This window comes from Alnus glutinosa, chromosome 6 (assembly GCF_958979055.1).
Source record: "Alnus glutinosa chromosome 6, dhAlnGlut1.1, whole genome shotgun sequence".
In the NCBI taxonomy this organism is placed as follows: Eukaryota; Viridiplantae; Streptophyta; class Magnoliopsida; order Fagales; family Betulaceae; genus Alnus; species Alnus glutinosa.
This window is the reverse complement of record NC_084891.1, coordinates 14,147,793-14,219,881: the sequence shown is the minus strand read 5'-3', so window position 1 is coordinate 14,219,881 and position 72,089 is coordinate 14,147,793. Positions and strand designations below refer to the sequence as shown.

General features: G+C 39.5%; 1 protein-coding gene across 1 annotated transcript; it reads right to left on the bottom strand.

The window, feature by feature from the left end:
- Positions 1 to 18,313: 18,313 nt before the first annotated feature.
- On the bottom strand, positions 18,314 to 69,788 carry LOC133870755 (tocopherol cyclase, chloroplastic). The gene is made up of 10 exons (XM_062307959.1): positions 69,424 to 69,788; positions 56,703 to 56,947; positions 55,843 to 55,922; positions 52,546 to 52,622; positions 52,069 to 52,238; positions 30,094 to 30,191; positions 29,433 to 29,540; positions 24,966 to 25,082; positions 24,405 to 24,554; positions 18,314 to 18,851 (listed from the first exon to the last, which is right to left on the bottom strand). The coding sequence occupies exons 1-10, from the start codon at positions 69,711 to 69,713 to the stop codon at positions 18,675 to 18,677; spliced, it is 1,512 nt and encodes a 503-aa protein (XP_062163943.1). The 5' UTR covers positions 69,714 to 69,788; the 3' UTR covers positions 18,314 to 18,674.
- Between the last annotated feature and the right edge of the window lie 2,301 nt (positions 69,789 to 72,089).

The following is a 72,089-nucleotide window of genomic DNA, read 5'->3' as shown; positions in this document are numbered from 1 at the left end:
GCCAGTTGCTAATAATCAAAAAAAAAAAAAAAAAAATCGTGTCAAAATTCGGATTTGTGATTTTCGCGAATCTTTGCTTTAATTTTTCAGATTTGAAAATTTCAGATTTGAATTCCATTCTTAATTGATTACGCGAATCTTCGCTTTAATTTTTCAGATTTGAAATTTTCAGATTTGAATTCCATTCTTAATTGATTACGCGAATCTTTGCTTTAATTTTCAGATCAATAATTTCAAGATTTGGATTTTCTTTCCATATCTGCAACTTCCATCTTTGAATTACATGTCGCTTTCAATTGTCCTTTCTATAGTTTCATGTGCTTGTTGAAATCTGATCAATCGTTTTTGGCAATTACAATTATTATTGCTGCTTGTGACTAGAAAAAAAAAAAAAATAAAAAAAAATAAAAATAAAAATTCATTATTCTGTGCTTCCAAAATTCCAAACTGTCATATTCCTTCTATTTCTAATCTGAAAATTTCCATATTCCTTGTGTTCAAATCTGAAATTCCTTGAGTAGTTCTGGGTGAATTGTTGCTGGAAATTTTGAGTTGTTTGTTTAGTTTCAAAAGAACTAAGAGAGAATTATCGAGTGGAAAAAGGCAAGAGTGGTGAGAATATCAGAGGGTAAAAGCCATATTATTTTGAGTGAAACACGAGTGGAGAGTGATCCACCTTCTTGAGTGTAAATACGTAAGGGAGTGATTCGTGAGGATCTTTTTTTTTCTTTCTAACCTTTGTTTTGCAGCAATCATGTCTCACGATAGTGGTAAGAGCATTGTCGAAGGTGATACAAAATTGGCCGATCCGAAAATGTTTAGGGAGGCCATGATGAGTGAGATGAGGCGAGTGATGAAGATGGAGATGGAGCAGGTTTACGAACGGATAGATCAGATGGAGAATAGACGTGAGGAGCAACCACAAAACGGTCGTAATTTTCGTAGAAGGGAAAGAGTTCCACCGAGGGAGGAGGATGAAGAGCGTTATGGGTCTGGTTTTGATGAAGAAGAAGATCGGGGTTCCATTGTTAACAATAGGAGACCTGGAGGAAGATTTAGAGAAGCTAGGAATCGTGAAGATAACAACTTGGGTGGTATTAAGATGAAGATTCCGTCCTTTCAAGGTAGATCTGATCCTGAGGCATATCTTGAATGGGAGAAGAAGATGGAGTTCGTGTTTGATTGTCACAACTACTCCGAGACAAAGTAGGTAAAATTAGCTATGATTGAATTTTCTGAATATTCTATTACTTGGTGGGATCAGCTTGTGATAAACAGGAGGCGGAATAGAGAACGCCCAATAGACACATGGGAGGAGATGAAAGTAGGGATGAGAAAACGGTTCGTTCCAAGTTACTACTACCGAGAGTTGTACAAAAGGCTACAAGGTCTTAGACAAGGGAGTCGAAGCGTAGAGGATTACTACAAGGAGATGGAGATTGCTATGATCCGCGCTAATGTAGAGGAAGATCAGGAGGCTACAATGGCTAGATTTTTACTCGGCTTAAACCGGGAGATCCATGATAAGGTAGAGATGCAGCATTATGTGGAATTGGAAGATATGGTGCATATGGCTATCAAAGTGGAACAACAACTCAAGAGAGGGAGTGGGACACGTGTAGGCCATAACTCTAGTTCTACCTCTTGGAAATTGAGTCAAGCCAAGCCGCTGGACAAGTCACAAACGCCCAAACCCGAGCCAAAGTCCGTGACCACCAGCCACGTTCCTCAAGGTAAAACCGAAGCCTCTACCTCTAGGAATCGTGATATTAAGTGTTTTAGATGTCAAGGCAGAGGCCACATAGCAAGTCAATGTCCAAACAAGCAAGCCATGGTGTTGCAAGCCAATGGAGAAATTGTGACCGATAATGAAGATTCCGACACCGACAACATGCCGCCATTGGAGGATGTTTCTGATGAGGAGTATTTAGCCCCTGACGCATTGACATTGGTGGCGAGAAGAGCATTGAGCTTGCAAGCAAAATGAGTTGATGAAGTACAACGGGAGAACATCTTTCACACAAGGTGCTACATTAAAGACAAGGTATATAGTGTGATTATTGATGGTGGTAGTTGTACTAATGTTGCAAGCACAATTATGGTGGAGAAATTGGGATTGCCCAAGATAAAACATCCTAGACCGTACAAGTTGCAATGGCTAAATGATAGTGGTGAGATAAGGATGAACAAGCAAGTGTTAGTTGCATTTCGAATCGGTAAATACGAAGATGAAGTGTTGTGTGATGTAGTACCGATGCAGGCAGGACACTTATTGCTAGGGCGTCAATGGCAGTTCGTTAGGCAAGTGAAGCATGATGGCTTTACGAACAAGTACTCTTTTGTACTTAATCAACGATCAATCACTCTTGTACCATTGACACCGCAGCAAGTATACGAGGATCAAGTGAGATTACAAAAAGAGAGTGATCAAAAGAAAGAGAGTGAGCAAAAGAAAAAGAGTGAAAAACAGAGAGAGGCCGAGAAAAATGAGAGAGAGAAAGAAAATCAAAGTTCGGCCCTTGAGAGAAAATCAGAGACAAAACAAAAGAATTTTTATGCAAAAGTGAGTGAGATCAAGCGGGCAATGTTTTCAAAACAGCCGATGATTGTACTTTTGTACAAAGAGGCACTTTTAAACAATAACGAACTTGACCTTTCTTTGCCTAGTTCTATTGTTTCTCTTTTGCAGGAGTACGAGGATGTCTTCCCCGAGGAAACACCACATGGGTTACCTCCAATCCGAGGGATTGAACATCAAATTGATTTAGTTCCCGGTGCAACCATCCCAAACCGACCAGCTTATAGGAGCAATCCCGATGAGACAAAGGAGCTTCAACGGCAGGTAAGTGAATTGTTGGAGAAAGGGCACGTGAGGTAGAGCATGAGCCCATGTACGGTTATGGTCTTACTTGTACCTAAGAAGGATGGGACGTGGAGAATGTGCGTTGATTGCCGAGCCATCAACAACATAACGGTAAAGTATCGTCATCCTATCCCACGCTTAGATGATATGTTAGATGAGCTGCATGGTTCTTGCATATTTTCTAAGATTGATTTAAAAAGTGGTTATCATCAAATTAGGATAAAAGAAGGAGATGAGTGGAAAACTGCCTTTAAAACAAAATATGGTTTGTATGAATTGTTAGTTATGCCTTTTGGTTTGACTAATGCTCCGAGCACCTTTATGAGACTTATGAACCATGTTTTGCGTGCATTTATAGGCAGATTTGTTGTTGTCTATTTTGATGATATACTCATTTATAGCAAAAACATAGACGATCATGTAGTACATTTGAAATCTGTTTTAGATGTGCTAAGGAAAGAAAAGTTGTTTGCTAATTTAAAGAAGTGCACTTTTTACACCGATAAGCTTGTATTTTTGGGATTTGTTGTTAGTGCACAAGGTATACAGGTTGATGAAGAGAAGGTACGTGCAATCCAAGATTGGCCGAGGCCCACAAGTGTTGGTAATGTTCGTAGTTTTCATGGACTTGCTAGTTTCTACCGGCGATTCGTGAGAGACTTCAGTAGCTTAGCCGCACCGCTTACCGAAGTGATCAAGAAGAACGTTGGATTTCGGTGGGGAGAAGAACAAGAGAAAGCGTTTCAATTAATCAAAGAGAAGCTGACTAACGCACCTTTGTTGTCTTTACCTAACTTTTCGAAAACGTTTGAAATTGAATGTGATGCTTCAGGTATTGGTATAGGTGCCGTTGTTATGCAAGAAGGACGACCAATTGCTTACTTCAGCGAGAAACTCAGCGGGGCAGCCTTAAACTACTCAACTTATGATAAGGAGTTGTATGCATTGGTTCGGGCTTTAGAGACGTGGCAACACTATCTATGGCCTAAGGAGTTCGTGATTCACACCGATCATGAGTCCTTGAAACACTTGAAGGGCCAACATAAGCTAAACAAAAGACATGCGCGATGGGTGGAGTTCATAGAGACGTTTCCATACGTCATTCGGTACAAGCAAGGTAAGGAGAATGTAGTCGCCGATGCACTTTCTCGCAGGTATGCCTTACTCTCTACACTTGAAGCAAAATTGCTTGGTTTTGAACACATTAAAGAATTATATGCTGAAGACCACGAATTTTGTGAGGAATATCGAGCTTGTGAGAAAATCGCCTCTGTGCAGGAATCACATGGTGTGGGATTAATGGGACATTTTGGAGTTGCAAAGACCTTGGCTATTTTGCAGGAACACTTCTATTGGCCTCACATGAAACGAGATGTCGAACGGATTTTGGTAGATGTGTCACATGTAGGCAAGCTAAATCCAAAGTGCAGCCCAACGGTGATGATTTGAGGGTAAATCCTTTTCAAGAGGAGGGGAATGATGGAGATCAAGGCACCGCTTCGAAGGATCTCGTTCAAGTACCAATTGGGCCGGTTACGAGAGCACGAGCAAAGAAGTTCAAGGATGTGCTCAACGGACTCATCCAAGAGTTATGGGCTCAAGCAAATTCGGGGAGGCCCATTGAGCATGATCCACGTGGGCAACAAAGAATTGTCACCTTGATTCATGTTCTAGAAGGATCCGGTCAAGGCTAAGAACTGCTGAGATTGTTCGTTAATTTAGAAGGATCGGATTTCAAGACTTATTTTCTTTACCTACCTAAGATCTTTATTTATTTTCTTTCCTTACTAGGAATTGATTTGGACTTTATTTTCTTTCCTTGCTAGGAATTGATTTGTTTACTTATTAGGATTAGAACTACTTTCTCCGCAAGTAATTTTCTTGTATAAATAGGTATACCTACCATGTAATCGAGGAGACATTGATGATTCATAAAACTTGTGAGGTTTTATTCTCTTTGGTTCTTTGAAGAACTACTCGAACTTATCGGGATTTCCCGTGGCGTTCATCTCGACGTATCAAACGGAATTTCCACCACCGTTTGTGGCGTCTTCCTTATACCGAGGTTCTTGTTTGTCATAAACAATGGGTAGAGGTTTTTCCATTCGAATCTGTCCTTAGAACGGTCTTGGGTTCCCTTTCGTTGTTGGGTCTCGTTATTCTTGACGGGGTTCACATCACTTTGCAACTCCAAAATGTCCCATTAATCCCCCACCATATGATTCCTGCACTAATAACTCCCTCATTGAACAATTAGGCACGCATAGCTTATTTTCTCGAAATAGGAATCCATCAAGGTATAAATAGACAACAACAAATTTGCCTATAAATGCACGCAAAACATGGTTCACAAGTCTCATAAAGGTGCTCGGAGCATTAATCAAACCAAAAGGCATAACTAACCATTCATACAAACCATATTTTGTTTTAAAGGCGGTTTTCCATTCATCTTCTTCTTTTATCCTAATTTGATGATAGCCACTTTTTAAATCAATCTTAGAAAATATGCAAGAACCATGCAGCTCATCTAACATATCATCTAAGCGTGGGATAGGATGACGATACTTTACCGTTATGTTGTTGATGGCTCGGCAATCAACGCACATTCTCCACGTCCCATCCTTCTTAGGTACAAGTAAGACCGGAACCGCACATGGGCTCATGCTCTCCCTCACGTGCCCTTTCTCCAACAATTCACTTACCTGCCGTTAAAGCTCCTTTGTCTCCTCGGGATTGCTCCTATAAGCTGGTCGGTTTGGGATGGTTGCACTGGGAACAAAATCAATTTGATGTTCAATCCCTCGGATTGGAGGTAACCCATGTGGTGTTTCCTCGGGGAAGACATCCTCGTCCTCTTGCAAAAGAGAAACAATAGAACTAGGCAAAGCAAGGTCAAGTTCGTTAGTGTTTAAAAGTGCCTCTTTGTACAAAAGTACAATCATCGGCTGTTTTGAAAACATTGCTCGCTTGATCTCAATCACTTTTGCATAGAAATTCTTTTGTTTTCTCTTTGATTTTCTCTCAAGGGCCAAACTTTGATTTTCTTTTTCTCTCTCATTTTTCTCGGCCTCTCTCTGAATTTCTCTCTTTTTCTTTTGCTCACTCTCTTTCTTTTGATCACTCTCCTGTTGTAATCTCACTTGATCCTCGTATACTTGCTGCGGTGTCAATGGTACAAGAGTGATTGATCGTTGATTAAGTACAAAAGAGTATTTGTTCATAAAGCCATCATGCTTCACTTGCCTATTGAACTGCCATGGACGCCCTAGCAATAAGTGTCCCGCCTGCATCGGTACTACATCACACAACACTTCATCTTCATATTTACCGATTCAAAATGCAACTAACACTTGCTTGTTCACCCTTATCTCACCACTATCATTTAGCCATTGCAACTTGTACGGTCTAGGATGCTTTATCATGGGCAATCCCAATTTCTCCACCATAATTGTGCTTGCAACATTAGTACAACTACCACCATCAATAATCACACTACATACCTTGTCTTTAACGTAGCACTTAGTGTGAAAGATGTTCTCCCGCTATACTTCATCAACTCCTTTTGCTTGCAAACTCAATGCTCTCTTCGCCACCAATGTCAATGCGTCAGTGGCTAAATACTCCTCTTCGGAAACATCCTCCAATGGCGGCATGTTGTCGGTGTCGGAATCTTCATTATCGGTCACAATTTCTCCATTGGCTTGCAACACCATGGCTTGCTTGTTTGGACATTGACTTGCTATGTGGCCCCTGCCTTGACATCTAAAACATTTAATATCACGATTCCTAGAGGTTGAGGCTTCGGTTTTACCTTGAGGAACGTGGCTGGTGGTCGCGGACTTGGGCTCGGGTTTGGGCGTTTGTGACTTATCCAGCGGCTTGGCATGACTCGATTTCCAAGAGGTAGAACTAGAGTTATGGCCTGCACGTGTCCCACTCCCTCTCTTGAGTTGTTGTTCCACTTTGATAGCCATATGCACCATATCTTCCAATTCCACATAATGCTGCATCTCTACCTTATCATGGATCTCCCGGTTTAAGCCAAGTAAAAATCTAGCCATTGTAGCCTCCCGATCCTCCTATACATTAGCACGGATCATAGCAATCTCCATCTCCTTGTAGTAGTCCTCTACGCTTCGACTCCCTTGTCTAAGACCTTGTAGCCTTTTGTACAACTCTCGGTAGTAGTAACTTGGAACGAACCACTTTCTCATCATTACTTGTGTCTATTGGGCGTTCTCTATTCCGCCTCCTGTTTATCACAAGTTGATCCCACCAAGTAATAGCATATTCAGAAAATTCAATCACGGCTAATTTTACCTTCTTTGTCTCGGAGTAGTTGTGGCAATCAAACACGAACTCCATCTTCTTCTCCCACTCAAGAAATGCCTCAGGATCATATCTACCTTGAAATGACGGAATCTTCATCTTAGTACCACGCAAGTTGTTATCTTCACGATTCCTAGCATCTCTAAATCTTCCTCCAGGTCTCCTATTGTTAACAATGGAACCCCGATCTTCTTCTTCATCAAAACCAGACCCATAACGCTCTTCATCCTCCTCCCTCGGTGGAACTCTTTCCCTTCTACGAAAATTACGACCGTTTTGTGGTTGCTCCTCACGTCTATTCTCCATCTGATCTATCCGTTCGTGAACCTGCTCCATCTCCATCTTCATCACACGCCTCATCACACTCATCATGGCCTCCATAAACACTTTCGGATTAGCCAATTTTGTATCACCTTCGGCAATGCTCTTACCACTATCGTGAGACATGATTGCTGCAAAACAAGGTTAGAAAGAAAAAAAGAACCTCCCGAATCACTCCCTTACGTGTTTACACTTAAGAAGGTGGATCACTCTCCACTCGTGTTTCACTGAAAATAATATGGTTTTTACCCTCTGATGTTCTCACCACTCTTGCCTTTTTCCACTCGATAATTCTCTCTTAGTTCTTTTGAAACTAAACAAACAACTCAAAATTTCCAGCAACAATTCACCCAGAACTACTCAAGGAATTTCAGATTTGAACACAAGGAATTTGTAAATTTTCAGATTAGAAATAGAAGGAATATGACAATTTGAAATTTTGGAAGCACAGAATAGTGAATTTTTTTTATTTTTTTTTTGACTTTTTTTTCTTTGTCCTGATTTTTTTTTTTTTGGTCCAGAACCTTTTTTTTTTTTTTTTTCCTAGTCACAAGCAGCAATAATAATTGTAATTGCCAAAAACGATTGATCAGATTTCAACAAGGACATGGAACTATACAAAGGACAATTGAAAGCGACGTGTAAATCAAATCTGGAAATTGTAGATATGGAAAGAAAAATCCAAATCTTGAAATTATTGATTAGATTTCAACAAGGACATGGAAATAGACAAAAGGACAATTGATAACGACATGTAATTCAAAGATGGAAGTTGCAGATATGGAAAGAAAATCCAAATCTTGAAATTATTGATCTAAAAATTAAAGCAAAGATTCGCGTAATCAATTAAGAATGAAATTCAAATCTGAAAATTTCAAATCTGAAAAATTAAAGCAAAGATTCACGTAATCAATTAAGAATGGAATTCAAATCTGAAAATTTCAGATCTGAAAAATTAAAGCAAAGATTCGCGAAAATCACAAATCTGAATTTTGACACGATTTTTTTTTTTTTTTTTTTTTTTTTTTTTTTTTTTTTTTTTTTATGATCAACAACTAGCTTTTAAGAATAATGAAATAAAATTTCGAAATAGTGATGTGAAGGGATATGCAAACCTAAATTAGAAACCGAGCTCTGATACTAAATGATGTGAACCCCGTCAAGAATAACGAGACCCAACAACGAAAGGGAACCCAAGATCGTTCTATGAACAGATTCGAATGGAAGACCTCGACCCGTTGTTTAGGACAAACATGAACCTCGGTATAAGGAAGACGCCACAAACGGTAGTGGAAACTCCGTTTGATAAGTCGAGATGAACGCCACGGGAAATCCCGATAAGTTCGAGTAGTTCTTCAAAAAACCAAAGAGAATAAACCTCACAAGTTTTATGAATAATCAATGTCTATCTTTTTCTTTACAACCACATGCTTAAATAGGCTTTACAAAAGACTAGCAAACTCTTTATCCCTACGCAATCTCTTGCGGTCCAAGCAATTATTTGGGCAACAAACCCATTATGGAAAACTTAGAAATATCAAATCAAAATATACTTAAATATCTAACTTAAATAGGGCATGAAATCGTTCTAAATATGGTACTCTTCATATTTCCATGTCAATCCACCATCAATTTATTCCGCATCAATTTGGTTTAGATTTCTTGCGATTGTTTACTTGCCAATTCTTAGCCTTGACCAGATTCTTCTAGAACTTGAATCAAGGTGACGATTCTTTGTTGCCCACGTGGATCATGCTCAATGGGCCTCCACGAATTTGCTTGAGCCCATAACTCTTGGATGAGTCCGTTGAGCACATCCTTGAACTTCTTTGCTCGTGCTCTCGTAACCGGCCCAATTGGTACTTGAACGAGATCCTTCGAAGCGGTGCCTTGATCTCCATCAGTGCGGGTCGGTTCTATAGGCTGGGGAGAGAGTGAGTCACAGGGTGAGCCATTGTACAATCATGACAGTGACGAGTCATAATGCTGAATCATTAGATGAAATGATGACTTTATAAAATATCAGTAGATATTATGCACAAAACTTAGTAGTTAAGTCTTGTAAAGATATTTTACAAAACTTACTAATTACATTTTTACCATAGATATTTTTCACATAGATATTTACATATTGGATCTTTACCATTATGTATAATTCATTAAAATTATAATCTAAGTCCGTTTTGAGTCTAGTTCGTTTTATTGATAATATCATTATCTCAATAATATTATAACACCATAAATATATATATCAAATATATATATATAGTACACAATAATATTACACACGGTGAATATTACACATTAATATTATTCATCAATATTATCGTATCAATTAATCTACTGATTAATTCAGTTTGTCTATTAAATAGTCCTGTAATAGTAATATTATTAGAGTCTAATAATATTATTCTTTATTTATAAAATTACGATTTATAAATAATAAGACCAAGGAATATTTATTTTCATAAATATTCATGTATTTCTTATTATTTATCGGGGATTAAAATAACGTGTTTAATGCCACGTATTTTATTAACAGCTGAACGTGAATATTGTTTCCTACAATATTAAGCCGTTCGAATGTCGAATCTTGAGAATCGAACGTCAATTCTAGACTTGTCTATTTTATTCAGTCTAAAATTCTAATTTAAGACATTTTATTTAATTACTTAAAATCTGAGGCGCTACAGAATGCTTCAAAGTGAAGCCTCACAAGTCCAAGAAGAATCAGACCAATGAAAGGCTTGTCAACATGATGAAGAATGTCATAGTCAGACTGATCAATTGAGACATGGCTCACACCCCTGCCTCACAGGTAGATAAGGTATGGGTAAGGAAGGATGAGAACATTCACCCCCTTGAGGGGGAGTGAACTCACCTAGTAGGTGAGGTCTCACATGCCTAGGATTTTGATTTCTAAATCCTAGTGTATGTCAGGTATGTTTGCATTGTATTGTTTATCATGTCATATCTTGACACCAAAACTAACCAAAAATATTATAAAATAATAAAGCTAAAGGTTTAACAAATGCAAATGAAAGGGTTCACATATGCAATATTTGGCACTCATCATTTGACATAGAGATTCGGGATAAGAAGGGTTCTGAAAATGTGGTGGCCGATCATCTGTCTAGGTTGACTGTGGATTTCATTGAAGAAGCCACCCCCATCTCTTAGACCTTCCTTGATGAGCAATTGATGCACATTGCTCAGACTCATTCACCATGGTTTGCTGATATAGTAAACTATATCGTCACCGGTCACATGCCTTTGCATTGGGGGCGGCAAGATAGGTTCAAGTTTATGGCCATGGTGAAGTACTTTGATGGGGGCACTATGCTAGACCGAATCTTAAAGATCCCTTGCAAGTTCTAAATAGGCCAATCACAAGGTCAAGAGCGAAGAAGATCAAGGAAGCAATGCAAGGATTGGTGCAATCCACTCAGGCCAAGTTTGCAAATTTATCGAGTAAGACCCCAACATTTAAGATGGGCTTGAAAGAAGAAGAACCAGCTTTAATCCATGTGATACAAGCGACAGATGGGGGCGGCATAGCCTAGTAGTTTAGTGCAGAATCTTTATTTCATTAAGTATAGGCGTGTAGGCCTATTTTTATGTTTCTATGGTTGTAGGCTTTTGGGCCTATTTATTTCATTAAGTGGACTTATTTTAATAGCTATAGAAGTGTAGTTTAGGATGTTTTGGGCTTGAAGATGTTCAGCCCATGTCTTTTAATTGATGTAGGACTTAGTAGGTTTAGGGTTTCATGGAGAGGTTTTAAAAAGACTTGTAGCCGCATTTGCTGGATAAGTTGAATGTGAATGAAAATTTTGTTCTTCATAGAAAACTTTTCAGTTTTCTCTACTTGTTTTTGATTGAACTAAGAACTTATCAAAGGCAAACCCCTTTGTGGCGTTCTCACCGACTCTAGGTTCTTGAAAACAAGATTTCAACGGGTCTAGATCTTCTTGACTTGATTCTTGGCTTTCTAGGGTATGTTCAATTTGATTGTGGGTTCAAGGGAGTTCGATCCCACGGGTTCACATCCTACTTTTTCTGGGACGATCCTTATCTTTTCAAGACGGAATATGATGCCCCTTAACCCCATTCTGATTGTTGAGATTTTTGATGTGTAGGGCATTGATTTCATGGGACCAGTCCAAAACTCCCTGTTGCTGTGGACTACGTGTCCAAATGGGTGGAAGGTTTTGCATGCAATACTAATGACCAAAGAGTTGTGGTCCAATTTTTGAAGGACACTATCTTTACTCGTTTTGGTACTCTTTGAGCAATCATAAGTGATGGAGGTAAGCATTTTTGCAACAGGATTTTTGAGTAGTTGATGAAGAACTATTTCATCACACATAAGGTTGCCACCCCATATCACCCACAGACGAGTTGACAAGTGGAGATTTCGAATCGAGAGATCAAGAGGATTTTGGAAAAGACAGTAAACCTTTCAAGGAAAGATTGGTCTCTACGATTGAATAATGCATTGTGGGCTTACCGTACAACTTTCAAGACCCCGATTGGCATGTCCCCATATTGTCTTGTGTACGGCAAAGCATGTCATCTTCCGGTGGAATTGGAGCATAGAGCATACTGGGACATCAAGCAGCTAAACTTCAATCTTACGAAGGCTGGCCCACAAAGGAAGCTCCAACTCAATGAATTAAAGGAACTGAGGAATGATGCATATGATTATGCGAGGTTATACAAGGTGCGAATGAAGAAGGCTCATGACCAGAGCATTTTGAGACGATCTTTTGAACCTGGTCAGAAAGTCTTTCTTTACAATTCACGTCTGCATCTCTTACCAAGAAAGCTCAAATCTCAATGGATAGACCCATTTATTATTCGATCTATTTTTCCTCATGGAGCTATTGAGATTGAGGATCCAAAGAATGGTACCACTTTCAAGGTTAATGGACAAAGGCTGAAACCATTCTTAGAGTTGAAGAGTCCGGAGATTGAGACGACCCCATTGGAGGATCCTAGTTATTCGGAGTGATTGTCATCTATTGTGGAGAGTCTAGCTGGAGACTGAAAACTTAGCGCTTGTGGGAGGTAACCCCCATTCATTTCCTTATCATTTGATTTTATTTGTTTGTTTTGTTTTTGTTGTGTTTTTCAGGACAAGTGTCTGCCATTCAAATTTGGGGGAGCGTTCTCCTACGTTACACTTGACTTGCGTCACCTATTCGATATTGTATTTTTGGTCACATTGGGGACAATTAATCAATTTAGTTTGGGGGTGGGGTAGACATTTCTGTCTATTTTCTTGTTATTTTTATTGCTTTTGTTTAAACAAAAAAAAAAAAAAGTGTTATGTTGTTGATTGAGCATGATTACAGTTTGTATGGTCTTGGTTTGTTTAACATCTTGAACGCTATATGTCATTAGAAATCTGAGTCTTTTGACTCATCTGTTGGATTAGAGAGACTTCACTTGTTTGAGTTTTTATTAAAGGCATATTAGCATAGGGTCGATGGGATTTGAGATTTGAATTGAGGAGCGTGTGTCTTGAGATTTGTAGAATGATTTGTAGAATGATTTGTTGATGAAACCTGATTTAATAATAATAATAATAATAATAATAATAACAAAATTCATCATAGTTTGAGTTTCTCATTAAGTAATCGGACCTCTTGCCTCACTAAGCATTGAGTGTTAGTGTAAAAAGATGATAAATTCAATTTGGTTGACTGTCTGGTTAATTTGGCTTCGTAGCCTTTTTTACTTGAGTAATTAAGCCCTTAGGGATGTCTCTACATCTAGTACCCTAAAACCATCTGGTTTGAGAATCATTGGCCCAACACTCGTTACATAGGTTAATTAGAAAACTTAAAGGAGTTGACCATTGCATAGCCTACAAAAAAAAAAAAAAAAAAAGTACATTTTTATTTAAGCCTTGGTTGTTTTCATCTGATAGAATTCCTATGAATTTTGGGGGACACAAGCTTTGAGAAAAATTGAAACCTTCAGAGTATATATTAATCTCACTTTGTACTTATTGGAGCATGTGTTGTCTCAATTTTTCAGCTATAGGTTGAATGATTATTGATGTCCTGATGATGGTGTTCACCTTGCTAAACCTGCTCATGATGTATGAACCATGTGTTTGTGTGGAAATCCTTATTTGTCAAAATGTTTGAGCATCATTGCTATTAAACCCTCACGAGACTTTACTCGTCCTATAGGGAGACCTAGATGTTTAAAAGGCTTGTTGCATATACTAAATGCAATCGTCTCTCCCACAACAATGGACTTATGTTTCATGTTCTGATTTTGTTTTGCTAAGGGACTAGAAAAATACAAGTTTGAGGGTATTTGATGAGTGCCAAAATATTGGATATTTGGACCCTTTAATTTGCATTTGTTAAACCTTTAGCTCTGTTATTTTCTTATCATTTTTTTTCTTAGTTTTGATGTTTTAGTATTTTGCACGTCATTGAGAAAAAATGGCGGTCTTTATGTGGAATTGCAAAGAAGTGGGCAAACAAGTGAAATTTTGGATTGTGCACTCAAGCCCATGCAAGCACGCTCAAGCGCACACCCACGTATGACGAAGCAAGCAGCACTCATGCACTGCACCGTGGAAGAAATGAAGAAGTCCTGAGTACGCTCGAGTGCACCTAGTATGCGATCGAGCGCACTAGGGCTTACCTGGCAGTGCCGAAACCCTAGGTTTTTTGGTATTTATATTATTCTTTTCTCTTGTAAAAACACGTTGGGAGGTGTTGTTAAGAGCATATTTTTGACCTAGAGCCGTTCTTGAGCTTTTTGCACGTTTTTCTTTGTAAGTCATTCATTTTTATGTTTTTAATTCAAGTTCGGATATTGTTTTTAGTCATGAGAGGCTAAAATCTTCAACTAAGATTGAAGATGAAACTTCGCCATTGATTAACACTCACATTCTTGTTATTTTATGCAATTTACATCACAACATGAATTCTTAAATTCTCATAAAGAACATAAAACACAACTCAATCCACATCATTCACAAACATATCTTAAACTCGTAAAGATCATCAAATAATCTCTTTCACATAATTGAAGGTATTGAAAGCAAATCACATGCATCTATTATACTAAAATATCATTGGCTCGAATTTATAAAATCATAACATTTTCTCATCATAAAAACATAACATCTCTTCTGAGTGAGTAAAGACTTACTTTGGCTACTTGGTCATTGGCTTAAAGAAGGATTCCCAAAGAAAGCCTTGCAATGCACCATTGCATTAGCACATTAAAACTAACGCATAACATTTATTGAAAGCTTGCTATGAGGATCATGTTTTCGGTGTCAGATTAAAGTTTAGAAGCTTCAAAATACCAAGATCTAGGGTTTTGTCTCAAAACCCTAAGAAGAGAGAGAGAGAGAGAGAAATGAGCTGGAAATCGTCGTCCAGCAACAACTTCAATACAAGCCTATCAGGACAAGCAAGTGGGTTGTCCAGACACACATGTGCGAGGTGTCGCTCTTGGGTAAAGCTGTTCGACACATAAATTGTCCATCTGATCATGCTCAAGAATTGGGACTTTCGGGAAGTCCTGTCCACAGGCCGTCCGGACACCACAGCGGACAGGGATGTACTACCTGACCTATCCGGACACAGAATTGCCCTATCTGAACACCCAACTTAGAAATTCAACTCTAAATATTTTCTAAGTGTCCTATTTCCCACATTTACCTTAATTATTCATTTAATTAGTCTAATTCATGTTTTTAGAACTTGATTAATTATCTTTATAGTAATTGCAGCGATGGTAGAACTGATGTGAACCCCGTCAAGAATAATGAGACCCAACAACGAAAGGGAACCCAAGACCGTTCTAAGGACAGATTCGAATGGAAAAAAACCTCGACCCGTTGTTTATGACAAACAAGAACCTCGGTATAAGGAAGACGCCACAAACGGTGGTGGAAATTCCGTTTGATAAGTCGAGATGAACGCCACGGGAAATCCCGATAAGTTCGAGTAGTTCTTCAAAGAACCAAAGAGAATAAAACCTCACAAGTTTTATGAATCATCAATGTCTCCTCGATTACATGGTAGGTACACCTATTTATACAAGAAAATTACTTGCGGAGAAAGTAGTTCTAATCCTAATAAGTAAACAAATCAATTCCTAGCAAGGAAAGAAAATAAATAAAGATCTTAGGTAGGTAAAGAAAATAAGTCTTGCAATCCGATCCTTCTAAATTAACGAACAATCTCAGCAGTTCTTAGCCTTGACCGGATCCTTCTAGAACTTGAATCAAGGTGACAATTCTTTGTTGCCCACGTGGATCATGCTCAATGGGCCTTCCCGAATTTGCTTGAGCCCATAACTCTTGGATGAGTCCGTTGAGCACATCCTTGAACTTCTTTACTCGTGCTCTCGTAACCGGCCCAATTGGTACTTGAACGAGATCCTTCAAAACGGTGCCTTGATCTCCATCAAGAACGGCAAGCCAGTGTGCTGGTTAGCTAGGCTAACGGTCCGAAGCCCTAATTTGTAATTTAAACTAAGGCATATATTGTCGCCAGCATTAAACAAGTAAGCATTCAAAGTGAGGTTTGAAGAAAAATGATCATAAAACACAAACGGATCAGTCACTACGCCATACATTCATTACATTCTCTCTTCTCTCTCTCTCTCTCTCTCTCTATATATATATATATATATATTGTCTCTTTTATTTCATTTGATGACCTTTAATTTATATTTATGAGAGTTAGGGGATTAACTAGTTTGTTTGTGTAAATATGATAACGTCGTCTTTATATAGATCCTGACGCAGAAAGTATGGATGAAGGCAAAGATCCTTACTCTAGTTTTGAGGTTACTAAACCATCTTCTGGGAGTTTGATGCTCGCCTCAGAGAAGCCTTATATTTATGTTTATTTCTATGTGATTGTTTTTATAGTGTATTATTGACCATGTAATTATGTGATTTAGTGCCGCTTGTGGCACATATATTTGGTACATCTAGTGTGGACATGGTATGCATAATTAAACCATGCTCTAACTTATCTGTATAATTATGAGGTAATTAAGTCAGTTCTCTACTGTTATGTCGTTTATTCCTAGTGCTATATATATATATATATATATATATATATATATATATATATATATATATATATATATATATATATATATATATATATATATATATATATATATAAGACAAAAAAAAAAAAAAAAAAAAAAAAAAAAAATCCTTGTGAGATTGTATTTCTGATGTGGTAGTGTCACGTGAAAATCGGAAGTTTTCGCTTACAGTTTTGCTGGTTTAAAATACATACATACATACATAATTAAAGCAAAATTCACTAGTTAGTTAACTATGGTTAATATACAAAATACATTACATGACTGCATTCTTAATATTTTAACTGGAAGATATTTAGTAGTTATTCTTACATATTTATAATATATACATACTATTGTTACTTAATAAGTTATTTACTTATAAGCTAGTTTTATTAACACACACACACCCGAGCCTTATACAAGTTTGTTTACGAACTTTAAACGAGTCAGCCGAAATTTATACGAGTATAAATCGTTTAATAATTGAGTATAATTTCGTGTTCATGAACAACTCATTTAATAACCGAACAAACCCCGAGCGAGCTAACGAGTAACTTTGTTCATTTACAACCCTAACTAAAATGGTTAAATATATGTGTAAATTTTTCTACTGCGTATGCTGATATTTTATGTTATGTTCTAACATAATGTTCTTTTGGAATTTTTATTGTAGAGTTTTAGAATCATAAATCAATAATTTTAAATTTAACGATTATTTTATATAACATTAATTTTTACAATCTAGATTTAAGAAATAATAAATAAATTAAAATATTTTTAATATAATAAGTATTAGAAGTGATCAAATCTAATATTTTTTAAATTTAAAATCAATGATGATGAGAAAAAGAACATAAACCATACAATATGGAGAGATTGATCATCAAAAGAGAAATAAAATCCAGAAGATTCCACGAGTCCAACACAAAAATACAGCACAGTCGTTCCTATTTTTCCCCTATGCTGCTGTTTTAAAATTTTTTGAAGGGATATGAAGACTGAAGTTCACATGGTTCATAAAGAAATTTCCTAAATAGGAAAATAGTTTTGATGAATTAATAAAGTTCGATTAAAAGTCCTTTTAGTTTGGAGAATCTAAGATTTGCCCCCACATCCACATTCTAAAAAATGTGATTCCTAAAACTATGAATTTCTAGAAATGTGACTAAACCCACATTTGAAAATGATTAAAAATTTGATTAGATTCTCGAAAATATGAAATTTTAATCTTTAGTTGACTCTTAAACATCGGTACGAATTATTTATACTTGAAAAAAATCACTATGTATCTCCATTCAAGTGCATAGGCTATTTGATACAAAAGTACTTAAAAATTAAACAAAAAATGCAAAACAAAGACTACAAAGAAACTACATTTTTTTTAAAAAAAAAAAAAAAATCTGTTCATTTCCATTTTTTTAAAAAAAAAATAAAATAGTTCTTCACTTTTTGTATACAACTTTTATTTTATTTTATTTATTTGTCACCATTTTTTTTTTAATAAAATAGTTTGACTTTTATATACAAATTTTACAAATGAAAAAACAAACCCCCCCCCCCCCCCCCCCCCCTAAAAAAAAAAAGTATTAAAAATTAGTCATAGCAAAATTCTCGCATAATCTGCTTCACTTGTATAACCATAATAATATCCAACAAAAAATATAAAAAAAGGAAAAATATTAAAAAGTCAAAAAGTTCTGTAGACAAGAATGTTTAGCAAACACTTTAAAAAAAAATATAAAAAATAAAAAGAATACATAGCACCCACGAGGTGTTTACCACGAAGGTATGAACGTTTTGGTCCTTCAAAAAAAAAAATGGGTGTTTACCGCCCCTTAATAATAATAAATATGAACATTTTGGTCCTTATTATATATATAAATAAAAAAATTCCCAAACCAGGAGAACGTGAATTCCCACCAAATAGCAAATGAGTTTAAAAATAACCTACATTTCCAACAAAAAGCAATTAGAGGGGAATCGCATCTAAATTCCTTTGGTAAAATGACTGTTATCCAAATGCCACTGTTGGAGCCCATACTTGGTGGTCTTGTAATAAGTAACCAAGTTGCTATAGACCGGGGGGTTTAAATAATGGGGCAAAACCGAAAATCCCCTCCATATCAATGGGAACTTGAAGAGCTCTACTAATGAGCTCCGGCGTAGAGGTCTCACCCTTCCAAGTGTTGAACCATGGTCCACCTCCTACTTCTACTGCTGCCATGTTACTTGTAACATCCAATATGATCTGTAAATTAAAATGTTCCATAATCATCACCCTCTGCACACGCTGTCATTACATGCTTTTTTTTTACTCAAATATAACTACCAACATGAAATAACAACTAAATGAATTCTAAGTTATCCTAATCTAGGAAATAACAATACCAAGATTTAAGCATTTATTGGCGGAGCAATTGGCCTTTCTAATTGATATGAACTCCACCAACATTTGTTGGTGGAGTTCATATCACTAATTCTACAAAGTCGCCAGCAATCAAAAGACAACTATGTGGGCCAAACAAGGGGAAAAATAACAGGACCCACTAGACTGAATAACTTTGAGATATATCAGCAAAACAAACATGGGAATTAAAAAAGCAAATCCAGAGGGTGGATGGACCAATTGAACATCACCTCAAAAATCAATTCTGAACAATCGGAAATTTGAGAGTGCTAACTTTTGTATCATCCTTCAAATGATAACAGGAGTGATGCCCTTAATGAAACTAGTGGTGTTCCACATTAGGAATGGAACTAATGTAAATGTCTCTCAAATATGAAGTAACATAATTCAAAAAATATTGATATAATAATGTCAAAAGCCACTGAAACTTCAGTCATTAATGATTAATATGAATGGGATATTGAGAGTTTTATATTATAGATAATCAAAATATAATCGATCGAACAAAAACAAGCAAACAAGCTATACTCTGGAGCCACTTATAAAGTAAATATTTTGTAAAGTTGAGATGCAGTAAACACCAGAAAATGTTTCAGCCCAGGGAAACTGCAAAGTTTGAGAGAGAGAGAGAGAGAGAGAGAGAGATCAAACATTAATGGAAGTTTCTACAGGAGCATCTTATTAGTGGTCATCCAATCACATGTTTTGATAGAACATAGAAATTATGGAAGCTGAAACCTTACTCTTTACCGAGCATTCGTGGATCATATATAGAGGTTCATTACAGAGTTTAAGATAAACACTAACTCTAGTCTAGCAACCGGTTTCTACCTCTAAATACATTCAAACTATAACACTTGAAATATTATCTAGCTATGATACTATTGCATTAGGACTCTATAATAGGACTCGGCTTTTGGATAGAAGTAGAGGACTTCTTAGTAGAGTCCCGGCTGGACACCTCCATAGATTGAGCCGCACAAGACTCCTGCTGGGACTTTTAGTCTTGTGCGAGAGGTGTTCTAATACCCTCCCGCAAGATCAACAGGGGAGATCGCACGTTGAGCTTAAAACAAAGTTGTTAAAATTTGGCCGAAACAAGTGGTTTTGTAAGGACATCTGCAAGCTGATCTGAGCTAGGAACAAATCGAACCACCAAAGGACTTATCGGCAACGCGATCTCAGACAAAGTGAAAGTCAATTTCCACATGCTTGGTACGAGCATTGAACACCGGATTGACAGACATGTAAGTGGCACCAATATTATCACACCAAAGAGTTGGTGGAGAAGAGGTCCGAACTCCAAGTTCTTGAAGTAGTGCCTGGATCCATAAGAGTTCGACTATGGTGTTTGCAACAACCTTATACTTTGCTTCTGTAGATGATCGAGAGACAGTTGGTTGTTTGCGTGAGCTCCAAGATACCAAATTTGAACCAATAAACACACAATATGCACCGGTGGAGTGATGATCGTCTGGACATCCAACCCAATCAACATCCGAGTAAGCTTGAAGAACATTGGAAGATGTTTGATGAAGGAGACCATGAGACATTGTATGCTGCAAGTATCTGAGGATTCTTTTAACGGCCTGCCAGTGTGGTTTAAGGGGTCGATGCATGAATTGGCACACTTGGTTTACAGCAAAGCTTAAGTCGGGTCTTGTGAGAGAAAGATATTGTAGGGAGCCCACTGTAATGCGGTAGAGAGACGGATCCTCCATTGGATCTCCTAAAAAAGCAGATAGAACTGAAGAGGAAGCCATTGGGGAAGTAACAGGCTTTGCTTCATGCATGTTTGTCTTCTTTAAAAGATCCATGATATAGCGCCGTTGAGAGAGAAGAAGACCCAAGTTTAGTTTGAGAACTTCAACACCAAGAAAATAATGTAAATCACCCAAATCTTTAACAGCAAAGTCAGCATTAAGGAGCTAGAGCAAATCCGGGATGGCAGCTGGATCCGAGGCTGTGATGATGATGTCATCAACGTAAATAAGCAGAAAGATGGTGACTAACTTTGTTTTGTAAAGAAAAAGTGAAGAGTCGGCCTTGGACCCTATAAACCCAAGTTGGATTAACTTGTTACTTAACCTAGAAAACCAGGCTCTAGGCGCCTGTTTGAGACCATATATAGCCTTGTGGAGCTTGCACACATGATGAGGAAAGTTAGGATTGATAAATCCCGGTGGCTAGACCATATGAACATCCTCAGATAAAAGACCATGAAGAAAAGCATTATGAATATCAATCTGTTTCATTGACCATCCAGCAGAATATGCAAGGGAAAGCACAGTTCGGATTGTAGTAGGCTTAACAATTGGACTATAAGTTTCTCCATAGTCCACACCTGCTTGTTGATGAAATCCTTTGGCTACCATCCGTGCTTTGTGTCTCTCAATGGATCCATTGGCTTTTCTTTTTAGTTTGAACACCCATTTGCATCTTACTGGATTTTGAGAGGCTTGTGGAGGTACAAGTGACCATGTTTGGTTATGTAGAAGAGCTTTAAACTCAAGTTGCGTTGCATTTCTCCATTCTAGAACACTCATAGCATTTGAGAAACAGGTCGGTTCCTGGGTGGCTGATGCATGCTGTGTTAATAAATCCCGAGGAGCAGGGTATCAGACAGTGCCATCTGTGAGCTATTGTTGCTGAATGATATTGTTCATAGACCTGGTATGCATGGGATGTATTCGGGCAGGAGGAGTTTCCTCATAGGGACTGGAACAAGAACCTTGTGGTGCTATAGAATTGGAAGGAGAGGAATTGGAAGGTATAGATGACTGTGGTGGTGCAGGAGGTTGTGTTGAAGATGGAGTGGGTGGAGGTAAAAGAATAGGAGGGATAATAGGGGCTTGAACAGGAGTAGAAATAGGAGGTGTAGAAACTTGAGAAGCATAAGGAAACCGGGATTCACGGAATATGACATCTCGAGAGATGTACACTCGGCCAGAATCTATGTGAAGGCATTTATAGCCTTTGTGATGTTGACTGTACCCAAGAAAAACACATTCTTTTGAGCGTTGGGAGAATTTATGAGTGTTGTAAGGCCTGAGATTTGGAAAACACGCACATCCGAATACTTTGAGAAACTTGTAATCAGAGACTTGGTGAAATAATTTTTCAAAGGGCGACTGATTATTGAGCAATGGAGTTGGCATTCGATTTATGAGATAACAGGAGGTAAGGCAAGCATCTTCCAAGAAATTTTGAGGGAGAGAACTCTCGGCCAGTAGGGCTAGAGTTGTGTCAATTAAGTGTCTATGCTTGCGTTCAACACATCCTTGTTGGTGTGTATGAGGACAAGAGAGACGATGTGTGATGCCGTGAGACTGAAAATAAGAGTGAATATTGCGGTTTTCACCCCCCCAGTCAGATTGCACACTGATTATTTTTGTGTTTAAGAGCCGTTCAACCATAACTTGGAACTTAAGAAAGATAGACATGACATCTGATTTGGCTTGTATAGGAAAAACCCAAGCAAAACGACTAAAGGCATCAATGAATGACACATAAAACCGACTTCCATTTATTGATAATGTTGGAGAAGGTCCCCATACATCTGAGTAAATTAATTGTAAAGGACTACAAATTGAAAAACTAGAAGAACTAAATGGCTGCTGATGACCCTTGGCTTGTGCAAATAGCTACATAAGTGCGTTCACCAATAAGGGCTTGTTTTATTGACGAAGAACTAGTTGACGGAAGCAGTTGATAGAGGCCATCTTTAGTATGCCCTTGATGGAGGATAGCCCTGGTTTGAATGTCCTTAATCAAGAAATAAGAGTGAAATTTAAAAAATACAGAATTGCCAAGGGCAAATTTCTGAACTGATGGATGATGTGTAGCGCCTATGTCTGCTTACCGGACATCCTCTGCTGGTAGTGTTGGTATTGAGTTGTAGGCCTGTGAAGAAGCAGGAGGTTGCTGGTTTGGAGGTGGTAGCAACGAAAGGCAGTATGGCCTATTTTCCCACAAATCTGGCAGGTATGATAGGAACTGGTAGCAGCATCAGGAGAAAAATAGGAGCCATGGCCACGATTGTTTGGGAAGTATCCACGACGCTCTCAAAGTCACTGAGAGGTTGTTCGACGGCAGCAAGAGTGTCACTGAGAGTCTTGATAGTTTGGAAGTATTTTGTAATGGAGTTACTACCTTTCTTCACTGTGGCAAGTTGAAAGTATATCTGCATGACTCTAGCACGGGCTTGAGATGCAAACATGGAGAGAAGAGTGGACCAGAGAGCTGCTGAGGAGACACTGCCAGCATGGACCACGTAGGGTTCAGTCAATGTTGAGATAAGGATGTTGAGTATCATCTGATCACGCTAGTTCCACGCAAGAAATTCTGGGTTGACAATTGTGGCAGGGGCTCCAGAATCAGTAGAAGGATTTGGAATTGTTTGAGGAGGCTAAGATGAGCTGTCAAGAAAGCCGTAGGCGTCCTGTCCTTTGATGTAGGCAAGGGTATGTCTTTTCCACGCCACAAAGTTTCCTTTGGAGAGTTTGATATGAAGATTCGGATTCATGTTGGATATGGTAAAGACAACCGGTTGCGGTTGGGGAGGTGGGAGATGAGGTTGAGTGGCTATGGAAGCCACCGAACTGGCAGAAGCACTGGATTCGGAATCAGAATGGGCCATAGCTCAAGACGTGTGTCTTTGAGATGGCTCTGATACCATGATAGAACATAGAAATTATGGAAGCTGAAACCTTACTATTTACCGAGCATTCATTGATCATATATAGAGGTTCATTACAGAGTTTAAGATAAACACTAACTCTAGTCTAGCAACTGGTTTCTACCTCTAAATACATTCAAACTATAACACTTGAAATCTTATCTAGCTATGATACTATTGCATTAGGACTCTATAATAGGACTCAGCTTTTGGATAGAAGTAGAGGACTTCTTAGTAGAGTTCCGGTTGTACACCTCCACAGATTGAGCCGCACAAGACTACTGCTGGGACTTTGAGTCTTGTGAGAGAGGTGTTCTAATATGTTTGCATGGACAGCAAAATTCATGCTGATTTCTAAAGGAAGACCAACGGAAGGAAGTTCATACTAATATGTCTACCCAGAGATAAATGTCTGTTGGAGTTCACAATAGCAACTGTGAGATGTCAGCACAAAATTAACAATACAAGAGATAGCTTACTTGAAAAAATTACTCAGACTATATTGAAGGATATTCACACAGCATAATTAACAAAATCTTAAGCTTTCAATAATTGTTTCTGAATGCTGGTAAACTTGATGCAGAAGTTCAATGATAAATTAGTTTGGGTTCTATAGCATGAATAGGATTATAGGAACAAGCAGGTACATCTTCACAACCTATTTATCATCAGCCTGATGCACATTAGAGACAGAAGAGTATGAGAAAATAACAAACCTTCCCTTTACTGCCATCATATCTTCGTTCCCAAATTCGCAATCTTAGCACACCAAAACAAGAATCTTTACAAGCTGGAGCAAGACCAGCTTCTGTTGTTGGAGCACGCAATGTTGTACCAGGATCCTTTGTTGTTGCCTCTAATTCAACCTGCCCAGATAATTTGTGTTCTCAATTACTCATATAACAGGCCCCAACATCAACATCTGATCTTTCCAATGAATGACTTGATCATTCCAAGAACTTAACAAGTTCCATCAATAATGCCCAAGACCAGCTTGCACTTTCTGCAACAGGAGTGTTGGGCTTCACATTTTTGTGCGAGGAAAAAGAGTACAAGGGAGGTGATAGCACCTCTCTGCCCAAGGCCTCAGGAATGCATCCCTAAGAAAGGTATACCAGATGGACCCCATAAACCTAGTTACCATCCCACCACAACATGAGTGTTGGGCTTTTCACATGTTCAAATGCAAAACAAGACCAAAATCATAGACTTCCCTGCAGAACTTGGAACTGGGATGTGATGAGAGTAGCATTATCAACAAGGACATATACAATTACCTTATGTGTCTGATTCTCCCCATCCATGTACCAGTAACCCCAAGGAGCAATTTCCCAACTAACACCACCATTCCATGGCACAAATTCATAGAAAATTCCATCACAGTGAACTCCAATCTGCAGCAGTCAGTATCATAACATTTGTCAATAGATAACGAGAGGTTACTATTTGTTTGAGACAAAGCACTTGACGTCATCTTATTTTTCAATGAAAATGCTCTTTATCAAGGCATGTTTATACATAACTGGAAAACAATTTGGAATAAAATTGTTTCATCATTTTCCCCATTACTTTCAAGAAGAAGATATTTCTCAAATAGTACAAGAGAATCGAGCTCGGGGAAAAAAAAAAAAACACGGTTGCATTCCTAGATCAAAGCATCTTGATGAAGCAAATTGAATTCATAAAGATCAAGTAGTTAACTGCTTTTGTCTTAAAGCAAAGAGTGAATTCATGACTCAAAAAAACAAATAAAACAAAGGCTTGCTGAAGCAGATTCATATAGCATTCATTTTTTGAAAGTAGATCCATAGAGAATTCTGGCATAGAGAAACAACCAAAACTACACTTCTTTCTCTTTAAGGATCTTTGGACCTCCCCATGATATAATATTTTATTTTCAAAGTGTTAATGTTTGTAATTGGCTCATTTGGTATCCAAAACGGAATTGTATTTTTTGGGGATTTGGGTAGCATGTACTTATGTTTGCGGTTGAAAAAACTAGAAGAAACTGCTGAAAAAGACAGGTACAGTACTAGGCGTCCAGACAGGACAAGAGGTGTCCAGACGGTATTTGAGATATGTAATTCTAGAAAGTAGCCGTTCCTGAGATGTTCGGACAGTCTAGTGGATAGACACTTCCGAATTAACAGATGTCTGCACGAGATATTGATATGTCCGGACAGTAAGTGTTCCAGGAACATCTTGTTGGCAGGGATGTCTAGACAGGGATTCGACCAGGAAGGATTTGTAGTACTCCAAAAACATCTCGTTGGCAAAGGTGTCTAGACAACTCTGCGGACAGCGCATATCTAGAATGGTCATGTCCGAACAGCATGGATCTGTGTCCGAATGTGATAGTCGGTCAAGGTAAAATTACCCTAGCTGTGTCCGGACGACAAACTTACCTGTCCGGACACTGCCACACACATTTCACAGATTGCTATATAAAACCTTTTTTCTGTCAATTCTCAAGATCTTTCAGTCACATGATTTTCAAAGCCTCCAAGAGAGTTTTTGAGAGATGAGACCCAAGAGTTTGGTGTGATACTATACAAGACTCTTGAGTGTTGATTCCAAGAAGCCTTGTGTGTAGACTACACAACTAAAGCGACAACGGAAGTCTACTGGTAGTTATTGGTAAGGAGTTCGTTCATTGAAGAACGGCTAACTGGGGAGTTGGGGCAGAGACTCATGAGGAGCTCGTGGCAGTAAAATGTGTTCATTATGGGGCTACCAAAACTTGGGAAGGTAGATAAAATTGTGTGGTCCGTGTCGAATGGGCAAGCAACTCAAAACTCAGCACAAAAAGACTATGTCTATCCACACATATAGACCTCTTGAGCTACTTCATATGGACTTGATGGGTCCATCCAGAAATAAAAGCATGGAAGGGAAGAGGTATATTATGGTGATTGTGGATGACTTCTCCATATTCACGTGGGTCATATTGCTTGGTGGGAAGTCTAAAGCCTTTGAGCAAGCCAATGCACTGTTTAAGAGGATTCAAATTCAGAAGGGATATTGCATCAAGAGAATCAGGAGTGATCATGGGAAAGAGTTTCAAAATGCCAAATTCTCAGACTTTTGTGATGAAAATAGCATCACACAAGAGTTCTCCACGCCAATCAAACTCCCCAGTAGAACAAACTAGTCGAAAGGAAAAATCAAGTAATCCAAGAGATGGCTCGAACAATGATACATTGCAAGAACCTGACTACATATTTTTGGGGAGAAACTGTAAACACTGCATGCCATTTGATCAACAGGTTCTATTTAAGACCAAGCACAAACAAGAGTTCCTATGAGTGGTAGAAGGGGAAGAAACTCACGGCCAAGTACTTCCGTGCTTCCCTATCTTCGGACTGGAAGTGTGTCCGAACAGGACATTTATGTGTCCGGAAGGATCGGGCCGAGAGTCAGGATATGTGTCTCACGCGCTGGCGAACAAGCCGGGGATTAAGTTGGCTTGATGCGTTTTCAACTCACTTTTTCTCCCTCTTCTCCCTTCCACACGAAAATTCTCTCTTCTCTCTCCTAGGGTTTGCACCCAAGCCCTAGATCCTTGTAGTTTCAAGCTTCCAAAGTTAAATCCGACTCCGAAAATGGGTTTCTGGACTTAAGATCGCTGTTATCACGGATTGGTTTGAGGTAAAAATCCACAAACCCTAGCTTTTCTTACATTTTGTGTAAATCCTTGGAGTTTGAGCTTAATCCCTCAAATTTCTCTAGGTATTTGGTGTTTTGTGGAGTCCTAAACAAATTCCACGCATTAGGTTTCATTGTTAGTTGGAAATCAAGGTAAGACCCAAAAACCCTAAATTTTATTTAAGTGTTTTAAGTTGAAATTTTGTGGATAACCAGGATTTTCTCTATGGGTTAGTATTTTTAGTTATTGGGTTGTCAAATGGAACCATAAAAATTCTATAGGTTGCCATGGTAGGTTAGCTCTTGAGACAAATCAAGAACTCAATTGGGGGTTTTTATTATGAACCTTAGAATCCCTTATTGGAAAGGTTAGTTGATGGTTTTAGCATTAACCCTAGTTATTTGTCCACATGTTGGGTCTAGATAATGGGTAAAGTTGTAAACCCAAGTTTTACATATGATTTTGCTATGGGTTATTAGGAAGAGATAATACTCATGGCACTTGAGTATTATTGTGTTGTCTATGTTAGGTGTCTATGTCCAAGTGCCTAACAGCGTTGTTTTAATACAGTAAATGTTTGAGTTGGGAGTCAATTGCAACAAAGCAAGAAAATGTGAGTATTTAACTCACTGAGAAAATGATATTAAGTTTTTTTGTGGTTCTATGATATTACAAAATGCTATAGTTACTCTAATTCGAGCCAATAATGTGTTGTGATAATATATGTTTTTTTTTTTTTTTTTAAAGTAATAAAATTCAATAAAAAGTGCAGAGGGGCGCAATCCTAGTACATATGAAGTATACAAAAGTGCCCCTAATCAGAGGAAATAAAAGAACATAAATATAAAAACTCAGCAAACATAATACGACTCGGGCTATGCGCCAAGGTCCAAACATATAACATATTAAGCACATTTCAACACAAGTCCACAACTGGTAAATCCACATCTTCAAATAGCCTTACATTTCTCTCACGCCAAAGACCCCACATAACACACAAGGGAACCTACTTCCAAAGACACGTAACATGACCATGACCAAGCGAAGTGCCCCAACCACTCAACAAATCCAGCATTCTTCTTTGCATGACCCACTCCACGCCGAACAAACTATAGAAAGAGCTCCAAACAACCAGTGCCACATCACAATGAAATAGAAGGTGATCAATGGATTCCCCATTCTTCTTACATATACAACACCATTCTACCACCACTATATGACGCGTACAAAAGATGTCATGTGTCAAAACCTTTCCTGGGAAGAAGCTATGATGGGAAGCAATGCAAAAGCGAAGGGAGAAGGCCCTTTGTTTCAACTGCAATGAACAATTCACACCAGGCCATCGATATGAGGTGAAACATCTGTTCATTATTAAAGCAGAACCTAGAGAAGGACAAGGGTGAATTGGGGAGAATTTTGAGCATGAGGAACTCGAAGAGATTTGAAAAAAAAAAGAAAAAAGAATTCGACCTTGAGGACAAGTGTCATGTAAAGGGGGCGGAATTGATAAGAGTCCTACTCCAATCCTAGTACTTGGATTAGCTCAAGCTGATCTCTATCTCATTAGTGATGAGATATTATCTTTATCTTTCCAGTTGGTTTATCTTACGAGTTATTAAGCTAGTAGAAGTGTTATTGCTTATGTTTATTGTAGTTATTTATCAATAGTACTTGTATTTCTATTTAAAGACCATTTGGTTGTTAATGAAAAGGAAGAAAAAGAATTAGAGAAATTGTGGTCTTCTCCTACCCTAAGTGGAGTATTGTGGTATTCTTCTACCCTAAGTGAAGAAATTGTGATCTCTCCTACCTGAAATGAGCTATCAAATCCCGTCTCACGTCACGTTATCCCTGTTTTTCATACTTCCATCACAAATCTCGTATCACGTCTCGTGGTTAATTGTGTAAATTTCCCACTTAACCCTTGAATTTAGGGCAGGACGTTACACACTGCTTGTTGGAGTCTAAATATTAAGAGTTGCGATCAACTCTTGTATTTCTCACAAGGAATTTTATTTACCATCCATAACGAAATTGAAGCAAAACTAAGAGAAAGTGCAGCAACATTAGAAGAGAAGTTGCCCCGAAAATAGATTACCAATGCAGCACTTTCAAAATTCTCCGTCAGTCCAGGTAGTTGCCTCAACCCACCACCTGCAGTGAGAGCAACTTCTCCACTAGCACCTTCAAATACATTACATTGCACCTGCAGTAAGACATCAACCAGTAAGATGCGAACACTGGGCAGCAGTAATTAATATGCGTGTACCAACACCAAAGAATGAATAAGCTTACTCAATCAGAAAGCTACTGTTGAATTAATATCTTCACAAAAAAGCTCCACCAATGAACAATACAAGGTCTACTCTTACTTCTAAATGGAACATCAACAAAGTGGGCTCTGTCACAAAAGATTTAGTCTATAGAACTTCTTTTGACTGTTCAGTATCTAGCAACAGTCCTTGCTTTCTGGTCCTTTGTCTCATCCATAAAAATTAACATATTTTGAATTAAGTGGCAGAAAGCAATAAATAATAATTCCACACTCCTCAAAATGGTAGTGCAAGGGCATAGGACCCTTTTGAGCTAATCTCTGTATTACTGTGTATTTATGGATAAATACTTCTTGACTATCAGTTCCCTTTCTTTTAAGTACTTTACATTATCAGGAAAAATGGCTAAATCTCACACATCTAATGAAAAATGAACAAGTGAAGTTTTACCATGGCTAGATACCAATAAAGAGCTACAAAAATTACCCAAAACCATTTTCTTGGGAATGCTCCACCCCAATTCTTTTCAGAATATGAAGGGGCATTTTGAAACTCAAACCTTTCACCATCCCACTCTATCCAACCTGAAATTCAAATTTAAAACCTGAGGTCATGTCCCAAATAATGCATGCAGATGCAGATTGCTAAAGAAGCAAATTCATAACCAAGCAAATAGATTCTAGGTGCAAGGCACATGATCATAGCGAAACAAATATTGATATCACAGAGAGGATATACACAACTAAAGCCCAGATAGAAGCACTGGAAACATCAGTTCCATTAGTATAAGTGTTGTCAGGTTGTCCCTCTGGATTGTAGGACTTCAAAAATTTAATAGTTTGTAGCACAACATTACTACAAAAATTCAATTCAGGGAAAGTTTTATAAAGCTTTGCAGATCCACATGTATGCTCACATTTGTGACACCTTAGAAAGTAAGTCTCACATTGAAAAGATGAATTGCTCATATAAAGTGGGTGGATTCTAAAAGAATTAACGGGTGCTATGTCCCACATTGGTTCTTTACTATGTGAGACTGGACTTTATAAGTGATTTTAGGAAGCTCCAATTGCAACTTGACTAATTTTTTTGGAGTAATAGCGCAGATGTGCTTTTTCTAGATCGTTACAAATGGTATTAGAGTAACTCGGTAACACTACGTGACGCTAAGTCACTGCATGACGTAAGCCCTGCGAGGATATCATGGATTTATGTGGGGAAGATTGACACCCTAATTGCCCGTATGGAGTTGATTGATTATAAAGGAGTTCATGGGTGTTAAGTCTCACCGTGATTCCTTACAACGTGAGACTAAACTTCAAAGTAATTTTAGGAAGCTCTAATTGCAACTTGATTAGTCATTTGAAGGAATGACGCAAATGTGGCTAGCATTTTTCCTTGGCCGTTACAACGTTGTTCAATAGAATGTTTGATTCATCATTATCTATGTATTATATTACTTGATTCAAACCCTAGAAAAATGGTTTCCCAAGCCCTTTCCATTTATATTAAGGTGGCAACTACATTTCTCAATAGTTAGTTTAACTTTTAAATTTGCATTCCTCCAGCTTTCAAATATATTTGGCATAATTACTAATTTTGGCAGTAGTGAAAAACATATTTGCACCACAGTAGCTATAGAAACCCATAGAAACCAGGAATAGATATGCAGTTGCGTAGCTCCCTAGACCTACTAGGATAAGTTTTATGATGATTGCTTCTTGTTTTATGTTATTTATTGTTTGGTAGCTATTTCCTAAATTATTTCTAAAAAAAAATAAAAAAATAAAAAAATAAAAACTCACACTAGAGCTCTCTGTCCTCACCCACAAAATTTCTCTCCCCCCCCCCCCCCCCTTGCTAGCGGTGGCGAGTGAAGGTGTGTCCTGCTAGTTTCAAGTTTCGCTTTCCGGGTTTCTCTGTTCCGACATCAGGTTTTTCTACTTTGCTGGCAGATTTGAGCTGCTTTGTTTCGTTGTCTTTTGTATGCTCATTGATGGCACCAAGGTCCCTCAAGTTCGGTGCTACTCCTTCAGTGACTTTGGATGACAAGAAATTCTCGGATACTGAGGGGTTTTTTTCAATGTCGGATTTCATTGTAGATGGGTCTGATTCCAAGGATGGGGTTGGGGTTTTTTTTTTTGCAGCTATCGAAGATGGGAGATTGCCTTCTTGCCAAGGAAGTCTCAGTGGCAGCGGCGCTTCCAGTGCTGGATTCTGATGGAGTGGTAGCTTCTGTGAAGGCTAATGCTAAGCATTCTACTCCAGTGAGAGTTCCTTCGGCGGGGTTTTCTCAAACCGAGTCCGGCAATGCAAGTTTCTCCTCATCTATTGCCTAAAGTGTCGATCATGTCGTCATCGACTCTAGTTCTAAAGGAAGATAGGGTGGAAGGGGCTCCCTCCCCTTAGGGTGGGGTTTTAAATGGTTTGATCCAATCTTAGAAGTGGCCGGTAGGTTTTAGTCCGTCTAGAGAGATCGTTGTGTGGAATAAAGGTGACGAGGTTTAGGATGGGGAGGATGGAGACACCCTTATCCCCTCGACATGCCATTGGATTGGGCGTTGGATGGTGTTGAGGACGAGGATCCGTCCTTGGCGATTTTGGATGCCATTGAAGAGGATTTTCATCAAGAAGTATAGGTTGCGCATCTAAAGACCAAAGGTAGGAGGAAGCTGTTGAATCTGAAAACCTCCATTAATTACGGAAAGGCTAGCACGACCTCTTAGCGAGGAAAAGCAAGACTCACATGCTGTAGCGTTAAGTGATCCGTGTGGGGTTTCGGGTTTGAGGGCTTTAGGACTTTGCGGGTTTGTTGGGTCTTTTTTTGTGCGTTGGTTTGGTTGTTCCTGTATATACTTCTTGTTTTTCGCCTTTTTTAATAAAATTTCTTTTACTTATAAAAAAAAAAAAATATGTTTTTACAACATGATTGCATGATTTTTGTAAGTGTGTGACATTAGCATAATAGGTGTATGAGTCATTGAGTGTGTTGCATTGCATTGTGGGGACCAAGAAATTAAGATTAGGTTACTACAGCCACCAAGAAAGATGGCTGTAGGGCCTTTTTGGAAAGGTATTTTACAATAGTTGGACCCTAGAATAAAACCCTCTATGCGTTGGCTTCCTAACAGTCCAAGCCATGTGATCATTGGACACTTGTAGGATTTACAGCGAAGTAATCTTAGCTAACATGTTGCTGGAATTACAGCACACACAACACACTAGTTGAACCTTGAGGCCTTAAAAACCTGTATGTTCGCCCAAAACCAGATCTATCTAGGGAACTTTACGGTGACCTAAGAACCCTATAAGGACTAGATATATGTGGTGTTGAAACCTACGCTCTAGAGAGCATGAGAATAAACTCACTTTGCATAATCCATGTGTAGTAATTGAGCATACATGCATAATATGATCATTCAAAAAAATAATTGAATTTGAAATATCAAATAAGTGTCTTAAGAGGAGAAATCAGATCTGCCCCATGGTATGGAAAGCAACGTTTAGGAGGATCAAACAATGGAAAATAATAAATGGTTTAAGAGAACGTTAACAATAGTAACGATTGTGAATGTTTGTTTGGGTTACTAAGGGAAGGGTGTTGAATTTTGAAGCTAAAGAGCAATGTACATATGATCATGCTTTTGCTTTCTTCCAAATGTCAATGTCGTGTTTTCTTAAAGTTGTTTTCAAAGTGTATAAATGTAATGTTAACCTTTATTTGGCAGCTCTTTTATGTATCCTAACCTATATGTTGGAAAAGAGTTTTAAGTGTAAATGACTTTATGTCCATGCTTCCGCTACATTATAAACATATTATAAATATGTTATGATACTTGATGAAAGTAAATGAAAAGAAAGAAAGGAAAGAAACTGAAATGATTGTCTGAATGCATGAAATGTTTTAAATTGTTTTCTTAGCCACATGACTAATGTGAAATGGTACCTAATGGGTGGGAGAAGCCATCTTGTATGGTCCACTGGGAATGACTCACTCGAGTGCACCCTAGTTTATAAAGTGATGTCCATATCCAAGATGCGGTTCCACCTGTGGCCACGAGAATGGAACTGGGATCCTAGTGATCGCCAACCCTTACACACAGGGTGAATTGTGTGTTGGCCACTCAAGAATTTAAAGGAAAGAAAATATTTATGATGACGAATGCTTTATTTGCACCTTTTTTATGTTTTGAAACTTAAAATTGTCTCCAACGTTGTTTACTGTATGTTGTATCTACTCACTGAGTATTCAACTTCTGTAGGGTGAGTCATCGTTTGTCCACATAGGCATCGACAACTCAGATTAAAAATGACGCTATTTTAAATGTTGCCTTCAAAAAATATTATTTTATTATTATATTCCAAAATTAAAAAATTCAAATTTTATTTTTTATTTAAAAGAAGAAAAAAAGCAAAAAGAAGGGGTATCAGTACGTCTCCCTCTGTGAAAACTGCTGTGATTAGTCTTTCTGATAATTCTGATTCTGGATATTTTAGGAATGGAACCAATAAGGCTGAAGGAGATGTTTCTGTTGATGGGTCTTTACGGGTGATGAATTTAAGAAGCTTAATGTGGAATGTGGATTTGGAATTGGGGGCTTTGATTCTGAATTGGGTGAAACTTCAAACGGGTTCAAGTATGTGATATCTGGATTAGGGAAGGAATTGATATCTGAATCGGAGATTGAACAAGAACAAGAAGAGGGGACTATGTGTTTGATGATGCAGGTTTGGGTTTTGATTGCTGGACTTCCAAACCCTAATTTTCTCACATCCTTTATAAACCCTTTCCTGCAGTAAACAAGCACCTGAATCCGAAATCCTCCATGTTTTCTTTGGGTTCTCTCTAAGACCATAAACGGAATTCCAACCAGCCACTTCAACCAATAAACAAAAAGAGACCAATTATTGAGGTCTTTAAGATATGGAGTTTCTTTGTTTTGATTTGGGGTTTGTTTTATTGGGCTATATTTGCAGATTTAGGTTTTTTAATCTTTCTGGGAAAATCCCACCGGAATTGCAAAAATCTGAAGCTCAATTTGCTCAACTTATTGAATGACAGCTTGTCTGGCAACCTCCCTCCTCAACGGACCATTTCTGCAACTAATGGCTTACATTTCTGCATCTAAACCCTATCAATGGACCTCTAGGGTTTTCCCCAACATTCCCAAAACCTCATACCCTTCCACTCTCAATCTCCTCCACTTCTTCAGGTTTGGGTTTTGATTGCTAGACTTCCAAACCCTTATTTCCCCACGTTTAATGATATCAAGCATCTGATGAGGTTATGCAACATCCTCCATGGTGGTTGAACTTTGAACAAGCTTGCCGAGCTCTTGGATCTTGAGAGAATTGGTAGCTGCCACCAAGCTGGTTCGGACAGCTTGCTTAGTTGCTCTGCGTTCATGAAACTAAAGGAGAGTTTCTTCCATGGCTCGCCAGAGAAATACACCGGTATTTTGTATGGTCATGTTTCTGGGAACCTCTTTTCCAGTTCCCTTCCTTTTTTTAATTTTTTTTTTTAAAAAATAATATTTTTTAAAGGCAACATTTAAGACAGAGTCGTTTTTTATCTGAGTTGTCAATACCTGTGTGGACAAACGATGACTCACCTTAACGGAAGTTAGAAAAATTGATGGAAAAATCACGGAATGACCTATTTCAAATTCGCAAAAAAGATAAGCATCGAATACTGACTTTCAAAAAGTAAGAGATCGAATTTAAATAACGCTCCGACTCAGGGATTTATTAGACATTTACCCAAAACATTAAAACAATACTTTTGAAAAAAAAAAAAGGAGGCTTGGGCACCTGCTTTGGGCAAAATGAGGCTAGCCAAATTCAAAGACGAGATTTTTTTTTTTTTTCCTTTTGGCCTTGTAGGGGTGTCCGAACTCACCCTCATTTTGCTCTTTGGGGGTGGCCAAACTATCCCTAGACCGGCCAAGGGGGTAGCTCAAGCCACTCCTCTTTTCTTTTTCTTTTTTTCAAAAAGTATTTTTTTTAATGTTTTTAATATTTTTAGTTTTTTAATTTTTAATTAGGAATAGAAACACATGTCGATTTTTTAAGGCTAGTGAAGTGGACTTCCGTCAATTTTTGGACTGAAGTTTGACGGAGGTACCATCTCCGTCTTTAGCCATAAACGAAGTACCATTTTGATACGAAATGAAGCACAGGGGGCAAAAAATAAAGTCTTTAAACCATAGAGGGGGGATCAAAGGTATTTAACCCTTTAAATTATTATGGAATGTTTGCTTTTCTTTAATTTTTAGATGGAATTCTTATATCCTCATGTTTCTGATTCAGAAATGCATAATATCATCTTCCGATGGGAAGGGGGTGTTACAAGCTGGTTCCTCTAACATATCAGAAAATGGCACAGTGAGTCAACACTAAGGTCTCGTTGCTATGTGGAATGAGTATTTTAATAGGAAAGGGAATAGTTATTACGGGGAATGAATTTGTTATTCATACTCCTTAGTTTGGTGAGAACTCGTATGCTATTTGAAATTGAATCAAAATTACTAAAAAAAACCCCACATTATTTCTTTCTTTTTTTTTTTTTTTGATAAGTAATTTAAAATTCAATAAAAAGCGCAGAGGGGCGCAACCCTAATACACGGGAAATATACAAGAGAGCCCCTAAACAGGAGGAACAACTAATAAATTAAGAAAGTCTACAAAAGTAGAAACACCTAGGTGGCAAAGATGGGGAGCTATCCATAGATATAACGTGTTAAGAAGACGCTTCCTTAAAACCACCATTACCGTCTCGACATCTTCAAAAAGCCTCGCATTCCGCTCCCTCCAAATGCTCCACAAAACACAGTGAGGAACTAAACGCCAAACATTTTTTGCTAGGCCATGCCCTCGAAAAGCACCCCAAGTAGTCAACAAACCCATCACCGATTGTGGCATGACCCATTCAACTCCAAACAAAGAAAACACAAAACTCCAAAGCTCACGGGCGGTGTCGCAATGAAGTAACAGATGATCAATAGACTCCCCCTTCTTTTTACACATACAACACCACTCAATAACCACAATATTCCTCTTTCGTAGATTGTCATGAGTCAAAATTTTTCCTAAAGCTGCAGTCCATACAAAGAACGCCACCCTTGTCGGAGCCTTAGCACACCATATCTTCTTCCACGGGAATGATGGACCTTCTTTCCGACTAAGTGCTTCATAATATGACCTTACTTCAAAATAGCTCCTTGAAGAGAGGTTCCAAACTAACTTGTCACCCTCTCCTTGTCGAATCGGAGTGGAGTACAACCGCTCGAAGAAAGAGAGCACCATCTCCAACTCCCAGTCCTGTAATTGCCGCGTAAAGAGAACATTCCAATGAATATTGCCATTATGAACAGCCATATTATCTACCACCATAGCCGCTTTGTTCCTCACAAGACTATACAGAACTGGAAAACAAAGCTTCAAAGAAATCTCCCCACACCACCGATCATGCCAGAAACTGATATATGAGCCATCCCCTACCACACACCGAACATAATTACAAAACTTCTCCCACCCTTTCCTAATATATTTCCAAACCCCTACTCCATAGGAACCCGACACCTCAATAGAGCACCACCCACCCTTTAGGCTCCCAAATTTGGCGTCAATCACCAAACGCCATAGAGCCTCTCTCTCCCTACCATATCTCCACAACCATTTACCTAAAAGAGCTTGGTTAAACAGGGAAAGATTGTGAACTCCCAATCCACCTGAATGCAACGGAGTACAAATCCTGTTCCATTTCACTAAATGAAATTTGGCCTCATCCCCTATGCCACCCCATAGGAAATCCCTCTGGATTTTTTCAAGACGATTAGCCACCCTCAAAGGAATAGGGAACAGCGACAAGAGATACGTGGGGATATTGGACAGCGTGCTCTTAATAAGAGTCAACCGACCGCCCTTTGACAAATACATACGCTTCCAACCAGCCAGCTTCCTTTCCATTTTCTCAATCACCCCTTTCCAAGTACGAACGGACTTGTAAGAGGCACCCAAAGGCATACCCAAATATGTCATAGGAAGCGATCCAACCCTACAACCCATAAGATGGGCCAACCCTTCAACATCCTCCACCTCACCAATAGGAACAATTTCTGACTTTCCTAAATTAATCCTTAATCCCGAAACTGCCTCAAAACAAAGGAAAATGCACCTCAGATGTCGAATCTGTTCTTCTTCCGCTCCACAAAAAATCAACGTATCATCAGCAAACAATAAATGATTCACTACTATTGCCTCTGACTCACTATGTCCCACAGTAAAGCCTGTCATCGAACCCTGCTCCATCGCAGCAGCCAACATCCGACTCAAAGCCTCCATAACCACCACAAATAATAAAGGCGACAGAGGATCACCTTGTCGCAACCCGCGAGAGCTAGTAAAGAAACCCGTCGGAGTTCCATTGACAAGGATGGAGAATCTCACCGTAGAGATACAAAAACGAATCCAAGCTCTCCATTTCTCCCCAAAGCCACAACGTTGTAATAAGTAGAGTAAGAAGTCCCAATTCACATGATCATAGGCCTTTTCCAGATCCAGCTTACACAGCAACCCAGACTCCCCTGAACGGATTTGACTATCCACACATTCATTAGCAATAAGCACTGAATCCAAAATTTGTCGACCACCAATGAACGCATTTTGGGTGTTTGAGATAATCTTACCCAACACTGATTTAAACCTGTTCGCAAGGACTTTGGAAATAATCTTATAAATTCCCCCAATAAGACTGATAGGCCGAAAATCACTCACATCCACAGCATCATTCTTCTTTGGAATCAGAGAGACAAAAGTAGCATTAAAACTCTTTTCAAACTTGCCTCGAGAGTGAAAATCTGCAAAAACAGCCATAATGTCATGCTTTAAGATATCCCAACACTTCTGAAAAAAAGCCATAGTGAAACCGTCGGGGCCCGAAGCCTTATCTCCATTGAAATCTCTGATGACCTCCCACACCTCCTTCTCCTCAAACCCTCTCTCTATCCAGCTACTCTCATCTTCATCAATTGAAAGAAAAGAAAGGCCCTCTACCCTTGGCCGCCAAGAAGAATTCTCAACATACAAGTTTTTGAAAAATTGAACTATATGCTCCTGAATTTCCTTTGGGTCTTTGGAGATTTCACCATCTATACTTATAGAATCCACTTGATTAAATTTGCGACGCGAGTTGGCCATCCTGTGAAAAAATTTTGTGTTCTTGTCCCCCTCCTTCAACCACAAAGCTCTGGATTTCTGTCTCCAAATTATTTCCTCACACAGAAGAGTTTTCTCCAGCTCTCTAGACATATCTATCTTGCGAACCTTCTCTTCCTCCTCTAGGCCTCGGTCTTCATCAACTGCATCCAGCTCACAAATGCCCTCCAATAATTCCTTCTTCTTCTTCCCTATATCACCAAACACTTCAGCATTCCATTTCTTCAAGTCCGTCTTCAATGCCTTCAGTTTAAACGCCAAAATGTGACTTGGAGAACCCGAACACTCATAAGACAACCACCACTTATTGATTTGCTCAACAAAGCCCTCATAATTCAGCCACATGTTCTCAAATTTAAAAGACCTTTTTCCTCCTCTTGGTGCCCCACAATCCAAAAACAAAGGGAAGTGATCGGACAGAAGTCTTGGAAGCCTCCTTTGGACTACTTCGGGGTAGTGTTCCTCCCACTCCACAGAAATTAAGAATCTATCAATTCTAGACCATGTGTGGTTATTCGACCATGTAAATTGGCCATCTTGAAGAGGTAGATCCACCAAGTTCTGCATGAAGATGAAGTCTGAAAATTCTTCCATAGCAGCTGAGAAACTGGCCATGCCCGACCTCTCACTCGGAAAACGAACAACATTAAAATCTCCCCCAATACACCACGGCACCTCCCAACAATTCATCAATCCAGCTAACTCAATCCATAAATCCCTCCTATCCCTGTCATCATTAGGGCCATAAACCCCCCCAAACGCCCAAGAAACATTATCACCAATGTTGCGGAAAGAACAAGCAACCGTATATCTACCTATACATTCCTCCAATTTCTCCACCACTCTCCTATCCCACATAAGTAAGATCCCACCCGATGCTCCATTGGCTCCCAAATAACACCAATCAACCTGATTACACCCCCATAAACTCCGCACCACCTCCCTTGAGATTATTGCCATCTTAGTCTCCACCAAACAAACAATATCCGCCCTCCATTCTCTTAGAAGCCCTCTAATTTCTACTCTTTTTTTCATCTCATTAATCCCTCTAACATTCCACGAAATTAGTTTAGGCATCATAATTGCATACAGAACCCCTTCCTTTGTTGCGACCTCTAGCCGATAGAGCCCCTTTCTTCTCATAATTCAAGGACCAAGCCAACCTGTTTAGTTCTCTCTTCCCTTTTGCCTCTTTGTTCAGCGGACACAAAGTCTGAGGACTGGCCGAGGATCTTCCTCCAGCAGCTTCTATCTCCTCAAACATAGCTAACATTCTGTCCTCAAATCCTTCGCAAGATAATCCGATAGCCTGATAACATCTCATAACTTTTTCCACCACCCATCTAGGTGATATCCTGAGTTTTTCTCCCCCTTTTGCTGCCAAAGGTGTGATTTCCAGCGGTGCACCACTCGCCCCCTCCTCGTTAGAATTATTTTCTACTAGTTCTAACAGGAGATCGCTTCTAACATCCTGTGTACCACTGTCCAGTAGAACTTCTCCCTCATCTGTTACACCAGCATCTTCCCCAAGGCAGCTCTCCCCTCGATTTCCCACTAAAACAGGTTCACATAACACCATCTGCAAATTGTTAATGTCCATATCATAAATCTCTAAGTCAACGCGCGATTTGAAATCACTCCCTCACTTTTTAAAAATAAACTTTCGCTGCTTAAGTTTTTCACGGATTTGAAAAGGGCCCCTCCGTGTGTTTTCCGTTCAATTATTCGAAGTCCATTAGTGACAAGTCAGAATTTTTCTACTTCACCTTAAAATAATATTTTTTACATTTTTATTAGAAATCAAAATCTAATACTCCACAGCGGGTATGAAACAAAACCCAGTCCTCCCATGGTGTTCTGCCATATTCAAACCTTTTTGGCCTCATCTAATACCCGGCTGCTCCACTCTCTCTCTCTCTCTCTCTCTCTCTCTCTCTCTCTCTCTCTGTAGTGGCATCTGTATCTGCAAAGGCTCAAGAAGGCTATCATCGTTCTGGGCAGCTTCAGGACCTGGTTATGTGACAATTGGATTCCAATCTTTTGGATTTCAGCGCTTTGGGCAGTTTCCCTCACTGGGTTTTGTTCAAATTTATCTATTCAATTACTAGGGTATGCTTTCACTACTACTTCCCTGAATGTTTTCCTCAGCCAGTAGATGGTGATAATTTTCTCACCTGGGTGTTTGTGTTTTTGTCTTAAAGAGAGAACAACCTTTGATAACCAGTCATAGTTTCTGATGGAACCAAATGGTTTAGGTCGCAATGTGATTTGTGATGGAGTGAAGGAGTTGATGTGAGGTGAGAAAGGGAGAAAGGCTAGGGAGAGAGCACAAACATTGGGGAGATTGGCAATGCATGCTGTTGAAACAGCTGGGTCGTCCGATATGAAGTTGGACGAACTGATTGAGCAACTCAGCAGAAAAAATGTGACCAAATGTCCTCTGTTAGCCGCTGTTTCTTGCTAGCATGAACAGAGCAACTTCTCACATCTCTTTTCTACTCTATGCAGCACGAAAACTCTTCTTGCTTTCATGGAATTCCAGGTGAACTTATTATCAATTAATTCAGATGCTTCATCATGCTCACATCCAGGACAACAAGCCTACTCTCCCTAATCTCGTCCGCCCCAACCCCTTTACCAGGTCTGCATCTTCTTGCTTTGTGCACTCTTTTTTCCTCTTTGCTTTTCAGTATAAATGTGCTCATGAAAATTTGTTTTTGGAAAGTCGCAGGCCTCGAAATGCAGAGATATTTTAAAATATGATATTATGGCATTCTTTCAGAAGTGTTGGGATATTTTAAAATATGATATTATGGCTGTTTTTGCAGAATTTCATTCTCGAGGTAAGTTTGAAAAGGGCTTTAATGCTAATTTTGTTTCTTTGATTACAAAGAAGACTGGTGCCATGGATGTGAAAGATTTTCGCCCTATTAGTTTGATTGGAGGGATTTACAAGATTATATCCAAGGTCCTTGCGAACAGATTTAAATCTGTTTTGGGCAAGGTTATCTCCAACACACAGAATGCGTTTATTGGCGGTAGACAAATCTTGGATTCTGTGCTTATTGCTAATGAATGTGTGGATAGTCATATTCGATCGGGGGACCCAGGACTCCTGTGTAAGCTAGATTTGGAAAAGGCATATGATCATGTGAACTGAGACTTTTTGCTTTATTTGTTACATCAATGTGGTTTGGGGGAAAAATGGAGGGATTGGATACGTTTTTGTATTTCTACGGTAAGATTTTCTATTCTTGTAAATGGAACCCCGTCGGGCTTTTTTAGTGTTTCTCGTGGTTTGCGACAAGGAGATCCTCTTTCTCCTTTGTTGTTTGTGGTGGTTATGGAGGCTTTGAGTCGGATGCTGATTGCCGAATTGGATCGTGGTAATTTGACAGGGTTTTCAGTGGGTTCCAGGGATTCCGAGGCCTTAGTTGTGAATCACCTACTATTTGCTGATGACACATTGATCTTTTGTGGTGCTCAAGAAGAACAAATATCTTCTTATGCTTTGAGGTAGCTTCTGGTTTGAAAATTAACTTAGGAAAATCAGAAATTGTTCCTATTAGTGAAGTAGAGGATGTCAAAGGGTTGGCTAATCTTCTAGGATGTCGGGTTGCATCTTTGCCTATGACTTACTTGGGTTTGCCTTTGGGTGTATCTTACAAGTCCACTTCGATTTGGAATGGTGTTATTGAGAAAATGGAAAGGAGGTTGGCGGGATGGAAGCAAATGTATTTGTCGAAGGGTGCCCGGTTGACTCTTATTAATAGTACGCTCTCCAATATTCCTACGTATTACTTATCATTGTTTCCTATTCCAGTGAGGGTGGCTAATCATCTTGATATAATTCAAAAGGATTTTCTTTGGAGTGGCATTGGTGACGAGGCCAAATTTCATCTAGTGAATTGGAACAAAATTTGTACTCCTTTGCATGCAGGTGGGTTGGGAGCTGACAATTTCATCCAGTTCAATCGAGCACTCCTGGGTAAGTGGTTGTGGAGATATGGTAGGGAGAGAGAGGCTTTATGGCGATTGGTGATTGATGCCAAATTTGAGAGTCTAAAGGGTGGGTGGTACTCGAAAGAGGTGTCGGGTTCTTTTGGAGTGGGTGTTTGGAAACATATTAGGAGGAAGTGGGAGAAGTTACGCAATTTTGTTCGTTTTGAAGTGGGGAATGGATCACATATTAGTTTTTGGCATGATTGGTGGTGTGGGGATAGATCCTTGAAGCAATGTTTTCCAGATCTTTTTAGTATAGTGAGGAACAAAGATGTGATGGTGGTGGATAATTTGGCTGTTCATAATGGTGTTATTCAGTGGAATGTTCTTTTTACGCAACAAATCTAAGAATGGGAGATGGATATGGTCCTTTCTTTCTTCGATCGACTATACTCCATTTCGGCTCAACATGGAGAGGGTGACAGGTTAGTGTGGAATCCCTTTAAAAAAGGTTTATTTGAGGTAAGATCCTTCTATGAAGAGCTTATTAGGAAAGATGGCCCATCTTTTCCATCTTTTCCCTGGAAGAATATATGGTGTGTTAAGACTCCAACAAGGGTGGCTTTCTTCGTATGGTCAACAACTTTGGGCAAAATATTGACGCATGATAATTTGAGTAAGAGGAATGTTATAGTGATTGAGTGGTGTTGTTTGTGTAAGAAAAGTGGGGAGTCTATTGATCATTTGTTGCTTCGCTGCGAAATCGCCCATGATCTTTGGAGCTACATTCTTATTTTATTTGGAGTAGAGTGGGTTATGCCATGAACGGTGTTGGAGTTGTTGAATAGTTGGAGGGCGGCGATTGGGTGTGGTCGTGCTAAAGAAGTTTGGCGGTTAGATCCTTTGTGCTTATTGTGGTGTATTTGGAGGGAGCGGAATGCGCAGCTCTTTGAAGATGTAGAGACATCTATGGTGGAGCTACGGAAGCGGTTGCTCAATACGTTATATATTTGGATAGCGTCCCATCATAACTTGAATGTTTTTACTTATGTAGACTTTCTAAAATTATTCTATGTTCGTCCCTTTTAGGGGTTCTCTTGTATACTTCCCGTGTATAAGGGTTGCGCCCGTCTATGCTTTTTTTATAAATTGCAATTACTTATAAAAAAAAAAAAAAAATGCAGAGACCCTTAAATCGGCTGGAGTGGATCCTGCATGCCACTGACTTCAAGCGCAAAACATATCATCGTCTTTCATGCATCCATAAACTTGTCTAAATATGATGGTGTCACATTTGTACAGAGCACTTTCTCACTTTTTTTGTGTTTTTCTTTCTTCATAACTTTATTACTAAAACTATCATACCGGCCCTCCGTCACTGAAGAAAGTTCTTGTGAGAGGAAAGAGGCCCCTCATTTCTTGCTTTTCCTTTGTTTGTTCAAATAAAAAGAAGACACCATCTGAATTAATTTTGGTATCTCTCATTTTTATTACAAAGTATGGGCTTCTTCCATCTTCCCTACTTTCTATCTATAAGGCCATTTAAAGCAATAAATGAAAAGGAAAGATACCAGAAAAGAAGAAAAAGGCCAAAACAAGAGCTAGAGGAAGAGCTTTCTTAGAACAGCCATGGCTTCCGTTGCCATTACTGCCTCATTGCCTTTGCACATAGCATGCAGTTCACATCATGTCATCAAGAAACATCAGCCTCAACCAGGACCTGCGCGATCTCTAGCGCCCAAGCAGGCAACCTATGTTACTCTGGATGTCAAAGGCCAAAAAGGTTTGAATATGGGAGAATACCATGAGAGGGCTGCTTTAGACTGGGTTTTGTTTCATACCCGCTGTGGAGTATTAGATTTTGATTTCTAATAAAAATTTAAAAATTATTATCTTAAGGTTGTTAGTTTTTGATTGGCTGCATTATGTTGACAAAATTATTATTATGTATTATTGCTGCTTTCACAGGGATGCCGTATATTTCAAAGTCTTCAGATATTTAGAGTTTATTTCTTTAATATGGAAAGAGCCTTATTATGACAAGTTGCAGTGTCACAAGCTTCAAGAAGGCTATTTCAGAAATTCCAAGAAAATTCTATGCAGATTCCAACTCAGAAAAGTCGAATCTTTTGTTTCCGTCCGGACAACGTGGCAATACCGTCCGGATGCCCATCAGTGTCGAGAACCTTCGAACAATTTAAGGTTGCATTCGTCCGGACGTCATGGCAACACGTCTGAACGCACTTCAAAGTTCGAGAAGAATACAACGTTCAAGTGCATCAGTCCGAACGACTTGGCAATACCGTTCAGATGCCAGTCAGAGTTCAAGGAGAATTAGGTTTTCCTTTGCAGATACGGATATGGGAAGACAACTGCATCCGTCCGAACTACAGGTCTACACCGTTCGGACGTCATCCTTGATAAGGCAAGACATGGAGAAGAATTGCAACCGTCCGGATGTCAAGGCAACACCGTCCGGACGCTAGTCCTTATTATGGTAATTGCGTGCAGCAGAGGTGCAACCATCCGGACGCTAAGGCAACACTGTCCGGATGTGGCCTTATTAAGGATAGCTTTTCAACGCATTATGGAAAGCCGGTTGCATAGTTTACCGTCCGGACGGTCTCAACTTGCGTCTGGACACCGCCTAGAGAAAACCGAATCAGAGTCGATTTAGATCTTCTGTAGCCTATAAATAGAGGCCTCTATACATGTAATAATCATAAATTCAGTATTGAGTTCTTCTATACTTAGAGAATGTGTTTAGGTAGACATTGTAAAGATTTACTAGCTCGCTAAGGGTTGTCGTGCTGCTGTTGTTGTGCTCATCATTAAAGTCTATCTAAGGGAGGAGCCCTAAGGTAAAAGAATCTATAGAAGACACCTTCAAATAAGAGACTTGGTTAGCAGGCGTTCACGTTGGGCTACGTGTCAGAGTGCTAGATACGATCACTGCATATGGGTATGTGAGTGTTACTGTCTATTTGTTAGCTTTGTCTTCTAATAGTGCATTTCTTGGGTTTGACTGCCCCAGAGTGGTTTTTCTCTTCATTGGATTTCCACTTCGTTAACAAAATATTTGTGTCATTTAAATTCCGCATTTATAATATTTTGTTACACATTGTGCACACACACACACGGTAAATTAGAAGTCGTTCTATTTTTCAATTGGTATCAGAGCTTTGTAGACTCTGTTAGATTAAATTCTAGAGTGTGATCCATATTTTTGTAGACTTCTTTTATCATGAATTATTGTATGTTATCTAAAAAGAATTATGATACTGAGCTCCTTGAGAATTTTCTTAAACCAAGTAAAAATTCTAAAAATTTCAATAATGAGCTCGAAAAGGTTAAGCAAGAAAAATAGTTTTTAATCATTAAATTGTCTGAATCACATGCCTTGATTCACTCTTTGAAATATGAAAATACCATGCTATTTGACATTATTGATACACTTGAGAATAAATTAAAAGAATCAGAAGATCTCTTGAAAAAAATTCTCTAGTGATAATTTAAATAGCATGTTTTGTATTTATTCAAATATTTCTAACAAGCCTGATTTAATTGTTGATGATTTGAGTGCTTCTACTTCATATGCGTCTGATTCTGAATTGGATTCTATTGCTATTAAGCCTGTGATAGTAAATACAGCTTATTTAGATAATATTGAAAATTCTTGCTTCAATAACTGTGTAAAGCCTAAGTCCAAAGAATCTACAACACAAGGTAAGTTTGTTCTTATTTGTCATAATTGTGGGAAGATTGGTCATATTAGACCAAATTGTTATTTGTTGAAATCCCACAGGCCTTGAAATAAGCAGGTTCCTTTTAAAAATGGCAAGATTGAGAATATCTTTTCTGATAAATATGTCCCGCCCTATAGGAGACATTTATATCAAAAAGGTAAGAACTTTGTTTTGTGTAAAAATGCTAACCTTAAAATTGCAAAGCCTATCAAGAAGCATTTCAGCAAACAAAGACAACCTACCTGCCATCATTGTAGTGTCACAGAATACATCAGGCCTCAGTGTCATCAGATCCGACATCAAAAGCCTTAGATCAAGAAGCAAGAGCCAAAGATAAGTAAGTCTAATTCTAAATCTTCCAAGCCTCATCATGCTTCTCAGCAAAAATGACAATACCCTCAAAGGGGTTCTTCCTCATGCCGTCACAATGGCAAGAATGGTCACACCAAGGCCCAACACTTCAGAGAGAAGCCTTACAAGCCCAAGAAAATTCAGACCAATGAAGGGCTTGTCAATATGATGAAGAGTGTCCTAGTCAGACTGATCAATTTGGACATGGCTCACAACCCTGCCTCACAGGTAGAGAAGGTATGGGTAAGGAAGGATGAGACCATTCACCCCTTAAGGGGGAGTGGACTCACCTAGTTGATGAGGTCTCTCTGCCTAGGATTTTGGTTCCTAAATCCTAGTGCATTTCAGGTATGTTTGCATTGTATTGTTTACCATGTCACATCTTATTCATGCCTTATATTCTGTTTGAGTAACCATTTATTTTAGCCCCCATATTTTCTAGTGTTGTCTTGAGAAATTTTTGCAGGTACTATTTGGGGATGACAAAAAAAGCACATCAGGCTGCTGTTTTTGTCTTGGTAAATTCTGAACCTTTCATGTAAACAAGTTTGATTTTATTACACTTGCTAGGAGGTGTTTTTGTGTTTATTTTCATCTCACATGTTTTTGTTGTTTTTCTGTCTATTTTTTTTCAACATGGAAAAATAAAAAAATATATATATTAAAAAAAATTAAAAAAAAAAAAAAAAAAAATTGGGGGAGAAGATGAGGAAATTTTATATTTTTTTTTTTTTTCCTTTTGATAGCTTTTCAAATGTTGCATGTTTTTTTGCCTGATACCTCAGTTCATTGTGCGTTGATTGAATATGCTTATATATGATTGAGAGTTTATGACTGATGTCTAAGTTTTCTTGTATATCTTAATGCTAGATAGTTGTTTTTCTTATGCGATGAAATATTGTGCATTATCCAAAGCTCCCCTAAGATACATTTCTACTATTTGATTTTTGGCTTTTGAAAATTCTGATAAGAGAAATTTTTTGTGCTAAGATGGTCAGATTGACCAACTCGTTAGTTGAACCTAGAACCTAAAAATTCTGGCATTTTTTCTAGGTTGCAACACCAAGTGATAAAAAGCATTTAAAATTAAGAAAATATGGATAAATAAAAAGATCCACTACTTTTATGCTGTAAATCTGTTCTTAAACTTGTCCCTATAGAAACAATCAGTGACCAAATTATTTCATAAATAGACAGTCACTAAAGGACTAAGTAAAAGAAAAGTGTTGCAGCTTAGGGGAGTATCAGATGAGGGTAGTTAGGCCCTAGTAAAATAAAGTTTAACTTTTGACTGATATAACATTGAATTTCTCTCTTGTTTAGAAAATTCAGTTGCTTTAAATCATATCAGCGAATATCATACCTTATTGAAAAAGCTTTCACATACACACACATTGCATGAGTTGAGTAATCTATTTAAATTTTTTATCTGCAGGAAAATTTGTGCTTATTGAATACCTAACTCTCAGTTATATCTTTGCATATTTTTGATGTGTTATTTGACTATTTTATCAGTTTTTTATTCATACATGTTCTGAAGCTAACTTTAGGAAAAATTATTATTTTTGCAAATTTTCCTCTGCTTTCAGCTTTTCAGTGTGAAGCGTCCGAACGGACTTGGCTGTCCGGACGCAATGCGTTCCTGTCTATTGTTAGTTTGGCAAGTGGACTGTCCAAACACATTGGTATCACGTCCGGACAAAATCCTTACATGTTCTTATCCGTCTTTTTGCTTTCTCTACCATCCGTAGACCACTGAATTAATTTTATCATGTTATGTTGTGTGTTTATCTCGCGAATTTCTCCCAAGATTTTGACATTCTCTGCGCATCTCATCTCATTCCATGGCATTTGTTGCGTCTTCCTTTATTTTTTTAAGATCTTGTGCTTTTTAGAATATTGGAATATTTTTTTAAGATATTGTGCATGAAAATTCTTTTCTGTCTATGTGTTGGGTGGATATTGATATATCCGTGCTATTTGGATTGCTATATTTGCTTTTGTAATTGCGTATCCAAATTGCAAGCTGTCATAATACCACATTCTTTTTGGAACTAATAGGAACTAATATTTCTTTGTGGTATTATTTTTGGATAGATTTCTATTAAATCTTTTCAGGAATATATTGTCCAGCAGCTCCCAGCTCAATATCTGACAGATGAATCCTTTGGAAAACTGACTTGTTGAAATTATATGTTTAAATTTCCAAAGGTCTCTAGGTTTAAATGAGCTTGTTCCCCCAGCTCATGCAGAGCCTTCCATAGTACCATTCCTCCAGATCTGCACCACTTAGAGGTTCAATGGTGAATCTTCTCTTTTATCTTGCAGACCAATTGCCTAGAGGATTTCAATCAGCTGATAATCAGATTCAGGCTTTGCAAACTCCAGTGACTGAAGTTTTCCAGTCTATGGTGCCTGGCTTCAAGAGCTAGAAGCCGATATAGCACAAATCCAAATTAATGAACAGATTTCTCTCCATCTCTTGGTTCAGTGGATCAACAGGATTTTGTGCTTCAAGGATTTTTGTTCCTCCCTCTATCAGTTATTTTACAAACTTCTGATTATTTGGGTTTTCTACAGTTTTCTTTTTCCTGTGTTTGGACTTTTGAACTGTATTTTTGGGATATTATATACTCTGTTGTTGAGACATCTAGGGAGAGTATTTTATAACTGTAGTTTTTATATACTCTGTTTACCCTTTGTCCTCTTGAGACAAAAATGAGGAGTATATTTAGTTTTGAACCAGGAATGTATTTTTAACCAGTCAAGTGATTTTTGTCCCAAAATAGCCATATGGGGAATTTGTTAGTTTTTTATTGGCTGCATTATATTGACAAAATCACTATTATGTATTATTGCTACTTTCACAGGGATGCCGTATATTTCAGAGTCTTCAGATATTCAAAGTTTATTTCTCTGATATGGAAAAAGCCTTATTATGACAAATTGCAGTGTCACAAGCTTCAAGAAAGTTGTTTCAGAAATTCCAAAAAGATTCTGTGCAGATTCTAACTCAAAAAAGTTAGATCCTTTGTTTCAATCTGGACGCTCATCAGTCAGCAACATTCGTCTGGACGACATGACAATACCGTCCAGACGCCTATCAATGTCGAGAAGCTTCGAACAGTTCAAGGTTGCATCCGTTCGGACATCATGGCAACACATTCGGACGCTCTTCAAAGTTCGAGAAAAATTCAACATTCAAGTGCATCCGTCCGGACGATGTGGCAATACCGTCCGAACGCCAGTCAAAGTTCGAAGAAAATTAGGTTTTCCTTTCCAGACACGAAAATAGGAAAACAGTTGCATCCGTCCGGACGACAGGTCTACACCGTCCGAACACCATCCTTGATAAGGCAAGACATAGAAAAAAATTGCAACTGTCTGGACGTCAGGGCAACACCGTTCGGACGCTAGTCCTTATTATGGTAATTGCGTGTAGCAGTGATGCAACCGTCCACACGCTAGGGCAACACCATCCGGACACGGCCTTATTCAGGAAAGCTTTTCAGCGCATTATGGAAAACCAGTTGCACAGTTCACTGTCCAGACGGCATTAGCTTGCGTCCAAACGCCGCCTAGAGAAAATCGAATCAAAGTCAATTTAAGTCTTCCGTAGCCTATAAATAGAGGCCTCTAGGCATATAATAATCATGAATTCAATATTGAATTCTTCTGAACTTAGAGAAGGTGTTTAGGTAGATATTGTAAAGATCTGCTAGCTCTCTAAAGGTTGCCGTTGTGCTGTTATTATGCTCATCATTGAAATCTATCTTAGGGAGGAGCCCTAAGGTAAAGGAATCCATAGAAATCCCCTCAAGTAGGAAACTTGGTTGGGAGGCGTTCACGTTAAGTTACATGTCAGAGTGCTAGATACGATCGCTGCATATGAGTATGTGAATGTTACTGTCTATGTATTAACTTTGTCTTCTGATAGTAGATTTCTTGACTTTGTCATCTTCTCTCTTTTTTTTCTTCTTTTTTTTCAATTCTTTAAAAACATAAATAATTAATTAATGCTTTTATTTTTTGAAAAAAAATATATTATTTTCAGTTTTTTAATTTTTTATTAATTTTTAAAGCTTTTTATTTTTAATTTTTTAATGCATAGGACACGTGCCAACACCTGAGAGTAGCCACATGGACAACCATTAGTTTTTGGACGGAGGTACCAACTCTATCTTTTCCCATAGCCCAGATAATATCTGTAATACGAATTGAAGCACAGGGGGCAAAAAATAAAAACTTGAAACTACAAGTACCAAAAAAGTGTTTAACCCTAATAAAAATAAATAAACCCTGAACGTGAATACTGGTAGGTTGCCGCAGCCACCCCCGAAGGACTCCAAGGGAGGTCACGATCACCCCCGACGCCAATAGGTGGTGGCAGGCCACTCCCGACTCCTACTGTTGGGGTGGTCGGCCAACCACAATATTCATGTAGTTGCTTTCTTTCTTTTCTTTTCTTTTTTTTTTTTTTTTTTTTAAAGTTTGAGAGAAAATAGAAAATAATATGATGTAGTTTATTCCTTTAAGAAAAGTTATTCATCTCATTTTTTATAAATTGGAATTAAAATAACTACTAGGAGGAATAGACCCCTACCAAATAAAAGAATGATTATTCTTATGAAATAGTCATTCAATTCCAAAGGTCTATTCCGTGAACTAAACGAGGCCCAAGTATGTAGTCATAGAAATAGCCAAACCAGATGTATCCCCTATTAAGGTATTTGAAGATTAATCTTTTAGCTATCTATCCACGTTCTTTTTTTTTCTTTTCTTTTTTTTTTTTTGATAAGTAAGCAAAGAAGTTTATAAAAAGCGTAAAGACACTCCTAAGCATAAAGGAAATATACAAAAATGACACCAAAGTAGGAAAAAAGAGGGAAGAGAGGAAAAACAATCGCAAAACCCAAAGATAGGAGGAAACCCAGACACTCCAACCTAACCAGCCCACAAAACCAAAAGACTATTACATCACATTAGTGGCCCTCTATCCACGTTCTGCACTTGCTTCTACAGTCACACCCGAATCAAGAAGTTTTCAAAAGGGATGGGGAGTGGAGTATATTCATTAAGTACATTAGATCCAACAAGAAGGTGAATAGTATGGAAAAATCATAATTGTAAACTAAAAAGTGGGATATTTTTGATAAGTAACTAAAAAGTGGGATATTAATTGTCAATACGTGGAAGAAGCTAAAACCTGTTGACAGTCCACCGGCCATGCATATTTGCCAATGGGGTTCAAATACAGGAAAAGCTGCAAGCCAGCCTGCGGTGGACTTCTGTTTGGACCCAACATTGCCCCAGCCATAAGTAGGGTGCGTAATGTACTCCCAACGTGCAGTCTTCACAGTATCCACATAATTTGACCTGTCATTGAAAAGCCAAGCACGCCAGACTATAAGTAAACAGACAGGTTCTGGAGATATTTTTCCCTTCCCGGTTACAAGTTTAAGATTTGAGGTGTAATGTCATGTTCCAATCCATCATTTATCCCTAAACCCACAAACATTTGATAAAAGAAATGGTAGGTCAGGAAAAAAGAAAAGTCATATTCACTTGCGGGCCAAAGAAAAAAGGAAGCCTACTATACCATCTGAATTTTAGACGGAAATAACCATATGCAGACTACGTGTATCTTACAAATTATAATACATGCCATGAAAAAGAGTGCTACCTGCCATCATCACGAATGAAACCTTGATGCCAAAGTGGGCTGACTTGGAAACCTTCCAGCACTCTTTTACTGAATTCCTGTGCAAAACAACACGTAAGAAAGGTTAAGAACAAAAATTGTTTATTACTAGCCATTAATTTCCTCGTCCATGTGTTAATATAACAGATCTACATCCTCCTGCTGGTCAACTTGTAATCATAGAAGACCTTATCTACTCAAACAGGGGAAAATGGCCATAAAAAGGAAATATCAAGTAAAAGTTGACTAAATTAGGCCACTGTCAAATGTGTAGAGTAGTAGCTATGCATATAAAATGTTAACATTAATTTCGTTCTCTCTCATCTTTTCTTCCCGCTCCTTTCTTTCCTGCTAGTGGTGGCGCGTGTAGGCGCGTCACGCTAGTCATTGTTTCTGATTTGTCACGCTGGGTGCGACAGAAGGGTTCGTCTCGTTGATTGGAGCTGGCTTTTGGCTGGTGGTGCTGAGGGGTTGGTTTGTGGGTTTGGTTCCATGGGGCCCTGTCCTGAGTTCCTTCAGGATAGGCTTTAATGGAGCGTTGTTTCACCGTGGAAGCAAAATGCTTCTCTTTTTCGACGAAGGCAGGAGAGCCTGAGCTTCGTTTGGAAGAGAGGAGGAAGGCGTTTGGGGGGTTCATTGTTCTTGGTGTCCAGGGCTCAGCGTGGTTGTTGGCCACGGTCGAGAAGGCTTTGAAGGATCCAGGTTTGGATTTCGTCAAGTATTTTCGGGAGGATACAAAAGCTCTGATGGTTCGAGGGAGTGGGAACAAGGCCGGCCGCTTCCTAGAGGTGGTAGCCTACGCTGAGGGTGGTCGGAAAGGGGCTATTTGGCTCCCTCAAGGCCGTGGTGGATGGGGTTGGTCTCGGGTGGTGGGAGAGTTGAGGAAGCTGCTCTCTTTTCTCGGTTTAAAGGATCGGTCGCCGGGTGGAGGGATGTCTTCGTCGGAGGGGAATACGAAGGGGGGGGAGAACGAAGCTCTGGATCTTCGGGGAGTCACTGATGGGTCTCCGACGGGTATTGAGAAGGGAAAGGGAAATGGTTCTCCATCGTTCGCGGAGGTGGTGCGCTCGGGAGATACCGCCTCTGGCTTGGGTTGCAGGTCTCCGGTGTGGAAGTCGGGTTGGTGCGATTTGGAGAAGAAGCCGCTTCAAGTGGGTTGCAACGCCATGGAGAAGGTAGCGACTGGTCCCCTGGGTAAGGACCGCCATGCTATTGAGCGTCTCAGTTGCAGGGGCTGTGTCTGTTGTTCGGCGTGCGTGTCTGGGGCAGCCGATGTTGAGGGCGACTCTTCACTGCAAAGGGACAGCGTGCCTGGAATGTTAAGGCAGATTGTGAAGATCCTTGGGCGCCTTTCCAAGGTTTTGCGGTGGGTTTGTGGGTCTTCGCATAGATTGGGCTTGAAACCCTCGGTTCGGCCCAAAAGTAGGTTGGGTTTTGTTGCGGGCCGGATGCTTAAGAGGAGCAAGCCTGCTTTCAAAGGGTCCCGGTTTGGGGCTGGGGCTAAGGCGCCTAAGCCTTTTGAGAGGGATGCGGATTCGGGTCATCGAGGTCTGTCTTCCCCACCAGAGGCGTCGAAGTCGGCGGCCATTTCCGTTGAGAGGCCTTTGGCGGCGTGTCCTGTCGTTCAGCGATCTCTCAGCCCGGAGGCTTTGGCTCCGGCGCCCTCTGTTGAGTGGCCGTCGGCGGCAGATCCTGCAGATCCCGTACAGTCGCTCTCTGCTCCGTTCTCATTTCCGGCGTCTTCTGGGCGGGTCACTTTTTCTCCATCGCTTCCTGTTCTTGCTGCTCCGGTGTCTCCTGTGCAAGGATCCTCTTCTGTTCTGACGGAGAAGGTCTCTCAGTCTCCAGGTTCTTTGAAGGGCTCAAAACATGCAGTGTCTAGCGAGGCTCCTCCCTTTTGGTCGGCTGTTCCAACTCCGGCTGGGATGTTAGCGAGGTCGGTTTCTTCCGGAAGCTCGTGTAGTTCAGTGCTTCCCGTCCTTGATGCTGCTGCTTCTCTCTCAGGGGCTTCTAAGTTGGGGGTGAAGATTCGTTCTTCCCCCCCCTTGCTGCATATCAAACCTTTCCAGCATTATATTAGGAGGGCTAGGGAGCTTAGGGTTGGTCATTCAGTGGAGTGGAATGATGGGTTATTATCGGACTCTATGGAAGCTTCGAAGTTGTCTGCTAGCCTTGCTGTCAATAAGGTTTTGACGGCTGAGCCTCCTGCGATAAAGGTTGTGAAGTCTCCAGTGAAGCAGGGCATGCTCAGGAAGGGGTTTCTCAACCCTCGCCCGATTAATTCTGGCCCCTCCGCTTTGCCTCGAGAGGTCACCGATGTCGGGGTGGTAGGTGATTCCTCCTCTCCGAGCGGGTGCATCATTCCTCTTTCTGTTGAGGGGAATGGATTATCCCAATCTAAGAATTGGCCTGTAGGTTATGATCATATCGAGGAGATTGTAGGTTGGGAGGAGGAAAATGTTTTTTGGGATGGATTACCATTAGATTGGGCGTGGGATGAGGATTTTGCGTTGGCTGGGGACTTTGGGGAGGAAGCTATGGCAATTCGAGATGCCATGGAAGAAGAATTTCAGCGGGACAAGATGATTGCACGCCAAAAGTCCAAAGGAAAGAGAGAGCTCCTGAACCTGCATAGCTCCATCAATTATGGCGATGATTTTATTCCTGCCAGGCGTAGGAAAGGCAAGGCCCACGTGATGTAGGCTTTGGCGGGTTGTGGGTTGTTTTTCCGGTGCTTTTTGGTATTGCTTTGTAGTTCGGTTTGGGCTGGCTTGGGTTTTTGGGGTGTCTATTGGGGTGTCTATGGGTGTCTCTGGGTTTTGTTGTAGTGGGTGTTTTTTGGGGGGGAGGGGGGGGGGGCGTTTTTAGGGTTTTGTGGGTGTTGTTAGGGTGTTTTGTCTTCTGGGCTTTCACTTTCTAGTTAGGTGTCTCCTGTTGTATACTTCTAGTGTACGTAGGGGCGCCTTACGCTTTTAATAAAACTAATCTTACTTATCAAAAAAAAGTAGCTATGCATATAATTCAAGTCCAACATATAAAAATTTCAGCTAAACAACAAAGAATACCACGAGGAAACAATCCACTGTCACATATGGAAATTTAATTTGGCAATCCTCAAAAATTTAATCTCCAAAACCAATGGTGATGACATATTAGAAACTACAAAAACCATCTAGAAATCTGTTATGGGCTGGATATATTTATTTGTAGAAAAAGGATGATAAGAAAATTAGTTTCAACATTTACACAAAAACAATTATCCAAAAGTGGCGTCTCAACCTGAGGAGGGACCTCCTTGTTTGGAGGCTTCAATTCTTTTTCGGCAATAAAGGTATTCCCCAGTATTAGCTCATGCCTACCTATGAATTAAAAAATTGTTAGCTAGAGTCAAGAATCAAGAGAATCAAATCAGTCCTCTTTTCCTTGACTAGCATGAAAGAACTTTACCCCATCTATCTTGACCATTTGGAAGCATTCGAATAGAAGGTGAAAACAAGAAAGCATTGCTAATGCAAAAGAAAAAGAAAAAGAAAAAGAAAAAGCAGATCAGTAATAAAAGGCTAGTTCCAAAAAGTAGCACAAGTGGAATGAAACCAATAAGTTAAGCACACAAGCAAAAGTTCATACTCTTAACACAAAAGTAACTGTTCCAGAGGTTGAGGGGGGGTGGGGCGATAATGGAATTAAACAGAAACTACAGTTTGAAGAGTCAAAAGCATGTTTATCAGGTTAAAAGGAGAATGGAAATAAATAGAAACTACAGTTTGAAGAGTCAAAAGCATATTTATCAGGTACAGAAATAATGATACCTGCATAAAATAATATATACCGGTATCGAATTGTCTGAAGGTATATAGATGATAACTACAACACACCAGATCTCTCATACATCAGTGAATACGGATATTAAGGGCATCAATATATGTAAATACTCAATACTGGTACATCAGAATTAAAATATGTTCATGTTGCCTCCAAACTTCAGGAAAAATGCATTAAGGAACAAGAAAGCATCATAGGAATCAACACCAGGGGATCACCAAACTGCTGCCGAGGCCTAGCATGATTATGACAGCAACAACTAACATGATTGCTTTAATGCTGTGTATGTTCTTTTAGGCATAAAGCAGAAATCTTACTTCCCCAAAAGTACTGAGACTCTTCGGAGTATTGGCAAATATACTTGTCATCAGCGCCAAGAATTTGAGCCCCAACTCCTGTATATCTTGGTCCATGCTGTGCCACTTCCAATGCCGTTAATTTCTTAATGAATGCAGGATTCTCCACAGAATACATAAAGCAGAAGCTCTGCTTCCGTTCTGGGATTGACACCTTGAAGTACCAACCCTCAAAAAACTTCCTGGTACTTCCATCAAAATGGTACCTGATTCAAATGGAAGGGAATAATCATGTCTACAAGGAACTTTTTGTTTTTTTTTTTCTAAGTAAAAGGATTTCATTAAAAACCAAAGGGTGTACTCAAGTATACAAGAAGTATACAAGAGAAACACAAAAACAGAAATAGAAAAGAGATCAAAAAAGTCATGAAGACTAAAAATGTGCAAACAATCATAAGCAACTATCCACTGAAAAATGGTATGGAAAAATAAGGCTTTTAGTTCTACCAACGTCCTCTCACTGTCTTCAAAGTCCTTTCTTTCTCTCTAAATACACCACATCAAACGGGGCGGGGTCATTTTCCACAAAGCTTCACTTTGAGAATTACCAATCTTCCTTCTCCAACAAGCAAGTAGATCTCTCACCCGAAGAGGCATGACCTAGGCTAAGCCAAAAAGACTGAAAATAGAGTACCATAAGGCACTAGCTATCTCGCAATGGAGCAAGAGATGGTAAACGGTTTACCCACTTTTCTTAATTACACATGCAGGACCAATCTACTACAACGATTTTCCGCTTTCTTAAGTTGTCCACTATGAGGATCTTACATAAAGCGGCAGACCAGACAAAGAAAGTCACTCTAAACGGACCTTGCTCCGCCAAATACACCTCCAAGGGGGTTGCTATCAAGGGGATTAAGACATTATAGAAAGATTTTACTTCAAACCACCCTTTCTTGGAAGGGTTCAAGCAAAGCTTGTCAGCATCATCCTGTTCCAGTTTAATGGAATACAACTAATCGAAGGACGAGGAAAATAATTTGAACTCCCAATCATGCGCTACTCTAACAAAATTAACATTCCACTGAGGAGGGCCATTAGAGAACTGAAGATGATCAACCACAGAAGGATCCCTCCTAAGGCAAGAAATGCTATACAACTCCAGAAACACAGTCTTAAGGGGTCGTTTCCCACACCACACATTGTGCAGAACATCTAGAAAATTCCTCTCACCCCTTCCTAATGAACTTCCAAAGACCCACCCCATATGACCTAAAACTTCATTAAAGCACCACCCACCCCATTGACTGTCATATTTCACGTCCACTACCTTTCTCCAGAGTAGGAGTGGCCAAAATGACCAACCGCCGCCGAACCGTCACCATCTGGCAATTGACTACCAGTAGGCGGAGTAAAACTATTGTTTTGATGCCAGTTTGGTTCTGTAGGCGGTAGAGATTTGTTTTGGTCAGTTATGGACATGTAACCGACTTAACCAAAATAGTCGAAAATTGTTATCGTCGATATGAAGTCGGTTAATTAACCGACTAAACCAAATATGGCGGTTCGGTAGGCGAAAATGCCCTAGCGTCATCAATTTAACCAATACCCAGCCCTACTCCAAAGAGCCTCTCTCTCATAGGCAGAACGCCATAGCCACTTCCCTCGAAGGGATCAATTGAACAAGAGCAAATTCTGAATCCCCAAACCCGCCTCAAAGATTTGAGAACATACCTTGGGCCAACTTGCTAGATGGAACCTAACCATTTCACCCTTCATTCCCACAAGAAACGTAACACCCCAGTCCCACTTTGAGAAGATGAATAGCCCACATAGGGTGGGTGGTTTATAAAGATAGTTATGAGTGCTAAGTCTCACATTATTTAATTATTATGTAAAACTGGACTTTATAAGTGATTTTATGGAAGTTCTAAATTGACTAGTCATTTTGGGGTGATTGCGCAAATGTGACTAGTGCTTTTCAAGGATATTTACAAATGGTATCAAAGGCACCTAGTAATACCATGTGATATTATAAGCACCGCATGACGTGGTCATGACGAGAACGTCTGAGATTTAATAGAAGGAATTCGTAACACCTTAATCCCACATTGAAAAGATGAGTAGCCCACATAGAGGATGTGATTTATAAAGATAGTCATGGATGCTAAGTCTCGCATTTCTTAGTTACTAGATGAAACTGAGCAAAATAAGTGATTCTAGGGAAGCTCCAAATTAGCTAGTCTTTTTAAAATGATAGCTCAGATTTGACTAACGTTTTTTTTCTGGGTCATTACAAGAAATCTCATTGTAGCTTCTCAATTCGATTGGCAACACTAGCCGAGAGGGGAAACAACGACAAGTTAGACAAAGTGCCCTTGAATAAGGTTATCCTACCCCTTTTAAACAAGTACAAATGCTTCTTCCAGCCAGCCAAACAACGCTCAACCTTCTCAATAATGCCATTCCAAATAGGTTTGGCTTTAAAAGAAGCACCCAAAGGAAGCCCAAGGTACTTCATAATGCTTCTCCCTACAACCCAAGATTCTAGCCAAACATTCTATGTTGTTAATCAAACCTACATGAACCAATTCTGACTTAGCCAAATTGATCTTCAAGCCCGAAATATCTTCAAAACATAAGAACAAGCAACGCAAATGATGGAGGTGATATGGGTCTACCCCCACAGAAAATTAAAGTATCTGCAAACAAAAGAAGAGAGAGATATCAAACCTACCAACCTACCAAAATCGAAAAACATTTAATTGTTGTGTGTGGCCGCACCACCCCCGATGCCATTGGGGAGGGCCTTGGCCACCCCCGAAAGACTCCGGGGGTCGTTGCGGCCACCCTTGAAAGGCTCTGGGGTAGTATCAGCCACCCCCGATGAGCATTGGGCCACCCCCAAATTCACCGGGGGGTTCTACTGTGGGTGCCACCCACAGCAACATCAACGTTTTAATTTTTGTTTCTGTTTTTTTTTTTTTTTAAAGGGTTGAAGGGATATAAAAAATAAAAAATTAGTTGTTTTCAAAAAACGTTGTCTATTACTTAAGGAATAGCTATTTCTCTCATTTTTTATAGGAATGAGTATTTCTGTAGGAATAGGTCCCTACCAAAAAAAATAAATAGATATTCCATAGGAATAATCATTCCATTCCAAGAGTTTATTCCGCAAACCAAACAAGGCATTAAGGTTTATTTTTTAAGCGTGTAGTTTGAATTAACTCTTAAATATTATTTTTTTAATCAGTAATAATATATTAAAAAGCGTAAGACTCGCCCCAAAGTACACTGGCAGTATACAAAAGAGGCTCCAAGCGAGTAGGAAACCCAAAACCCTAGGAGCCCTCAAGCCCAAAACCCACAAAACAAAGCTCAAAAGCCCCCAAGGTACTCAACGATATTAAATGTGAGGCTTGCCTACCCCCCGTCTAGAGGATGTACCCTTGGCATCATAATTGATGGAGCATTCTAAATTACGAATCTCCCTTCTACCCTTAACCTACTGGGGAGTAGGCTCTAAAATAACATCACTATTAAAACTACTATTTTGATTAATGGTTTGAGAAATGGCAATGCTATATCAATTGATTTCATCATAACATGAAAAATACTAAAAAATGTAGAATATCTTTTCTAAATGTAAAGTAAAGATATTAACATATATGGTAGAAACTACAGTAAATTTGAGAAATAATTTTACCCTTCTTAGGCGAAGCAAATTAAATAAGGTATTAGATACTTCTATGAAGGAAAATAACTTCAAAATAATTTACATACTGTTTGGATAATTAAATATTAGAAGCAATTAATTAGGCATGCAATACTTTCTTTGGGATGTCTAAATAAAGAAAGTATTCATGTTTGTCTTTACATAAGCTATATTCAAATATAATTGTTGTAGTTTGTATGAATGGTTTAGACACAAAAGTTGAAGGCTATTCAACTTGTTTTGTAGCCAAAACACACATCTTATTATATAGATATAGGGGAACATTAAAATGACCAAAATACCCTCAAACCCTAATGACTCACAAACCCTAATAACTCTTCTAACACTCCCCCTCAAGCCGGAGCATATATCAATTAAGTTCAACTTGGAAGAAACAAGCAAACGAAAAACAGCTAGAAAAACTTAACTCTAACACTCACCCTCAAGCTGGAACATCTTGGAGCACACAAAACAAAGACCAATAAAAATAAACAGAACAAGAAAATTCGCTAAAAACTTCAACGCTGGTCGAACAATCATCAAAAAACTCCAACAGGCAGTCGAATCTCTTCACACAACACCAAGGATGATAGCCGAAAAACACCAAGGACCGGCCAGAACTCACCGCAAAACACCAAGGCTTGTCGGATCTTGATCACAAACAACGACCACATTTCCCGTGATCAACCAACAACAATGAAAACTGGAACGGGAACTACTTCCCCTGAGCAACAAACCCAATGGAAGCTACATGTAGCCCAAACCAGGATGAACCGGTCTAAAAAAGCACTAAACTGGACATGAAATTCACCAAACCGAACATAAAACTCATTGAATTGGTCAACTAAAGCTTTGAACTGGACAAAAACCCATTAAACCGGGTCTAATAGACACTGAACCGGTCTCCAAACCCTCTAAACCGGGAATTAAACAAGTGAACCAGTTATAAAACAAACTGAACCGGACAGAAAACCAATGAACTGGTCTGAAACCACACTGAACCGGACCTGGAAGGCATTGGACCCGTCTTAGAACAAACTGAACCAATATGAAAACCATTGAACCAGAGCTGCAAGGCATTGAACATAACACACTGAATCGGTCTGAAAATCATAGAACCAGACCTGGAAGGCACTGAACCAGTTTGAAAACCACTTAACCGGTCTTAAAATACAATGAACCGGACTAAAAACCAATGAAGTGGTCAGAAATTACATTGAACCGGGCCTGGAATGCACTGAACTGGATGAGAAACAATGCAAACCTCCTGAACCGATCAAAACCAAAAAACTGGTCATGAAATACACTGAACCAGATTGAAAACCACTTAACCGATCAAAAATCACGCAGAACCGGACCTAGAAGGCACTGAACCAGATGAGAAACAATGCAAACCTCCTGAACCGGTCAAAACCAGAAAACCCAGCTATCCTTATCCAGGACAGGGAAGATCCACACACAACTCCAGCTATCCTTATCCAGGATAGGGAAGATCCACATACCACTGCAGCTATCCTTATCCAGGATAGGGGACAACAAAAAACCAGAACCAAACAGTGACAGTCTTCTCCAACTAACTCGCCAAAAACTGGCTGGCAGCTACTAGAACTCGTTGGAAATGCCCACAACTTGCCGGAAACACCACAGAACCCCACAGAAGTCGTCAGAGTACTAAAAAACACCATTAAATGCCACAAAGCCGTCGAAAACTCACAAGAGATGATCAGATAGCGCCAGAAAACACCACAAAAGGCTGTTATAGACTCAAACATCCCCGATAATTTCCACATTTGAATGGAAAACCACCGAGCACCACTACGCAAGGCACAACGAGCACCAACTCCAACAAACCTCACACACCCAATAGCATACAACCACCGCAACGCCTTCACACCACCACAAATATCACTGACTACCACAAAAACAGCTAGAGACCTTCCCTATGTTAGACTAACGTGATAACCAACTACACCACGACAAAGAACAAACAAAAGATTTTTTTTTTTCTCAACAGATCCTGAGGAATAGCTCTTTTAGAGCTTCATCAAGGCACTGCCTGTATGGGCATAGTGCCCACACGGGCGGTGCTGCCGCCAGAGAGAGACTCACCAACAGCAAGACATGAAGTTTAACCAAAAGAAAGAGAGCAGAAAACAAAGACTACAACAACAAAAAAAAAAACCCAAGGATCTAAACCATAAGGCTTTGATACCATGTTTTTGTTTGTATGAACAGTTTAGACATAAAAGTTGGAGACTATTCAACTTGTTTTGCGGCCTTCACACACATTGTAACCTTCCATGTGGAAGGAAGCCATGCGAGTGCGCTGGTAGAGGGGAGTCTGGTAGTAGTCAAAAAACTGAGTAGCCTTATAAGACCAGCCGGAGGGATTCCCACCATCGAATTTCGGAAAGTCCAGACGTAAGGGACGTGCCTGGAACAGCCGATCATCGCGGTTATGATCGGGGTAGTCCTCCTCACCCCGATTGTGCCAGTCGTCATGAAAATCCCAGTGATTCTGACCGAAATGGTGAGTGTTGTCGCGGTCGCCCCGGCCATGCAAGTAACGGTCCTCACGATCAATCTGATCAACAGGAACCTGTCGACCAGGCAGCCTGCGGTCATCTCGGCCGTGAAAGGGTGGAGGGTGTTCATCCAGGGGTGGGTTCCAGGCGTCTCCCATAGGAAGGGGCGCCGGTGCTGGGCGGGCCTGGTTAGCCATCAAATTGCGAAGGAGGTCGGTGATGTCAGACAATTGTTTCTGGACAGAGGCATTGGTAGTTTCTTGCTGGGTCATATGGTCATGGAAGGTTTGGACGGATTCTGTGATGTGAGCTAAACATGTACCGTTAGCCATGAAAAAGAAAGAAAGAAAGAAAAAAAAATTTGTGAATAATCGAAGTGGGCGAAAGCAATGGGTGAGGAACGAAAGCTCTGGATACCACTTGTAATGGAGATTGCTAGAAAGTAATGGAATGGAGAAGACAAGGGGATGCTGAATAGTACTGAATAATACCGGGGGCTCTTGGAGAGGCCCGATCTCTCGAAAGCTCGATTACAAGGATTTTTCTTAGTCTCCCACTACCTGACTATTCCATTCCATATATAGGCGATTCGGTTAGAATAATTCTAACCAAATCCAGCCTGTTAATATCTAAAATAAAAATGCAGAAATAAAGATGCTTATATCGCATCTGGACCTAGGGGTACAAAAGGAATTAACATAGATTGGAAAACTCTTCTGGATCCTTCATAAAGAGTCATTTCCTTCGTTCTTCTATTAACGTCTCCTGCTGTCCACAGGCCGGTCCATCTCATAGGTCTATACACCGGTCCATCTCTTAAGCCCATAACACACATCTTATTATATAGGTGTAGGGGAACATTACAATGACCAAAACACCCCCAAAACCTAATGACTCACAAACCCCTATTAACTCTTCTAATAATAATATTATTTTATATGATTAAATACCCTATTGGTACCTGAGTTTTAGGTTTTTTTAAATTTAGTATCCGAGTTTTCATTTGTTTCATAGGTAATACCTGAGTTAGGAGTAAAAACTCGTTTGGTACCTCTGTTACATTTTCCGTCCAAATATTAACGGTCCGCCATGTGTCAACCGCTGAGATTGACACGTGGCACTATAAAAAAAAAATATTAATTAAAAAAATTAAAAAAAGAAGAAAAAAAAAGAGGGGTGGCTGAGTCACCCGCTTGGGGTGGTCAGCCACCCCATGGCAGGAAAAATAAATAAATAAATAAAAAATTGACGGGTTTTGGCCCTTGAGGGTGGTTTGGCCACCCCATGGGCAAACTCTTTAAATTTTTTTTGATGGGTTTTAACCCTTGGGGGTGGCCAAACCACCCCCGGCCCTGGGGCTGGTTCGGCCACCCCTAGATCAGGTGGTTCAGCCACCCCCATGGGCAAACCCTCTAAAAAAATTTTGATTGCCCTAGGGGTAGCTGAACCACCCGCCACCCCAGACCGGCCAAGGGGGTGGCCTAGCCACCCCTCTTCTTTTTTTTCCTTTTTTTCAATTTTTTTATTTGTTTTTTAATATTTTATTATTTTATTATTTTTAATTAATTTTTAAAGGATTTATAATTTTTTTTATATAGTGCCACTTGTCAACCTCAGCAGTTGACACGTGGCGGGCCGTTAATATTTGGACAAAAAATGTAACTGAAGTACCAAACGGGTTTTTACCGCTAATTCGGCTACTACCTGAAAATTATTGGACTTCTAATTTTAATAAGTGTGTGAACAGTGTACAACATAATATTAAATGCAGAATTAAGGGAGACAAATATTTTGTTGACGAAGTAGAAACTCAATTAAGAGAAAAACCACTCCGGAACAGCCAAACTCAGGATATCCACTATTCAGAAAACAAAGCTAGTTACAAAGTAGTAGCACTCACATACCCCTGATACAGTGGTCGTACCTTGCACTTTAACGTATAACCCAACACGAACGCCTCCCAACCAAGTTTCCTACCTGAAATAGTCTTCAATGGAATCCTTTACCTTAGGGCTAACCCCTAAGATAGACTTTACAGTTGATCAAATCACACACTGGCGAAAGCTAGAGAGCTAGGAGATTTTCATTATCTCCCTAAACACCATCTCTAAGCTATAAGGAATTCACTACCGAATTCTGTACAAAATGCATGCGTAGAGCCTCTTATTTATAGGCTTTAGAAGCCCTAATTCTAGTCAGAATCGGAGTCTCTGGCACGCGCGTCCGGACGACAGTCTTGGGAGTCCGGACGAGCAACTGTTTCCGTGTCTAAAAAGCAATTCTGAAAACTTCTCGAATTTTGGCAGGCCGTCCGGACGCTACTATCTTCCCATCTGGACAATGGGCCGTCCAAACGTTTCTATTGGCCGTTCGGACCATCAATTTACAGCATTTTTTGTTAGCTTTCCAATGACGCTAATTTCGTCAATCCACTCTAAGCAACAGACCACATCCAAATTTATGCATATCACATCTCTCTCTCTCTTTTATATGTAATAAACCAATCTCATTGAAAGCATAAGGTGCCTCTAAGTACGCAAGAAGTATACAAAATGAACTACCAAACTAAAAAGAGCAAAACAAACAAGAAAGCCACTAAAACTAATCGACAGAGGAGGCCCATACGCCGTCGTCCAAAGATACAAAGTTTCAAAAAACAAAGAAATAATTTCCCCATAGTCCTCTCCCTGTCCTCAAAGTTTCTATCATTTATTTCCCTCCATAAACACCAAAAGAGGCACGTAGACACCATTTTCCACACTGCATGTAACGCCCCAAATTTGAGCTGGCAAATTCGTAAGCAGAAACCTCCGGTTTTAACGTGACATTACTACATCAGAGATAAACTCTCGCAATGAAATATATTTTTTTCCACAGTCTTAGGAATTGATAGCATAACACATTAGAGCTGACTGAAATACCTCGGTAGTTTATTAAAAATTACTTAGGTTTATCTTTACATGCCATATGCACACTAGGTGCATCAAAATTAGTGCCACAAACGGCACATAAGCATATAACATAAAACATGTCAAACATGGCATCGTTATAAATATTTACATGCCATAAAACAAGACACACATAAATACAACTAGTAATTTCTAAGCTAGCACATAATAGTTCAATAATAGTTTCAAAAACCATCAAAACTGGCATATGAGTCCATGCCTTCATTCTCCAGATCTGCATCAGTAACTATGCAAATATAGCGTTATCATATTTACATAGACAAACAAGTGAGTCATCCATTTTCATAACTAAGTTACCATCAGATTAATAACAGTTCATAAATAATACAAATGCAAAGGTTGTATGAATATGCATCGTAGTAACCATTTAGTTTGTATTTTATGATCATCTTACTTCAAACCTCTCGTCCTTAAGTATCCGAACCTGTTCACGTCCTTTGCCTCATACTTTGAAGTCTTATCTGTTTTTACTGGAATCCTACCGGTCCCAGCATTAGTTATATAATAGGACTTCGGACACCCCTGAGTCACTTTGAACTCCCTAGGTCCACTAATTAGCCTTCCTTCCACTTGTTGCTACATCAGCTTGTTGATGGCTATCTCCTCAGCCATTTTATTAATTGGACACAATGTGCAATGCATGAACAAACACCCATGCAATGAACACACATCACACAATCCTAATGAAACGTAGAATCATTCATCAGTAAGTACATCCATACTTACTCTCATTGGCATAATTTCTTAGCTCCTTTTTAATCTGATTTGGAGAGGAAAAACTTCAAGAACTCCAAAGTGGCCGTGGGATAGAAGGAGAGAAAAAGGGAGAGAAAACTAAAGCAAAAGCTTTCATGAAAGTTGTCTATGATTTATGTAGAAAAACAAAGACCCTTGCATGCTTATTTATAGAAGGCAAGTAGGGGTAGAAGGTGGAAAATGTAATAAAAGAACTAACTTATTAGATAATTTCTTGCAAACTAGTCATTACTTTATTATCTATTTGGATTTTAGAATTTTCGTCCAACTAAAGGGCAGCCTACTCCAAAAAAAATTTCGATGGTCAAACCTACTCCGATTGACGTGAAATTTTGAAGGTAGATAGAGGACTTTAAGACAAACACTTTCTCTTTTTGGTTCGACTCATTTCGAGTTCGTTTAACTCCGTTCCGGTCCAGTCAAAGTTTCTGTCTTTTAAGCCAAAATATCTTTAAACTACTTTCTGCATTCACACTTGGTTTATTGATTTTTCTTTCTTGTCATGATTACTCTTTGTGATATTCTTCCTTCATTAATACTTCTTGTTTTTTATACATAAATGTTCTAGAAGCATGGAGATATTTTTCTTTAACAGTTTTTCGTTTAATTCAACAGTTTGGTCATTTAAGCACCGGTTTTGGATAAAAAAGTCAACTGTTACTAAATTGAAATCTGACTTCACAGGATTCAAGTATAAACTACATATATACTATATTGAGTAATTATAAGCCATAAAAACATATTTATCAAGCCTAAATTTAGAGGTCAAAGTTCAACCAAAAGTGCCACTTGGCACCTAAATAGTCAACTATAAATCTAAAAAGTCAACCTGTGATTTTTTCACAAAATTTTACCATGTGATAGATATTTCTATTGTGAGTACAACAGTCTTTGAATCAACTAAATCTGAGTCTATTTGACCTGTTTTCGGTTCAATCAAAGTTTAAAGCTTAAATGTTACTTTTAGGTTTTAAAGAGTTTTTAGGTTTTGATCTTTTAAGTTTTCAAAACAACTTTAGGTTTGCTTATAAAAACCTATGGATATTGTCTCCTCAAAAATATCAATGATTTCTTAAGAGCTTGAAATTACCGGGCGTTACACTGCATCACTCCTTGGCCTGCCAAAGAACCACCAACAGGCATACAGATCAACAACACATCTAGGCATGACCGAGGACATCCCAAAACGACTAGGTAAAAAAATATCCAAATAGCGAAAGCCACATCGCATTGAAGAAGGTGGTCCACAGACTTTCCATTCCTCTTGCACATGCAACATTTGTCTATCACGATGATGTGTTTGCCTCCTAAAATTATCCAAAGTGAGCATCTTGTCTAGAACTGCCAACCACACAAAAAAGGCTACCCTCAAAGGAGCCTGAGTCCATCAAACACTCTTCCAGGGGAAGCAACACTCTACTCCGTCCCCATTCCTCTTCACCGTCTCTCTCAAGGTGCGAAGATCAAAACTTTTACCTATAAGTCCCTTGTCCTTCCTCGAGCAAACCCACCAACGAAGATACCAAGATCTCCTCCATCCCCATACGCAACGCCAAACAAAAGCCGCCCAATCACAGTCTGTCCCATCGGTGCAAACACTTTAGAGTTCCCAAAAACACCCTTCATCAAAACTATCAGAGTTCTCCTCGATCCCAAAAGCAACTCTACAAACGGCCTCTTCCCACCCACCTCCACTGACGATTTTAACATCGACTGACTATTGTCCACGCCCAACGACGAAAGACCGCTATTACGAACCCCAATACACCTGCCACTGGATGTCGACTTGATAAATTGCACTACCAAGCACAACTCTGTCACGAAGACCTCCACCCTTTGCCAAGACCTCCACCTTGTACGACACTAGGATATATCCCCTCCGTCTATCTCCACCATACTCTTACACAACCAAAATCGTCCATGCTTATTAGAGCAACGTCAGGTGACGATAGCAGGGAAACCATCTTTTGAACATCAACAAAACACCTTTGTTCCCTCTTCTAATAACAACTCCTCTAAGGTAGCTAACAACCAGCAACTATCTGCTTTACCCAAGTAGATGGAATGAACATTACCCATGCATCTTTCAAGAATCCATAACCCGGAAGAACTTCCCTCCACCACCAACTCAAACACTTTGGATTCAATTGAGCACCACCTTAAAAACCCCATCCTCACTTTTGGTTGTACTTAACAATATTAACAAAGCTAAAAATGATGCCAAAGGGACGACCAATGAAAAAGAGTGGAAGCAAAGAGAGAAGATAAAAGGATTTGCTAATACTTCAAGAGTATCCTTGCCTCCAATTAGATGAAAGGTAAATTTTTATTCATTCCTTGATGAGACATACGACATCTACAAGCTCTTCACAAGACGCAGGAAATAGGAAATGGGAGCTTACACTAAACTATAGCTACAAAACACAAATCTCCCATCTTGATCAGTATAAAAGTTAAAATCAGGAATTTAAGAAGAAAAAAAAAAAGAAAAAAACTCAGATTTTTCCTCCTTTAGAATCCAAGAGCAGAAATCCCACCAACTAGGCCATTCTATGAGAAAACATAACCACAACAACCATAGAGACAAGTACAAGATTCAAATTATTGTTCTCTTTTTCCAAGCCCTCCATTTTGTCCCCAACACCCAAGCCTAGGTCAAATGAAGTAACATCTTCATAATACACAAAATTCAAATCCAATCAATTCCGCAAATTTTTCATTCTAAAAAAACCGCAAAGCTAAAATAACGATTTTAATTCAGTTCAATGCGAGTTTACCCGCTGTGAGGCGTTCGAAGCTCTCGATTCGGAGGCGTGGGCACGTAGACGGGACTGACAAAGCCCGAACCCTCTTTCTCTTTCTCTCTTTCTCCTTCAACAGGCGAAGAGGACGCGAACACGCGCGGACTTGGCCGAAGCCCTAGCCTCAGAGAGCTCCGTTGCGTCCCAAACGAGCTGAGCTTTGAAGACTGAGCGAGTTTAACAATGGACTTTAAGTTTATGGATGGAACCCCGAAGTTGGGAGAGAAATTGCGAGGCTCGCAGAGTGAATACACGTTTGTTTCCATTGCAATAGGAAGTGAAATAGGTAAGTACGACTTTGTATATGGAGTATGTAAAGAGAGTTGCAGACAGTCCTAGTTTACCGTGTAAGCTTCAAACGACAGGTGTACGACCAAGCCTGGGATGCAGTCAAACGAGACTCTAAATTTTTAGGAAAATGAAACAATTTCATTTCCCACTCATTTTCTATGCATGATTTTCAATAATTTCACTATTAAATTTGTAAGACGGTACATATTAGGCATATGTTAAGAATAAGGAAAATGCTACCTTCTACACTGAGATCCCACCCCCATCCCACCCCTCCTACGTGGACAACTTTTTTTATCTTATTTTATTGCTTAAATAAAAAACAAACCAAAAAAGTAAAAAGAACCAAATGGGCAGACAAACTGGGTGAAAAAGAAAACAAAATTCAAAATTTACTCATCTGACTCTCTCTCTCTCAAAATTTACTCTGACTCTCTCTCTCTCTCAAAACTTTCTCTCTCTCTCTCTCCGGCACTCCCTCTTCCCGGCCGGTCGGCCGTCCTTCTTCACCGGATTCCGTCTCCGCCGGTCGGCCGTTCTTCTACACCGGATTCCGTCTCCACCGGTCGGCCGTCCTTCTTCACCTGACTCTCTCTCTCTCAAAATTTACTCTGACTCTCTCTCTCTCTCTCTCTCTCTCTCTCTCTCTCTCTCTCTCTCTCTCTCTCCGGCACTCCCTCTTCCCGGCCGGTCGGCCGTCCTTCACCGGATTCTGTCACGCGTGGAAGTCTCCAATTGTCCAAAGAAGATTCTAGCTGTCCAAAGGAGGACCACGTGGTAGTAGACTTGCATTTCAGGAGTCAATTCAAGAGCATTACCTGCGTCAGTTTAAAGTAGATGCAAGTTATGAAGTGGTGGGGCTATCCCACGTTATGTTTCCACTTTCTTTAAGTATTCTGTTTCTTTTACTTTCTAGAAGGCATGATGGGTCATGGCATATCATGGATCAGGGGCATATATGTAATGGGCTTTCATCATGTAAATGTTATTTCCTATTTCTTAGCTTAGTGGTCCATGATGGACTTAGTGGTAGTTACTTGCAGTTACTTAGCTTGTATTTAAGTCTTACGTTGTTGGAATGAAAGGCTATCTATGAATTCAGTATAAGATAAACACCGAGAGTGTAAGGGAGGAACCTGGATCCTTGAACTTCCAGAAACTAAGTAAGAATTATCTACTTATTATCCAAGCCCATAACAAGTGGTATCAGAGCGGCGTTCCTGAAATATGGCGAAAGGTACCAGATTTACTCAGCTTTCTGAGCAAGTAACATTGTTGAAGGGAGACACAACAGGATTGAAAGACAGTCAGGCGAGGCAGGAAAGAGACACAGCTGCAATTCGAGAAATCCAACACCAACAACAGCAAGAGACAACAGAGATATGAGAAAGCCAGCACCGCACTCAGCAGCTGATCGAGGCATTGACGCAGCAGATAGGCCAATTGACAGAGGAAGGTGAGCACAACATCAAGAGGAGACATGATAACCCCCTCTTTGATAATCAAGGAGCTATCCAAGGACGAACCATACGCTTGGAATTTCCAAGGTTTGATGGATCTGAGGCAAGTGAATGGATCTTGTGGGCCCAACAGTTCTTTGACTATTACCTCACTCCTGAGCATCAAAGGGTCCAGCTGGCCTCATTCCACATGGAAGGTAAGGCCTTAACTTGGTACCAATGGCTTAGGGATTCAGAAGCCTTGGGTACATGGGCGGAGTTCATAGACGCTTTAAAGGTGCGGTTCACTCTTTCAGCCTATGACGATCCCATTGGCGCTTTCACCAAGCTTAAGCAGACGAATACGGTGGAGGAATACCAAAGCCAATTCGAAGTTCTCTCAAACTGCATTGCTGGCCTTAGTGAGGAATTCCTGGTAAGAAACTTTTTGAGTGGCTTAAAGGAGGAGATTAGGATTACTGTGGTCATGTTAAAGCCCACTACCCTAACCTCAGCTTTTGGGCTAGCCCGACTGCAAGAGGAAGAAGTTACTAAGAGAAGCAGAAATTATCGCAACCCACAGCCACTCAATTCTAGCCCATACATTGCAAACCGAAACACATACCCAAGACTTACTACCACCACTCCACTACCCCGCTTATCAGCTCCTATTCCATACCAAGAGCCAAAACCAGTCAACAATCCTAACTCAAACAATCAATTCAGAAGATCCAATTTCCCCATTAGAAGAATATCACCAACCCAAATGCAAGAAAGGAGAGAAAGAGGGTTGTGCTACTACTGTGATGACAAGTACATGCCTGGACATCGGTGCAACCGACCCAAAATATTCCTCTTGGAGGGATTGAATTCAGAAGAAGAAGATGCTACCCAAGGAGAAGAAGCGTTGGT

Coding starts and splice junctions, on each gene's coding strand:
- LOC133870755 (XM_062307959.1), bottom strand. CDS start 69,713: ATGGAAACAAACGTGTATTCACTCTGCGAGCCTCGCAATTTCTCTCCC. Junction 56,948..69,423: donor CTTCGAACGCCTCACAGCGG/GTAAACTCGCAT, acceptor CATTTGAATCAG/GTACCATTTTGATGGAAGTA. Junction 24,555..24,965: donor GGGAGAATCAGACACATAAG/GTAATTGTATAT, acceptor TTATCTGGGCAG/GTTGAATTAGAGGCAACAAC.